The sequence below is a fragment of the Thermobia domestica genome, chromosome 1, assembly GCF_964235325.1.
Source record: "Thermobia domestica chromosome 1, izTheDome1.hap1.1, whole genome shotgun sequence".
Lineage (NCBI taxonomy): Eukaryota > Metazoa > Arthropoda > Insecta > Zygentoma > Lepismatidae > Thermobia > Thermobia domestica.
The window spans coordinates 319,609,274-319,681,362 of NC_137454.1; the positions used below are offsets into that span (position 1 = coordinate 319,609,274).

The 72,089-nt window shown below is 34.3% G+C and overlaps 3 long non-coding RNA genes across 3 annotated transcripts; all 3 read right to left on the reverse strand.

The window, feature by feature from the left end:
- Nucleotides 1-8,478: 8,478 nt before the first annotated feature.
- Nucleotides 8,479-12,856, reverse strand: LOC145662755 (uncharacterized). Its single transcript, XR_014127096.1, has 3 exons — nucleotides 12,705-12,856; nucleotides 11,038-11,210; nucleotides 8,479-8,720 (listed from the first exon to the last, which is right to left on the reverse strand). It is a non-coding gene; the product is annotated as an uncharacterized LOC145662755 (long non-coding RNA).
- A 12,519-nt stretch (nucleotides 12,857-25,375) lies between these two features.
- LOC145662748 (uncharacterized) lies at nucleotides 25,376-30,523 on the reverse strand. The gene is made up of 3 exons (XR_014127095.1): nucleotides 30,369-30,523; nucleotides 27,319-27,491; nucleotides 25,376-25,621 (listed from the first exon to the last, which is right to left on the reverse strand). It is a non-coding gene; the product is annotated as an uncharacterized LOC145662748 (long non-coding RNA).
- A 7,668-nt stretch (nucleotides 30,524-38,191) lies between these two features.
- LOC145662760 (uncharacterized) lies at nucleotides 38,192-44,264 on the reverse strand. Its single transcript, XR_014127097.1, has 3 exons — nucleotides 44,106-44,264; nucleotides 41,169-41,345; nucleotides 38,192-38,468 (listed from the first exon to the last, which is right to left on the reverse strand). It is a non-coding gene; the product is annotated as an uncharacterized LOC145662760 (long non-coding RNA).
- Between the last annotated feature and the right edge of the window lie 27,825 nt (nucleotides 44,265-72,089).

Below are 72,089 nucleotides of genomic sequence, written 5' to 3' on the forward strand. Positions count from 1 at the left end.
ATTTTAAAAAGATACTTATATTCTCAACTTTCATCTTGCGAGAAATCTCTCGCCTCGTTAGCAATACTACTTGAAAAGTACTTTCGTGAATAAAAAGCGCTCATCAAAACTAAGAAACAGAATCACATTATTAATCACCACCAGGGCCCGGATCTTGTTGACAAGTCAACTTTTTTCTGTTACGCATAGGACAAGGCAAGTTCAAATAAAAACATTATCCATCAACTCTTGGTTCTAAAAGTATATTTTTTTAGGGTCAACTTTTAGTCACTTTTTGCCGTTTTGAAGTTTCAGATCAATTTTTAATATTTTAAGGTAACTTTTAGGTCACTTATGGTCTTTTTATTCTTTTTCTTCTACATAAGGAAATCTTAAAATGAAAACTGTTTATGGATTTAAAAACACGAAGTTAAGTGATCTTTTTTCCTGCTTCCTGATTATTGGGGTGGAAAAATTGCATTCCTAACAAGTTAATGTAGCTGGTTGACGAGGGCTGGGGGTTCGTAAGTGGCCAAAGCAGATGGTTGTAGGTTGATTGCCACAAAGGATATGACTACGTGAATAACTAAAAATAGATTAGAAGACGTTCAAAGGTTTTAAACAGGGTTTTTATGTATTATTCTTTTGTATACAATCTACACTTGCGAAATTTTAGTCTCAACTCGAGAGTGAATTGTTGCTTTCAGTATGTAGAATGCCGAGGCCTAAACCATCTACAGCTTCTCATTTAAGACAGATTGTTTCTGAATTTGGTAAGGATGTTTTTAGTACTGACGGTACAATATTGTTTTGCAAGGCATGTGAAGTAAAAGTGGCAGCAGAGAAAAGAGACACTGTACAAAAGCATATCAGAAGCGAAAAACATTTACGCATAGTTGAAAACAAACATAAAACCAAGTGTTCGCAGTTGTTACTTGTGGAGAGTGCTTCGAATAGTAAAGGCAAATCCTCAGTTTGAGTTGTGTGAAGTTTTTATTTCTTCAAATATTCCTCTTTGGACACTCAGCAATGTGAAATTGCGGGATTTCCTGGAACGTCATACCGGTTGTTCCATTCCAGACGAAACGAATCTTAGGAAAAAATACATGCCAAAGTGTAACTAGGACACAATAAGAAAAATAAGAGAGGAACTATAGACTCAGATAATTTTTGTTTCTATAGACAGACTAGTGATGTGAAAGAACGCTATATAGTCAATATTATTGTTGGGGCAGTGAAAGCCGACGAACCTAGCAAAATATTTTTGCTAACTTGTGAAGTGTTGGAATCTGTCAACCATTTTACAATATGTAGACCTTTCGATAAATCGATATCCCTACTTTGGCCTGAAGGTGTCCAACATGACCATGTTGTTTTTGTAACAGATGCTGCTCCGTATATAATTAAGGCTGCTAATTCAATAGAATCGTAACAATGTTTACAGTTATCTACTGCAATGCTGAATAAGGTATGAACTAAATTTTCTGACGACTACAAAGTTCCTAGCTTATAAAATGTTTATATGTTGCTTAACTGGATATAGACCTATATATCTGTAATTCAAATATGAAATGCTTAGCTATTTACTAAATTAATCAAAGTTTAGTTTTAATATTATTGCTTTTTTTTAAAACCAAAGACACAAATGATCAATGGACTGCAACTAACTGAAACAAAACTTTTGAAAATGAGTGAGAAATGGTAATTAAATTCCAATAGATATTCAAAAACTGCCCATGTTTTAATGAAATGAACGTTTAAAAAACTGCAAGTTTTAAGGTCAACTTTTGTGAATTTTAGAGTCATTTTAGAAGAATTTTAGTATCATTTTATAGGTTACTTTTAAGAAACTTTTAGGTCAACAAAATCCGGGCCCTGATCATCACAGAAATCAAATATCGTATTAAATTTAGTAGAATTTGTGATATAGTATGCCATGTTGCCTACCAATTGAATCAGTAGCATAGATATGTATGTAGGAGTGTTTACAGAGTGATGCCAACCTGGAACCTTCTAAAATCCCATCTTGAAAAGCAAAATTCCCATTTCACTCTTAAATTTCCCACGCACTATACTAATTACAAAATTTTTAAAATTCATAAAATTTGAAAATTGAAAGTATTATATGTTACTTTTTTTCGATATTTGAATGAATTATTCGTAACTTGTAGTTTTCTAAATTTGTAGTATGTAGCGTATTTCTTTTAATTAAATGAGGCCATTGAAATTGTTGAATTAAACAAGCTTATTTTGTATTCAGTACTTAATATTTTCATCACGCTTTTATGGCGTAATGTTCTATAGAACGTAATGAAATTAGACAAACTTCATTCTGCAGTCATTCCACGTGGGACGTTTTAGAAATTTTCAGTTTCTCATGTGATAATTTACGTACTTTTTATCGTTTAGATTTTTAAATAAAACTTTAGAACCCACTTTACGTTCCTTATTGCTTGTTTTTTATTCACAAGTTACTGTAGGTATATAAATCACTTTCATACAAACATTTACTTTCAAATAACAAAATCTGACAATTAACACTGATTTCACGTTTATTCAAGCGTCATTAGTCTATTTCCCTCTCATAGAGAATTTTGTTGTCGCTGATGAAGTAAACATATGAAAAATCACATACATGCCGCCAATTTTGGCTAAAATTCCCTTCCTGTCCGAAAAATTAATGTCAAAAATCCCACAAAATGTTATTTCCCCCACGTGTTGGCATTAGTGGTTTACACTACAGACAATTAATAGGAGCGGAAGTTCTTGTTTATAGTTTTTCTGGAAGCCCACAATTGAGCCCAATACCAAAACTTCTTACTTGATTGTTCCATTAAAAAATACAAAGTAAAAATAAAATCATCAATGTTTTAACTAAGATTATAACACAACATCTGTACATCAAAATTGTTTTACCTAGGTATTGTAACTCTCATGATAAAAGCAGAAAATCGTTATTTTTTAAAAATTATAGTTCAAATATACAAGTTTTATATCATCAACGGAATCTTACTTGACGTAGAAAAGAAGAAAAAGTTTTGATGACGTTTCACTAAGTTTGCCATACGAATTCTTCGAATTTAACATGAAACACGCAGAATGAGATATTACCCCTGGCGGCAACAACAAACACGGTATTAATTTAAAGACGCTCATAAAAGAAAGGAAATGACTCCATTCTAGATGTTAGTACTCACTAAAATACTGTGAGAAGTAATGACTTGGTAATATGCGACTTACCTGAAGTACGTAACAAATCTCGAAAATTACAACCACTAGCGAATATGAACATTTTTGTGACCCATTACAGTATCTGATAACGTACGTAATATTTTTCCTGTTTAAAAGAGTATATACCTATATCAAATAATCCCTCTCTTGCTTTATATATATGAACACGAAATTGTACCAAAAAAATTGTTTCACATTTAGAAATATATGGTATGGATATATATATATATATATATATATATATATATATAGATATATATATATATATATATATATAGATAGATAGATATAGATAGATAGATAGATAGATAGATAGATAGATAGATAGATAGATAGATAGATAGATAGATAGATAGATAGATAGATAGATAGATAGATAGATAATAACTTTTACTTTAAACATTCAAGGTGTATATATGTCGGAGTTATTTCAATTTTATAAGCTCATAATATTTTAGAGAGAAAAGCCAAAAATGTTTGCTTTAGCGTTTATGATGTAATTTCAGCTTAAAGCTTTATTGTATAAATTAAGTCAGGTCAGTCTTAATTTATAAGCTCTGACAAACTGTAGTTCGCGTCAATTCCTAAAACATATTAAGAAATAAAATCAAATATACTTATAATTATATTTGATTTTATTTCCTAATGTGTTTTAGGAATTGAGGCGGTCTATATTGTCAGAGCTTATATTTTTTATCCACATATAATACCACAATAATAACACCAAATTAAACTAGGTATTCAGTATTTTTACTTTCAGCTGTTCTCAATACGTTAATAAAAGTTACCATTTATAATGAAACATTAAAATTGGCACAACATAATATGGAATTGGATTAATGGAATTGGAACACGCTGAATATGGAATTTCTACCTACATCATTGGTCTCGCAATTTACTTTCGCCCCAGGCCCCGCAAATGAAAGAGACGGCCCTGAAGAAATGACAGTGAAGCTACAGTTGAAAGAGGGATTAGTCGTGTACAATCGACATTCAAAACAAACAGTTAAGTAGGTTGTACATAATGAAGGTGGCATTTCGCTGTAATGTGTAATTGAACCTGGTTTGTTTTGCAAATGAGAAGGCTCTCATAGCGGGATTTGAAACAAAAATTGACACATGTTAATAAATAGCAGTGCCACGTGCAGGGGCGGAGATTCGGGGGGCAAGAGGGGGCAGTTGCCCTCTTTTTTGAAGTGACCTAATTTTTGCATGTATTACTGGTTCATAGAAAAAATGGTGCCATTTAATATTTGTCGTTGCGTCAGTACGTATTGGTTATTTGTCTTCCCGTGGAGTTACGAAAGCTACAGGAATTGCGTTTTAATTATAATTAAAAGCAATTAATATCGCAATTGCGTATTTCTTTAAATGTCATAGGATATGCCTGTAGTATTTACTGTCTTTCATTATCTAAACCGTAAAAGTAATAACATACATTTAATGGCATGGAATTTAATGTGTGGAATTAAAAATGTAAGTTGTTCATTAATCCCCAATTTAATCCCCAAGCAATCAAACCTCTTCTTTCGTTATTTATGAATACCTACTTGCGTTGCTCTTGTCAATTTACTTAATAAAATATGAAATACGATATATGGCATTTTAACTAAAAAAAAATATAGAATCCTATTAGTTATACAACCTTTCGTCAAACAAAGTATTGAAAACAATCAGGAAAACTAATATTGATATACAGATATTCAGATCATGTCTTGCCACCCCACTTTTAACGTCCAATAGCCGCCACTGGCCACGTGTATACCACGCGAAAGAGTTAGGTTTTATGGAGTGATATATTATTTTTTCTATTAATATTGGATCAGGAAGTGGTAGTAGATTTCTAGCAGTTCTGGTTTTATTAGAGAGATTAGAATGTAGATGAAAAGTATTACTGAGATCCTTGATTGATAGCAGAAATGTCCTTATCGCTATCTGTTAACGTTTTTAATCTATAACAATCAACTTTAAAACCGGAAGTGTTTGATTTCTGCAACTTCTGGTTTGAATAGAGGATTAAGAGAGAAGATGATACGTGTTCTTAGAACATTAAATCGATTTTAAGAAATCTTTTCTCATTATCTCTTATCGTTTCTACTGTATGTAGATCAATATTGACATTGAAACTTGTAATGGATTTCTGTCATTTCCAAATTTAGTAGAGAGTTATGGATGAAGATGAAACGTATTTCTTGGACGCTTTGCAGGAAACTTTCACACTATATTGAGAAAAAATCATATGTGGCGTACCTAAAAACGTAGGTTACATGTGTAAATTCTGTGCATTTTGAACTTAACGTACTGCAAACGTATAACTGAAAAAGTATATTTTATATATACTTTCCCTGTAAGTGTTCCGAATAAACGGACTTTCCCTACGAAGGAAAGAATTGTATTTGTATAGCCGGTCAGGATCTCACATACAGATCGATGTATGTGATATACAAAAGGCAGTGTGTATGTAGCATGTGGATAACATATACTCCGTACTGATTTTTGTAGTAAACATAAGAATTCTGTATATTTGTATAATATACCGCTGTCCAGATAACGAACTTTTCTCAGTGTATGCATTATTGTTTCTCCCCTATAATGATCAACGTTGAAACCGGATATTTTTTTATTTAGAACCCTTCCGGTAAATAGATCACTTCCATTAATGAACGGGGGGTGCGGTGGCTCAGTAGTAGAGCGTTCACCTCTGGTGCACCGGGTCCCTGGTTCGATCCCAGCTCGCGCCAAGTGAGCTTTGTGATGAACAAACACCGTAAGCGTGGGTTTTCTCTGGGTTCTACCGTTTCCTCTCACTTCGTTCATTCCATCATTTCACTCATTTCTCATCATCACCGTCTCCTTTAGCCTATCTGGCATAACTGTGGGATGTAAAACTCAATTTTTTTTTACCCGTGTCGTAACTTTTGATTCTCTACATTCTAGCCAAAGTTTGTGTTGATCCATCCATCAAGTAGTTCTTTAGTTTTTTAGTCTCCCAGATGGACACACAGACAGACAGAAATACATAAAGGATATTTTGGTAAGCCAAACTCCTTAATAAATTAAACTTTGGGAGAAAAATTCATAAAGAAATCGATTATTAATTTAATAAATTATAACTTTTAATATCTTCTGTGAAACGCCCACAGGTACAGCATTACATTAAATTGTAGCGTCATTTTTTCCTTTTTTTCAGATTCCAGATTCTTTCTGCATACTGACCAAGGATATCATCACAAATTAAAGGAGGTAAAAAAAAAATCGAAAACTTTTATAGTTGTTAGTAGCTAATTGGTTTCATAGTGGCTGTCGGCACAGGTTATAGAGAGAACGGCTAACTTTGCCATGTCAAACTTGTTGACAGCACATCGCTCTGAGAGGGATGCCATGTATAAGTCTCTAGCGCGTGGCCCACGTAGTAAATATTTTAGGTTGTTCAACATAAAGCTATGTACTATATTTTTTCTCTTTGATATTTGCCTATTGTTTTGGTTCACAATTTATTTTATTTTTGCAAGTAGTGAATGTGTCATTGTGAAGAGTATGTATCACCATTAGAAGAAGATTAACAACACTGCTACTTAATCAGTCTAACTTCTCTGCATATACAGTGAAAAAAGTAAACAAGGTGTCCGAACAAAATAAAAACACTACAAATTATAGTCCAGAAGGTATCACGTCGTTGGCTTCCCGCGCTTGGACCTACTCGTGACTGGGGGTGTGGTAAGAGGGTAGCCAATCACCACTAACCGTCTACTGCGCTCAGCGAGCCACGAGTAACCAAGCTGGCCACTCTCCATAAACGTCACTACAACTTTTCGCGGGAAGCCAACGACGTTTTACCTTCCGTACTATAATATTGGTAACGAACAGGATGCTATTTAGCAGGGGTGCCCACAAGGGGGGCTATGACGCAAACTGCGTCATTGAAATATTTGGGGGGTTAAAAATCCATATAAATATGTTTGAGGGGGGGTAAAAATTAATCGAAAATATTTTTTTTTCATGGAAGAACACCTACAGATAGACAATTGAGGGGGGGTGCGTCATGGACATGAGGGGGGGTGGGCACCACTGTATTTAGTGTAATAAAAATTCACTTTTATTGATTTTCCTGAAAACTGAACATCAGAATTTTTTCCCTGAAGAAGTCTCTTTGTTCAGCCCGGTGGGACTATCGATTGATATATGTTTTGATCTCTTTGAATAGCGCTATAGTTTAACAAAAGTAAAAGTTCAAAAATTACTCATAATTTTGTATTAAATCTCAGTAATAATAGGCCTACTGTGAAATTTCATCTTTGTAGTTTCATAGTGAAACGTTTGATTAGGGGGTGCTTCATCAGGATCAGTTTCAGCTCACGTGAATTTCTTACAGCATTAATTTATCAATTTTTAGGTTTCCAAACATTATACATTGTAGAATTTATTTGTTATTTCTCAACACTGAGACTGTGTGAGGCATAAACTACAATTTAACCTACCAACTTTTGGGTACCAATACCATTGTAAGTTATATAAAGAATGTCTAAAGATTTTTGAACATCCAAGTAAAGGAAGGTGAGAGTCAATACTTAGCTTTTACAATCTAAGCTCTAACTATGTATAACAAAGACATATCAAGACAATGCAATACGTCTAGTTAGTTGCTACAACTCTTACAACTTTTTAGTTACCACTTTAAACTTCTGTATGGATGTCTTGATGTCTTAAAAATAAAAACTTCTAATAAGTAGCAGTGCTTGAGAGAAACCGCTTCTCTAATATGTTATTTTTTTCTTCTAAGCTAAGGGAAAAAAGCTTTATATAGCCTCAGAAAGCTGTTCATAAGAATTAATACATTAGGTAATCTTTCTTCTCTTAGTTTATAATGATAAAATTTAAACTTTTACAAACGTGATGTTCCTCAAGATCCACCACTGCTTCTAAATTTCTAGTCAGTAATAATGTTTCCAGCAATTGCTTTTTCAAAGGTTTATCTTATCAAGCAAAAATAAAGTTAAAAAATAACAAAACAAGCAAATGAAAGTTTCAAGGGAGGTGCTGAAGATGCTCGGACAGAGACTCAGCTACCTGGATAGTTACGGATCTGGTGAAAGCTAAGCATAACGAACCCCATTAAACCCAGATCCACATCTTATTTAGATTTTAGTTATTGTTTACATGTGAAACGATAATACAAATATTTCAATAATTTTCTACAGAAATAGTTTCATAATTCCTAAGGCTTAAGAAAATTCTGTGTTGGGGTTTAGGGAAGAAAAATCACTAAAATTCTGTTTTTACAAAATTTTAAATAAGGTATAGTTTATTTACGATAAGGAGTTTGTACAGCGAAAATGAAAGATGAGATTGTAACCATTTTATAGAATAATAGAGTACATGCCCATCATTCATTTACATATATGTGATGATTGATGTTTCAATGGTAATAATTACACTGTACAGTTCCGATGAACAACGTCGTCCAAATTCTGTCGCCGAGTCGTTATAAAGGGTGATCAATCTTGATTAAACTGTAAATTAGAAGAAATGAATAGACATATTACAAAAATATTTTTTTATCTAATATACTTAAACATTATCTTTGATATACATTTTGTAACATTTATGCTTTTCAATATAAAGACGTTTTCGACATCGTAATTTCTATTATTCACTATTTAAGACTTTTTTTTTTTTTTTTTTTTTTTTTAGAAATCTAAGTAGCTCTTAACATATTTTAATATAGATATAAGACTATCTAAGGAAGTCTGTTTACAAGCAAATAATAACTGTTACTTAACAACCTTTAAGTTCTACGTGTTTAACAAAATTTAGGAAACCGTAGTTACTAGTCAATGATGACGATAACATCCTCGAAGACCACGCGATGCAGGTGAGGAGGAGAGGCGAGGCACAAGTAATTGGTTTTGTGCTATGCTCATTAAGGAACCTTTGTCCACACATAATTGTTTGAAAGAAGGCGCGGTGGCTCAATGGTGCCCTCCCCGCGGGTCTAGTGGCTAGCATGTGCGCCTTTGGTGTACAGGGTCCCGGGTTCGATTCCCGGTGAGAGAGCCTTTGTGATTTTAACTGTCCTCGATGTTTCTGTGTTCGTGTCCCTGTCGTTCTAGATCATTGGAAAAGCAAGTTAAAATGAGTAAAGCAAGTAAAATTAGTAATAAGTAGTTCAAGTTTCTGAGGCACGTTAAAAAAAAAGTGGTAGAGAGTTCACCTCCGGTGCTTAGGGTTCCTGGTTCAATCCCAGCTCGCGCCATGTGGACTTTGTGATAGATAAACACCGTGATTATGGGTTTTCTCGGGGTTCTCCCACTTTTTTCATTCCACCATTTCACTCATCTCTCATCATCACCGTCTCCTTTGGCCTGTTAAACCGTGGAACGTAAACCTTAAAGATTTCATTTCATTTCATAATTGTTTAAAGACTTTCAACGAAAAGATTTTTCAAAATGATATGCACAGTAGATAGTAGTTCAAACGTATGACAAAATTTTTAACACTTCCATATTCAATGCAAAAAATAATGTACCCGATAGTTTTCTAGAGGCAAATGAAAAAGAAAAAAAAAGCGAAACTTAATCGCCAATGCAACAAGTTATAGAATTATACATAACCCCTCCAACACTTAGCCATCAGCATGTCAAGTGACCAATCGGGACGTTTTATTTCAAGATTTCGTTTCCTAGTTTTGTTAAACTAAACTATTAACACAATTAACAAAATATTACTTCAAGGCATTGCTTATGAATTTATTGCCTATGTCATAACTTGCAAACTTTTTTTAAAAAAAGGAAAAGGAAAATATTTTACAATTAGTGTAATTTTAAAAATGAATATTTGCTATGTACTATTCAAGAAAGAAAGTAATAAAGGAATTTGAATCATCTTAAATCTTGCAATATGCAATATTTCTATCTCAAAGCACAATTAGAAGAATGCTTTTAAAGTTAAAAAAAAAAAAAAAAAATCATTGGAGGTCCTGAACCAAGATGAAGGACGGGAGATAATTCTATAGAGGGGTCTGAAGGTCGGTTTTGCATACTAACACTGGTATTAATGTACAGTCTTGTCAAGAAAAACTGTCGTTCTCACCTCTCTTCGTAAAGCCCTATACTACTACTTACGGTTGGAATGAAATACAACAAATAATCTGTTTCTTTGACCAATTGAGAGTTTTTATTTTAAGCAAAAGTATTACAATTGCCTACGTATGAATAAGGCCTTCTAAAGTGAGATAGATAGCCCAGATGTTTTTGAACAAGACTGTACATACCATCCTGGGAAAGATTATGCAAGAAAATATAATTTTGGATTGGTTATTTTCTGTAAAACTAATGTATTTTTCGTGCTAACTGCAACAGTCGTCATCCTAAACGATTAAAAAGTTAGCTTTTAAGCAGAAGTGAGATAATATTTAGGGTAAAGAAGTAATATAATTTGACTCATTTTACAAATAAGAACTTAACAACACACTTAAGTATTCAGTTTTTCCTTTATGTTGATTTCGATAGTTTAATATTTCATTGATTTCGGCAGATGTTTGGTTTTATTATTTACATTAATATATGGATTCAATCTTCGTTAAAAAAAAATAAGAAAGTAAAAAATAAAAACTTCTGTTTAATTATTATAAAATGAATATTTCGTACACTTCACTTCACTTCTATTTCTCACTTAAATTCACTAGAATTTACCTATTAAACACTAGGAATCTTGTTCTAATATCTGATATAGATCAACTAAAAACTGCAGTGCTTAAAATAACCCTGTTGAATATGGGAGTCTGACTTCGACTTACACAAAATCAGTGCAGTAATGAAAGTGTCTCACCTGCTTTACTTTCCATAGGCGTAGTATCCTGGGGCATAGGAGCTGTAGGCATAGGGGCTAGCATAAGAAGAAACTCCGTAGTAGGGGGAGCCGTAGTAGCCAGCGCTGTAGCCGTAAGATGGGTAATAGTATTGGGCAGCAGCAACAGCCAAGATGGCGAAAACGGCAAGGAGCTGAAAATATACAGACATAAAGATAACTTTTGTAATTCTGATGACAATTCTTAGTAGTATGAACTTTAAATTTAACGTAATTAAGTATGAAAGTGTTCTTTTTATACGAAAGTCAGTTGTAAGAAAAACGACAATCCTAGTGACGACAATTCGATGGATTTCTGGCTCGACGATTCCAAGCCATGTGTGTTGTGCTGCAAAATGTCATGTCAGTGGGTTTCTTGGGGAGCTTCCCTTTTCACCCACACTCTCGTTCCACCAAATCTTTATTAATCATTCATCCTCATTAATCACCCGACTACCTTAAGCCTAAAAAGCTTATTTGTGGAATATCAAACTAGAAATGTCATTTGATTTTATTTTTAACTAATCAAACGTTAAATCTTTACTAACATAAGTACACTTAATATTTGGAACATTAAAAAGTTTCAGAGATATCTATCTGATGTTAAATGCATATACTCACAAAATTGCTAGGGGTCCCGGGTTCGATTCCTGGTGGAGGCACTCGGTCGAAAAAGTGTAGAAAGCTTTTTCAGATCAGCCATTCTGAATGAGGTTTTCCTCGCTCACACCAGGCAAATGCCGGGGTCGTACCTAACATATAGGCCTCACATCGCTTCCTTCCTGCCCTTTTCCCCGTTAGTGTGCTCGCCGACGGCAATCATTCCTTAAAACGTGACGGGCTAAATGGCCATAGATGCCGAAAGTACAGAAATCTAAATCCTAAATCCTATATACACAATTTTGCTTTGTCCTTTATGTTACAGGAATATTTGTGTTTCACAGAAAATTTAATTAAATATCTGATTGTAAGTTCAATCCTGGAACAGTTTTGCTTAAAGCACCGAATTCTATCTTCAAATAAATAAATAAATAAAAACAGAAACTTATTCGACTCTGCCAATTTGAAATGGATTACGTACTTAGAAACTACATGTTTGAATTTTGTTCAAGTATGTTTTAATTTTTTTTTTTTTTTTTTTACGTCTGAGCTTTACTACTTAATTTTATTTTTGTTTCATGATCTTTGGTAAGTTGCTTTGTTAATGCTGTGAACTTGATTCTATTTCTTTGTGTGCAAGGACTAACACGATCACTTGAATCTTGTTGTCTTAAAAATGTTTTTATTAGCTTCCTCCGTAATCTAGATAAGCTATCCACGCTAGAAATAGTTCAACCTATGTATGCTGTATGTTAGAGGGCAAAACTTTTTTTCTAACTCAGAAAGCCAAAGAGAATTACAAAGGTGCTGTTATATACCAATCGGCATTAACAATAGTGGATATGTTTTGTAAAGGAGTCTGACTATTTGTGTCCCGCAATTGCCTTCCAAAATAGAATTAAGTTTTTTTCAGGCAACAAATTAGCCTACTGAAGCAACTGATGAGAACAAAATTGTAACATTGCACTGCAAGGAAATGGCTAAACATTATTTTTTCCTACAAGGAAATTGCAAAGATGTTCTCAGTAGAAATAATACATATAACTTACCACTTTGAACATGGTGAATGGTTTGGTGTGTCAAGAATGTCCGTCAGCAGCAGACTGATAACTGAACCTAAAATCTATGCTTCTTTTATACTTAAAACTCCGTAATTTTTCCCACAATATGATGTTACCTATATGACCTTCATGAAGCTTCTATGGGTGTGTCAAACAATGAAAAACAAGAAGCTATTGTCGTATTTAGACTTCGTTTCGCTTCTGTTGTTCCCTGTTGCCCTCCACGTGATCTACATTTGTGCGTCGTCAAGAAACTTGCGTGTCATTAAAATGTATGAGGACCAGTTTGAAAATTATTTGGCAGTAAGCCTTATTCGGACATCAAGAATACATTATCTATTAAATAAGACGGTTTTGTCACGTGCCAAATACGCAACATATTTAGCTTTGCTTGTTTGTTTTGTCTTCTTTTCTCAATTGATATCGAAACTAGTTACTAAGCAATGTTGTCTATAACAGTATTGTTGACTTTCAATTATTGAATTCACTTTTCTTCAATAACTAAAATCATCCTGCATAGCACATGTCCACGGAACATGAACTCCATAACTGTCTCCGGATACTCAGGCTCGCAATAGTAGGGATGGACGGTTCCTGAAAACGTAAACCGCGGTTTCGGTTTGCCACTTAAACCGGTTTAAAACGGTTAACCGAAACCGAACCGAACCGTTTCCAAATCGAACTGAACCGATCCCAAACCATATCGAACCGAACCGAGCCGTTCCCAAACCGGACCGGACCGGTTTGAAGTCCAAACCGATTGATTCGGTTTAAACTACAAACCGAACCGAAACCGGTTAACCGGTTCTTGGAACACACCTACGCAGTAGCATAATGGAAAACTTTCCGAAAGGATTTCTATTGAATTTCAATGAGATGTGCTTGTCACTTGACATTTTGATGCCCAGAAATCGTTATGTGATTATTCCGCAAAGAGCTCACAACTATCCCAAAGGAAGTCCCATTTTCGGGACATAAGCAATGTCTAGATTTCCACAAAGTGTCCATAGGATGCACAGTCAGAAACAATATTTAGTATAGATTGGAGCCAGTGGTCGAAGTGAGATGGTATGCGGTGGTATGCCATACCGCCTCTGGTTTTACAGTAATGAAGCCATACCACCTCTGGTTTCTCAGTGATCAAGACATGCCATCACGGGAGAGTATACACTAATAAGTCCATTTTTATACACAGTAATTAACGAATAGCTTTGCACGTAAAAAGAGTTTATTTCTTATCTAGAAATAATTTCTAAGTTGACAACACCGACATCTTTTTCCCACTTTAGTTTCTAAACGGAGGTGTCTTCAAAGAAGTTCATCTAGTTTATATTTTGATGTGCCATATAAAATTGTTTCTTTAGCATGCATATATATATATGTGTGTCTTCTTGTCTTAATTCATACAAATGTCGTGTTTTGAGCATAAGCGGATTTAGGGATTGCCTACTTTGGGAGCGATTCTCCTGGGGTTTGAAATACCCCTCAGTCGAGTGGAGGATCCGGGAACTTTCCCGCAAGAAATTGTTAATATAAAAACTCGTTTTTTTGAGCATTCTCGTATATAATTCTCTATAATACTGTACATCATAAGGGAATATTTTTAAATTTGTTTCTAGAAAGTTGGCGAAGGATCAAAGTCTCTCCATGCCTCGCCCCTTCCGTAACTAAACAGAAACTTTCGTAATAAACTGCCTCTGCCCTTTTTCCACTTCGAATACTGGTGGAGCTATAATTTTTTATACCTCCCAACCTATACTTAATATTGTTTCTGCCTGTACGTACCATAGACATTTCGATACCTCAGGAGTGTCGTCCAGTAGACGTTTCTCTGCTATGTGGGACTTACTAAAAACTTTAAAATTCTGGCATGAAATGAAAGAATAACAGTGAAGAACAGTGGGAAAAAATTATATTTATGAAGCCGATTCATTATATTTTATTGAGATTTCATCTACTTTGGAATGGAAGACAAATGTGAATAGAACGCTTAGCAGTACTTTTTCATCGCATACTCTTGAGACAACTAACTACTTTCTTTCTAATTCTAATTACGTATAATGTAAGTAATGAAGAAAAACGTGTAATGGATGGACCAAGTGATTTCTTCACTATCAATGACAACGAAAGTGTACGGTTTCTAAAGCTCTATTTATGCTTCTGAAACAACATTGCTCTTAGGGAAGTAAACCACATGCCTACACACAATTCACATTTATTTTCGTACAAACACCTAATTATTTTTTGGTCGATTCAATTGTTTAAAAATTTCTTGGTTTGGAAATTTAAACGAAAATTATAATTACCTTTTTCACTATAGTGTTTTGTAAGTCAACACAAAATATGACCATTATAGATTACGGAACTACGTCATAATTGACCCGTCCCATTAGACTTGTACCCATTAAATGAAAATGATGCCGGGAGTAAGTCATGATCGACTCATCCAATTAGACTTGGCGTTTAAGGATACAATCAATTAGCGGCGATAGAATATGTTTTCAGTTAGTATTTTGTTTCTAGTTTCATATAGCGTAAAAGAGCCGGTCGTCCCTTTTTATTATTTTCTTTTCTTTTTTCTTTTTCTTTTTTTGTATTTGGAAAATGTATGAGCAGTGGCGTATTTAGGGGGATGGCTTCCGGGCTTAAACCCCCCCCGAAATCTTACTTAGTATAGTAAAGTAAATGAAATATCTTGCACAATTTTCACATTTCCAGGCAAAGCCCCCCCCCCGAAAATTAGCAAAGCCCCTCCCGAAACAAAATCGTAAATACGCCACTGTGTATGAGATTTACAACTACTATGAAAATTGGGTTTTAATAAAAAGAATAATTATTAGAGACTGTTAATATTTTATGGTTTACTTGTAAGTTTATTTACAAATGATTTGTTAATTAATTCTCCTAATTATCCTTTCGCTTAAGACTTTTATGAGCTGTCATTCATAGATAAAACACATCCACCATTTTCAGCGAAATGCGATTTTACATTCGACCTAATTTTCGTACAGTCTAAGGATCTTGTTAAGGAGGAAATATCCCTTATATATATAAAATCTGATAGTATTTCTATAGCTATATTTATACATAAATAAATTATGTACATAATGAAAGGCTTTTGATAAGAAGAAACCTATCAATTCGAACGATTAAAGGTTTCATATCATACACACACGATTATTTCAAGTAACTATAACAAGTTAATTCAAATACAAAAGAAATACATACATTATAGCCAGAATGAACAATTAAGCTATGCTTCAAACTAAATAAGTCTGAGTTAACAGTATAAATCCTGATTATAAAAGGAAAGGGGAACTTCTCAGTTTGTGCGTCATGCTAATTTTTATTAGTAAATAGTCACGCTAATACGTATCTCTAGCGTGCAGGAAGTTTGGTGATTTAAATTATGCCACGATATAACTAGTCACGCTAATAGGTGTATCTAGCGTGCAGGCAGCTTGGCGATTTAAAACTACCTAGGTATTGTGGCGATGTTACTTCAACTTAAAAATTGTATTGTTTCAATTTAGTTATTTTAAAAGAGAACAAGGGCAGTGATCATATTCAGATTTGAGTATTCACGTATGTATACTTCTACAGTAATATGTTATGACGATTTAATTGCAACTCAATGTAGATTGTTTCAATTTAAAATAGACTGTGGTTGCATTGAACGTGAAAGTCCTTTTGTTGTTTCGTATTAGGACAATGACCCTAATCATCAAGGGCTCCGATTTTTCTGTAAATTTGGTGGCCCATTCAGATGCAGAAGGCATAAATATGAGGATTTTAAGCAAATTGCATTGAAATTATGCCAAATATTATATATTCAGAAATACAGTGGGGGCCCACATGAGCTTTGGGGAGCCCGGGCCCCCTCGGCTTTCCCCAAGATCGGTGCCCTTGCTAATCATATTTAGATTTCAGCATTAATGTTTGAGTAACCGCGTGTTCGTTGGTGGGCAAAAAAAGAAAAGAAGAAATAAAATAAATCTAAGCACCTGACCCTTTTAATTAAGCATCATTTTTTATACAACAGCAAGCTTTCTGTAATAAACACACAATCCTTCACGAAAAGACATAGCCTTTGTCAAGAACACATTGCGACACCGCAAACTTATAAAAGAACAAACAATTTTGTTTTTCATATAAAATAAATAAATAAATAGCTCTTTATCGGACATGTGCATATGGTATGATATACATATACTTATCAATCTAATGGAAACACGTCAGATGTCTGGGGTGGCAACGGTCAGTTAGGGACCGCAGGGCCAGGCTTTTGGAGGTGTGAGTTACGACAAATTCCTTACTATGTGTAAAGCAGGAAAAATGACAATGTATAGTGAACTGAGCAGACTGCGATAATATAAAATCCTAATCTCTCTGATTTCTAAAGAGGGCAAATTATTGGCACTTGGTTATGTGGTGCGAGCGTGACGAAATTGTCAAGTGTGTTGACAGTGTCCAAGGTGATAACGGCCTACAAAACTCGCGACCAAACTGCATAGGCGAAGAGGATCAGTGGTCAGAAGAAAACCTTCATGACAGGTTCCGCCAAACTTCAGCACGAACGGCTCAGGGCTGAGCCAGCAGTTTAAGCCTCCATGGCTCCACTACTAATTAATCTAGGGAGATGATTTAGGTGTCTATCTCTTCAGGAAGGATGAAACTTTCCAACGGTGTGTATTTCGTCCACATCGGAGTCCAGCAGCGGGATGATAAGGAGAAAAGTTGAATGTTTTTAGTTCTCCCTCAGAATTTGGTCCGTGAAACTCTCCCCCAAAGGAGCTAGAAACATAAAAACTGGTATCAATAAAGATAAATAAACATCCTACCTAGTGATACCCTATGTATGGGCATTCTTCTACACAACAAATAACAATGTTGCCAACTTCGAGAATTTTTTAAAAATATTTTTTCTTCAGTTACCGTTTGGGTACAGATGGCACAAAAGTTACCTCGTTGGAATCTGTGTCCCATCAGCTTTGAAACGAGGTATTGCGTATATATATCTGTGATGATTAGGGGCGTCAGAGTGGACCAAAATATTACGAAAAATATGTACAGTGTGATTCTCGTAGGAAATACGTTTGGAATTTTTCCTTACTTAGTATTGAACTTTCGTCCTTCACTTTTTTTACATGATTGTACCCAATGTCTGGAGTACAGGTGAAAGTTTTTCCTCCGTACGACAAGTAACAGTGTTGCCAGCCTCTCACAAATTTCCAAAAACAAATACATCTCACTTTTAAAATAAAACTTCTTTTTCTACGAGTTTGGCACGGGAGCACAAAAGTAAGCTCGCTGGAATCTATGTTCCATAACGTTTACAACGAGGTATGGTGCATGTCCCTGTAACAATTAGAAGGGGTACTAGGGGCGGAAACGTAAAGGTCTACAATCTTCTTGAAATCCCTATTCGTCCTGTAAAGGTAAGCAAGTTGCCAGACAGAACCGTTATGCCTTTGCAATGTAAGCGACGGAGGAACTCAAGCAGTACAAGCAACCTATGAAGACAATCAGAGTCCGCCACGAGTTACCTGACACGAACATCGGAAATCGGGTTATAGCGCGAAACAGCTGACAAGGAACCATAGCTCTCCAGCACGATGCCAAATGTGCCGCGAACATCCAACATGGGACTGCTGATGACTGGAAACTTGGTGCACGTATTCATTAAACCTTAAAAACATATTGTGCGTAGGTTTAGGGCATTTATTTCAATAATAAAAGTGAAAAGTAATTTCGAGAGGCCAAAGAAATGAAAGCTACAATACTTCGTCAATCAAAAACTACAATGGTGAAAGTGTGTGATTTTCGCCTGCAACCACATATTTTTGCCATCAGTTGGCCAACGATTAAGTTCCGTAGCAAAAGAAGTATAGAGTCTATGATGTGAAGAATGGACGTTGCACCGTTCATTTATCACGAAAGTTCATTCTTGCCGAGAAGTGCTCAAAATGCCGGAAGAGATATAAGTCAGTGGGAGAGACGCCAGGAAAATACAGAGAATGAGGAAGGATTTTATATTGCAATTCACGGAGAGTCTGCAATGTCATTTGAGGGACATTTGCACGTGCATTGTTATGTAACATAACACCATATCGTTTAACAATTTCTGGATGCTTTCTGGTACTGTTGCTGTGCATTTCATGGTGTTCAGCACTGTAGCGATCCGCAATTATGTTTTCGCTCTGAAAGACATGATGAATCAATCTGAATATAAAGCACTCTATGATTAACATCATTTGGAGGTTTTAGAAACTGTTCTGACCGTTTACGATAGTCGTATTAGATCCATTTCCACCAAAAATGACAATCCAATGTAGGAAACTTTCCCGGTTATTCTTTACGTTTAGAGAACTGCACACCTCCACATGGTAATTCTTGTTGAACGGTGTCAACTAATGTAGCACCCACAAGTCCAATTCCTTCAACTTACCGATTGCACGGAGCTGCCAAACAACAGTGGCATGACGTAGCTCAACTCACTTGCAACGGCAAGAACAATTTTCTGAGGCTCTGCTTCCTCGATGTTCCTGAAAAGCTCATTCAAGCATGGTATTTGTCGGTGCCTACGGTCCTCATTTTGCAGCGCTATGTCATCGGAAGGCATTTTGCAATGATGCGTGAAAAACGGCAAATGATAAATTAGTTCGCAATTCTTGGTCTAAGTGCACTATTAATGCTTTGCTATGCAGAATGTTCATCTCCGCCAAGGATCATCCAATCACCTCAGGAAAAATCAGTGGGCTGCGGTGGCTCAGTGGCAGAGCGTTCTCTGGAATTTTGTGGTGGACAAACTCCGTGTGCGTGGGTTTCCTTGGAGTTCTCCCTTGCTTCATTCCACCAATTCATTCATTTTTCTCATTATCCCCGTCTCCTTTAGACTAACCGGCATAATCGTGGGACGTAAAACTTAAAGATTTCAGGAAGAAATCACTGGTAATTTTGTGTTCTCAGTAGCACTTTCACATGGCGCTGTTCAGTAACTCACTGTTTTCTGATTGTCTTGCTATCTCAGCCTGTTTGCTGGACGTGTATAGAGTTTTTGGTTTTAGAAGTGTGACTTCATCCATGTTTGGGTTGTATTATTGAGGCTAAGTTTTCCACTATACGTCAAAGCAAACATTTCATTCATACCAAACAAACAGAAGAAAATGTTTGTCGTGCTACCCTCTGGTACAGCGTTTCTCAACCGTTGTGTAGCGACACATTGGTGTGTCGCGAGATTTTCATGTCTTCTCAGGTCTTCTGCAAAGAAATTATCTTAAGAAGAAAATAAAAATGTATCGTCAATCGACTTGATTTCACACTTGTCTCTCACACTTTGTATCTCATTTTCGTTCCATAATAAAAAAAAAAAGGGGTATGCATTTTTATGTATTTGCTGTTTTGCATCTAGGAAAAAATCACATGCATGGGTGTCGCGAAAGTTTGAAATGTACTTTGGTGTGCCGTTCAACAATGATGCAGGCAGTTTTGTTCATATTTTACAAACAAATATTTCATTACTTACCTAACGATGTGAAATAAATAATTTGTCCTGAAAATATACTCAAGAGGTAGTTTACTCTTAGAGGTGAGTTTTTTCGGACAATTTTCTCGAAAGCAACTCAGACAATGTTATTCATATTTCGTAAATAACTTGATAAATAACTTTCATATTTCATTAAAAACTTAATAATGCACAATTATCGTTTCTCCTGAAAAAAAAAATCCACAAAGGATAGTCTACTCTTGAAGATGAGCATTTTCTTGAAAGTTTTTCTCAAAAGCAACTCAAACGATTTTCTTCGAATTTCCTAAGTAAATATTTCATTAATAACCTTTAATTGTTGCCTAAACTATTTTTATGAAAATATCCACAATGAGTAGTTTACTTTGAGGGATTAGTTTTGTTGGGCCGTTATTTTCTTCCAAACCGCCTATACTTTTGTTCGTAATTCAATAATAAATATTTCAGTTTTAACTCCACAATAACTTGATTTAGTGTAGAAAAAAAAAAGTTTAAGCGAGAAAGTTTAGTTCGGTGGCCCGTACCTTTTATTTAAATTGTAACAAATTATGAATTCTGGCTTCGCTAAGGACTAAAGGTGCTACGAATGAATGCACATTATAATTTGTTACAAGTAATACATATGTATTATTATACACGACACTGTAATATTAAATTCAAATATATTGCACTTGTCAACACTCTACACATTCGATTACCCAGACTTGTAGAAGACTACCTTCTTTGAAATTTGAAACAAACGAAGAACCTTGACATGATTATTTTGTCTCACTACCTTGCCGACTCTGAGATGACATAATCACAGAAATTAACTTCATGACAATTGAATTTTTATTTCTCGTAATTCCATTCAATTATTTTTTAATTTCTCGTAATTCCATACAACTAAAACCAAACCTTTAGTATGAAGATGCTATTAATACTTCTAAAATTAAAAGTATAATACCAGCTAATATAGTTATTGCTGCTAGCAGTTGTTGATAGTGGCTGAGAAATGCAATGACAGAAAGGAAATTAAATTGACTCGATTTTTTATATTAAAAAGAATCCATCCCTGACACGAAGGGCTCCGATTTCTCTGTAACTTTGAGTGGGGGATTCAGATGTGTCTTTGGTTGAAAACAAGGATCTAAGAAGCCATATATGAGGATTTTAAGACAAATTGATTTCAAATTATGCCAAATATTATATATTTATAAAAAATACATGTAGAAATAAAAAAAACATATAAAAATACATATTCATAAAAGTACGTAGGGGCTCACATGAGTATTGGGAGGGCAGGTTCCTCAGGATCGGCGTCCTTGGACATGATCGGCAAGTTATTTTCCTCTTTTGCACTGATAAAGAGAGGGAGTGGGAATAGAGGAGTTTGTTCGACTGTCTATTGACTTAAGTGGAATAAATACTACACTCTTTAAGCCTAATATAAGTAAAAATAGTACATTTTAGTTGGGGTTTTTATTGTAATCTATATTATAAAATTGAAAGTGACTATATTCGTGACTCTTAATCTCTTGAACCACTCAACCCATCTCGATCAAATTTTCACACAGATAAGGCTCGGGTCTAGGAATGTTTTTATCTATTCACTTTGACGGTAAAGCTTAGGGGAGGGGGAGGGGAAGATATAAAAAAATTAATAAAGCTTAATTGTTATTAAACCACAAGACCGATTTCGATCAAATTTTCAATATAGATGACGTTCGGACCTGGGATGCATTTTATCATTTCACTTTGATGGAATAACGTACGGGATGGGGAGAAGAGGGACATATACAAATATATATATATATATATATATATATATATAAATAAATATGACTATGTTCGTGTGTTAATAACTCTTCAACCACCCTACCGATCTCAATCAACTTTTCAACATAGACGAGATTCAACCTGGGAAGTCTTGTCATTTCACTTTTACTGTAGAACTTAGGGGAGGGGGAGGGGAAGGGAAACTTTATAAACATGAATAAAATTTAGTAACTCTTGAACCACCCGACCGATCTCGATCAAACTTTCAACATAGATAAGGTTCGGACCTGGCATGGTTTATATCATACCATTTTGACAGTGCAACTAAGGAGAGGGAGATATATATTTAAAATGGTCGAAAATGACCATATTAGTGCCGAATCTATAGTTTTTGAGGTCGCTGAGTTAAACAGTAACACTCCCGATCCCGTTTACATCCAAATTCAGCTCTGCAACTTACGGGAGGGAGGGGAAGATATATAAAAATGATCGAAAATGACCAATTAGTGTCGAATCCATAGTTTCCGGGGTCGTTGAGATGAACAGTGACACGTCCGATCCCCTTTAAATACAAATTCAGCCTCGCAACTTGTGGGAGGGTGAAGGAGGAGATACATAAAAATGATTGAAAATGACAAATAACAGTGTCGAATATATAGTTTTCGTGGTCGCAGAGTTAAACACTAACACTTCCTATTCCATTTACATCCAAATTCAGCCCTGCTACTTGGGGGTGAGGAGATATATAAATATGATAAAAAATGACCAATGTTAGTGTTTAATCTATAGTTTTCGGGATCCCTGAGTTGAACAGTGACACTTCGACCGCACGCACGGATGGCTGCCATATTGGATAGAGACACGCTAGCGACATGTAGTTTCCAAAACCGGTCTTTACACGTGATTACTTTTCAAACGAGGTACCACACGGTGGGGGTTGCTATTTAAAATTTTGTAGTAACTCCCTTAGGCCCCCCTTTTGGGAGATTCTCCTTATCAGCATGATGTTGTCTTTTAAGTTAGCAGAAACAAATACAAAACAGTATTTTTACTATACTAGTATTAATAAGATATTTTATAGAGTAGGGTTAACTTGCAAGTAACGATTTTAATGGCTGAGTTTGGAGTTAACTTTTAAACACACTCAATATGAATTATAAATAACTAACTTAAAAGGAGGATGCGGTGGCTCAGTGGTAGAGCGCTTACCTCTGATACATGAGGTTCCTGGTTCGATCCCCGGGGAAGTAAGTTTGCGGTGGGCAACATCGTGTCCGTGGGTCTTCTCGGAGTTTTCTCGTTTCCTCTTATAATTTCATTGCACCAAATCTTCCAGCACCGTTGACTTACTTTAATCAGCGTCTCCCTTAGCCCAGAGGGCATAATCGCGGGACGTTAAACTGAAATATGTCATTTTATAACTAACTTCAAACCGACTGTATGTATGATGAATTTATGTCACAGTTAAAAGCAAAAATAAGAATGGTGTATCTCAACACTTATTGGAAGAGATCTTTTGGATTTATTTCTATTTTTTTTTCTAATCTAGAGTCCACATTAGCTTTTTTATTTTTTTTAAAAAATAATTTTTATTGTGTGTGTTAATCATTCTTATTGTTTACCTCCTCACATAGTAGGCAAAGTCTAAATTAGAATGTAACAGACATTGAATTTTAGCCTCTTTTACTAAAGAATTTTGTTGTTTGTTCTATTCTTTTAGGTACAAGTGTCAAGTTGTAGATCCTATAGATAACTGAATATAACTATAAACAAAATTAAAACGAAATGAGGCGCCTAGTATCAATATCCGCCACATCAATTTCGCTTAGTTTCGAGTAATCTCGCAAAACATGCAGCGAAGCTCCAAATACAAGCGTACAAAGTCCCATATTTGAACTAGTTTTTTAGTATGAAATATTAAGCTTTTAAACAAAATTCTGTTTCCATGGAATTCGTTTAGATCAAACATATAACAAGCGATATATAACTCAATTTCGGTTTTAAAAAAATGGATAGCGCGACATTTGATACTAGGCGCCTCAAATGTGCGTTTTCATAGCGCATCTGTCTTCACAGAAATTCTGTCCTGTTTAAAAGTAATTTATCATCGAGCTTTCAATGATTTCTTCAGTCTCCATTTATAAAGGTTCATCTGTGACATGAACATGACATAAGTCTTGAGAAGGCAGCGGGGGCCACCACTAGAAGCTCATTTAGAAGCACAAATTATTTTCAAACGCAACTGAATTCTAAGGAAGGTTTCTATAATAAACAGTTTTTTATACATACAGTATGAGTAAAAATATTTTAATATGAATCAAACTTGCGTGTAGGATATGAAGCTTTTGCTTAATGAAGTTTATTTTATTTGACGTTATTATTATGATGAAAAAATGATATTGCGAAGATAAAGGTGAAATTGTGGTTCTAATTTGGGCATATCTCGTACAAGATGATAAACAATCACAAACATAAAGGTTTTTAACATTCATGTAGATATTTCTATCTTGTCAGTAGAGAGACAGTATAATTTCTGAAAACAACTAGAAATATTGCAAGAATTATTATGTCATCTTGGATTTGTTTATTCCTTAAAGTTTAGCATTTCTTTCTGAACACCCAGGCTATGTGACATGTAAACCTACTGTTTTTAGCGGTAAAAGCTAAACCATCCTAATGAAATCTGATTTTTAATGCTTTTTCATCGGGAATCGAACTCAGGATTACGTCACGAAAGGCGCATGCATTAGTCTAGACCAATGGAAAAGGCTATGCCACTTTCGAGTTCAGAATTTTGAAATTAATAGGAAAATTAAAATAAATGTTAAGTTGCGCATTTGTAGTAAGACAGTGTTGTCACTGACGCAAGGTAATGTATTAGCTTTTCCCTTTCTCAAAGGTATATAGCTTTGTTGACGTAAAATATTATTCTGACGTAGAGTCCAGATTTGGAGTATTGCCAAATCACGTATGCATCTTTTTTTTTTTTTAATGGAAATTCTATGAAACTTTATATCATTCCACACTTTTCCACAGGTATCTTATGCCATAACAAAAAGAAAGTTTACTGCATTAAACGCCGTGCAGTTACTTACAAAATTGCAGCAGATCAAATAGTTTGAAGCATTCTTAAGTGAATTATTTGATATACATACATCTAAATCAAATTGTATTATTGCAGTTACAAACATTTCATTAAACTTAACAGCGAAAACAGTTAAACTTGTTTATTTTTGTACTGTGCGATGTAAGAAAATCATAAGTAGATAAATAACAATTTCAGCAATGCTTCCATAATTTCACAGAGATTAACTTATATTTCCACAATAGTAAAAACATATTGGGTGTGTAGGTTCAAGGGGAAAAATAATAAAACTTTTATTTTTTACAAAACTTTAAATAGTTTATTGATGAGAAGAATGAACAGAGAGTTTGTACAGTGAGAAATGAAAGATGAGGTTGTAACCATTGTATGGAACATATAGTACATGCCCATCATTCATTTATATACACAATGATGGTTCAACGGTAATTACACTGTACAATCAATAGTTCCGATGAAAAGACGTTCTCCAAATTCAGTTGCCAAGTCGTTATAAAGGTGTGATCAATCTTGGTTAAGCTGTCAATGACAAGAAATGAATACAAATTAGAAAATGTTAATATTTCTTAAACTCATAAACAAGTATTTAAATAAGTGTATGTCGAATATATTTTTTACAATTTATTCTTATACTTATCCAGGAACTTTTTTCTTCCAGAGTTTAGATATTTTTCATTCGAGAGGAAATATCAACCCTTTCAGAGGAAGACCTTTTCCCTGTAAGTATTCTTTTAGATATATATCGAGTGTTCTAAAAATGGCACCCACGGACCACAGAGCACTATTCAACAAGTCAAAATAAACCAAAAAATGTATATATTTGTATACTTTTCGGGTCATTCTCTGGAGACGCGACTTGCACTATGTGGCAACGTTGCAGATGAAGAACCATAGATTAGATTACCAATCCATCAACTAATTACATCAATTCTTGCCAGATGGCAGTTAAAGTCAATAGACGTTAATACTAGCACCACTTATTGCCTTAACAACCGATGCAACTGTTTGATGGATTTGTAGAGCAACACAAATGGTTCCAAGTTAATATGCGATGTTGCCACATAGTAAAGTTTGATATTCCATAGCGGCTGAAGGAGGCCCCGGAAGGCATTCCATCATACTTTTCGCTTTATTTTGACCTGCAGAATAGTGCTCTGTGGTCCGTGGGCGCCATTTTTAGAACACCCGATATAATGTTTGTATATTCAAAATTTTCCACGGGGAGAGAGATTTCCTTCTCTTCGATTTCCCTGAAGTTATAGCTGATATCAGTTATGCATTTCAAGATCACTGTTTCATATAAAAGGAGATGGAATTTATTTTAAGTTCTGAGATACAACAGAATAGGGGTAATACTGTAATTTGCAGTAGAGAATTACACTCCTAATTTTTGTACACATACTTAACCAAAATTTTAGATTTAAGTTGCTAGGGATAAGTTAGATACCACTCTGAATGGAGAAAATCTATTTTGAATTTCGCATTTTGGATTGCATGGGTGGATGGATTTATTTTCCGTACATAACAAATTACTGTGAAAAAAAATTCTCAACTTTCTTCGATTGAGTTAAATCTAAAACGGATGTAAACCAATTTGTCTCTTCGTTAAGATTTAAGGATGTTCAATACCCGCGCCATCTTTAATTTTAGCCCATTGCATCATATAGGGGATTATTTCCTTGTTTTCATTGCAATTAACTGGAACTTTAATGATGTGATTTTATCAGTTTCTTCTTCAAGTCTAGTAAAATAACCCTCACATTAAAAAAATTGCATTGTTTACAAATTTAACATTATTTATATTAAATTTTATTATTAAATATTTAAATTATACATAACAAATTTTAATTTTCACAAAGTAAACGAGATCTCATAAGAAGAAACCAGTAAAATTAAAAGTATTACAATTTTAGTTTATTTTAAAGGAAACAGTTTTATTTCCCATGTAAATCAATAGGCTTAAAAACATAGATAGATCAGGTATTCAACACCGATAACGTAGGCAGAAAAATCATAAATATAGATGAATATCTTGGGATGAAAGTATCGAATTATAATAAGAAATGTGGAGGTGACCAAAAGAAAGTTACTTTCGATCATACATCCATTAATATAGACGAGCTAAAACTTGAACGCTTCAAATATTTCTGTTTTAAATAATAAAAGTCTGACTTCGACTTACACAAGATCAAAAAGCAGTAATGAAAGTGTCTCACCTGCTTTACTTTCCATAGGCGTAGTATCCTGGGGCATAGGAGCTGTAGGCATAGGGGCTAGCATAAGAAGAAACTCCGTAGTAGGGGGAGCCGTAGTAGCCAGCGCTGTAGCCGTAAGATGGGTAGTAGTATTGGGCAGCAGCAACAGCCAAGATGGCGAAAACGGCAAGGAGCTGAAAACACACAGACATGAGAAGAACAATTTCTATACATAGAATAGAACACATAACTACAAAAGGGAAATAACTCCTCAACTCGATTTTGGCTACGAAAATATAAATTTGTAGTAGTTGTCTTAGTATGAAGAAGTTGCATTCTCGACTGCTGGAGAATAAGTAACTTTTTTTCTTTAAATATCCTTTGATTTTTTTTTAATTGTTTGCCAGGCATACTTATATCAAGTTATATATTGTACGTTCAGTCCACGAGGAAATCAAGTCCATTTTTTCGTCATTTTTGGCATATTTGATCTTTACGGTCTCTATCTGAAACTCTTTTGAAAGCTTAAAAAATATTGATGTAAATGATTCATAATGTAAATAATTCTCATAATAAAATTCTATGTACTTAAGTATACCATAAGTACAGTATATTATTTTTTCTCACAACTTGGTAATTGGACTTGCTTGCTTTGTGCATTGAACGTTCTACATGTGGGGAATATCTTAATAAAAATTTGCTTTAATTAGGCCTACTACTAAATATCTAACCCCGGATGAAATTCTTCATGCCCTTTTCAGGTTTTGTATCACTTTTTGGATAAGTAATTTTTATTACTCCAATTCTTAAAGTATTCCTCTACTTTCCTTCCTTTGGTATCAGTTCCTTTGGTTTAGCACTAGGTTATGTTAGGTAAATGGACAAAAAAAACTGTCATTGGACAGAATAACCAGACAAAGAAAAACAAATGATAGCATCAAAAATATTGAGTTCGAAATGTAATTTACATATTAGTGAAAAATCTTCTTTTACAAATTTATGATTTGCTATTGAAGTGTGTAAAATCGGATTTGACCGCTTCACTATCGATGGGAAGTGCGATGATACCGTCCTGCACCAGGTTTAGAAATCTCATATCATTTAGATATATAAAAAGTTTAATATTAGTTTAAGCGCATGCATTTGCTACTATACAGTAAAAGCAACAAGTGATCTCTGGCTAGTTTCCCCGTGAAGACAATTGCCTCGAGTGCAAATTCACGGATTTGTTCGGACCTACTTGGAAAAATAGATTCCGTCCCATCTAGCCACGGTGGGACATTAAATTTCTCTTAACCAACAAACTTATCTGTTTAAATAAAAATGGAGATGGTATAGTCTGGCTTACAATCCTTCAGCGGGGTACCAAATATAATTTCATCTAAGTTATTGAGATATTAGTAGAGACCGAATGTTAACCAAAATCAGTAGTTAGGAGACCCGGGATCGGTTCCCGGCGAGAGCTCAAGTGGTTCGGATTCCACGTTAATCAGTAGGTCCACGTCTCATATAGCCTCGCTGCTGAACGGGACGTTAAACCCAAAATCAACTCAACTCAAATCAGTAGTTTCTAATCTTAAAGATACAATAAAAGTAAACTACTGAAGTTCATTTGAGAAATGTTTGCTTTAATTTCAACAAAATCTATTTGGTCTATTTTGCCTATTTCACTCTATATTGCTTAAATGTCTAATACCGCTTTCTGTTTGCAAAATCTTGAAAAATCAGCAATTCATTAGCATTACTACATATTTCTTCTTCGGAGTAAAGTTTGTCAATCCTAATAAATTTTAAAATAACAAAAAGTAATTTAAATAAATCTTGCTACTTGATAAAAGCAAGTTAATCTTTTTGGGATAGTAACAGTTATGTTGCTTTCGTTTTGTCTTCAGTAACAACTTAAATGTACTTGTGTACGTGTAATATTTCTTACTTATTTCTGTAGTTACTGTATTTACTTTCTTTGCTTTACTACTGTTACTTTCTTCACTTTTTTACATGCTTTACTTTAACTGGTTCAACCGTCATGCTTTACTGGTTCAACGATCTCCTTAAATCTTGCAACGGTAATTTAACACATTTCCCGACGTCATAGAATGATGAAATATTTGCACAGTAACCTAGGTCGGGTGAAAATAAAATATTCCATTGCTACTTTTATATATTTCTACACATTAATATATTTTAAAGTTTGATCTCTTGTTTTATTATAAAGATCAATTTCAGCCTTTTCCGTATGTGACCAGTTTTACTCTTAAGTAAAACGGGATTGTGTAAGACACAGGAGTTAACATTCACAAATTCGAGCAAACTTGCAGATTTATACTATTTTTTCATAACACATTTGAAAAATATCTTTTTAAAAATGGAATCATGCTTTCTTTAAAAACGTTTCAACATTAAAATGAAAGAAATTGTGCTAAAAGCTAAAACAAAAAATGACATTATTAAAAAAAAACGTTTTCTTTTAAAATATTAACAAACAAAATAAATCGTACTAAAAAATAAAAAGTAATTCTGTTCTCAAGAAAATTACTTTTAAAAAAATATATTTGTATATGACTAAAAAGAAAAGCACTAGGAGCGCTCTCAAATATATTCATTTTTAAAGTATTCAATTCTCATGTAAATCAAGTAATTGAGCATCAGAGCGTTCCCCATGCTTTTCTTTTTAGTCATATATAAATGGAATATATTTTGAAAAAGTAATTTTCTTGAAAACTATTTCTTTTTTACTTTTTTAGCACCATTTATTTTATTTTGTTTTTAATTTGTTTTGAAGAAAGCATGTTTTTTTTAATTTTTAAAAATGCTTATTTTAATTTATTTTCTTTCAACTTAGTTTTAAAAAGCTGTTTTAAAACATTGATATAATGATCGATTGCGTTCGGATCTGGGATGTCTTACATGATAGGTAATAAAAGAGGCTCACTGTAGTTTGCAGTTAAAAGACAAATCACGAATTAAGAACAAAGTCACAAACCTACACGACACAGAAATCTATTAAACAACATTTACAATAAAATGTTATACAGAAGTAGAAGTAATAGTAAAGGTTTTTTTTTTCTTACCACTTTGAACATGGTGGATGGTTTGATGTATCAGCAAGGTCCGTCAGCAGCAGACTGATAATAAAACCCAAAATCGAGGCTCCTTTTATATTCAAAATTCAACTATTTTTCCTCCAACCATATGATGGTAACTACGTGACCTTCATGAAGATTCCATGGGCGTGTCAAAAAATTGCTAGCGTCCATCCAGTTTTGTTTCTGTTACGCTTGGTGCACTTCATTTGCCCTCCACGTGATCTTCACTCTTGTGACGTCAACGAAAAAAAATATATGGGATCTAGTTTTTAAACTATTTTGGCAACAAATGCCATTCGGGTAACAACAGTACATATACGTAACATCATATGTTAAAAGACAGAAATAGATTCTGTTGAGGTGCTGAATATACTGTATACTTGCAGCTAATCTTTCAATGTTGACACTTCTTAGAATTAAAATTGGCGATTGTTACTAAGCAATACAACATACTACATAACAATACAATACTGTTGATAATAATAATATAAAAAAATATTGTTTCGATGTTTCGTGGGACTATATTGATACAGCATTATAATAATTAATGGGTCTTTTGAATTATTACACAGTAAAATTAGCAGTTACATGTATACGTATGGTAGGTCTTATAGAACGGAAATATACGTCAGTAACGGATATATCCGTCCGTCCATCCGCCCATCTGTCAACAGATGTCAAAGCAAAACCGGTGAAAGGTAACGAGAAATATTTTTATACGAATTTAGTGTTCAAGGAATAGATTCCATCTCTTCTTCTAACCCTCTATTTCTATCAGGGGTAGAATGCAACCACTTCCCGGTTCCGCAGTGTCACCATAGAACGAAAACAGTAATAGATAGCGAGAAATAATTCTTTTAAAATCAATTTACCTCCACTCTCATCTTTCTACCAAAATAGGAAATGCAAGAAATCTTGTATCATTTTTGGTTTCAATATTGATTTTTATAGAACAAATTTTGCAGTTTAACGTCCCACGATTATGTCCGTTAGGTTAAAGGAGACGGATGATCAAGACAAGTGAATGATGATCTAAGAATTGGTGGAATGAAAATGTGGGAGAAACGGGAATATCTGGAGAAAACCCATAGGCACAATGTAATCCACTATAAAGTTATTTGGCCGGAAATCGAACTAAGGACCTCATGAACCAGAGGTAAGCACTCTACCACTGAATCACGGTGGCCCCTTTATAAAACAAATAAATTACGAGACAGCCAGAAATGGCTCTTTGATGTGGATTTCGAGTTCCAAGAATAGGTTTCATCTACACTCCTATCTCTGTATTTAAACCGGAAGTAGTAGAAATTTACGATTCCGGTGCCAACACTGATCGCCAAAAAGAAAAAGAAGTAACAGTGCCACGTGCATACCACGTGAAGAAGTTTGGTTCATGTAGCGTAATATATTGAAACCAGAACTTCTACCACTTCCGGGTTTAGTAGAAAGATTAGAATACAGATAGTATACATTCTAAGGACACTTAACTGACACTTAACTATCTATTACTATTTTTATTCAATAACAATTAAATTTAAAACCATAAGAAATGATTTATTTATGTCATTTCCGGTTCGAATAAAGGATATCTATTCTTTGAATACTAAATCGATTCCAGAAAACCGTTTCTTGTTATCTCTTATCGTTTTTGCTTTATGTATGTAGATCAATATTGATACCGTAAATTGTAGTGTATTTCTCTTACTACATCCTGATTCTGGGCAAAATCGATAGTGATTCATCATGTAGTCATTGAGATTTGTTGTCTCTAATGAATGAATGGACGAACGGACAAACAGGGAGTTTTGGTCAACCAAACTCCTTAAAAATGGTTTCAAAAAACGAGAAGCTCTTTGTGTTATATGGGTTAACTGCTGTAACTAGAAAAACGGGAAGCTTTACAAGTGTGTACATCTTCTGGTTCCAATCCTGAACCCCATAGCTCAAGAAACTTAATAAATAGCAAAAAGTTGTTTTTATACGGATTCAACGTCTCAAGAACAGGTTCCATCTCAAATCTTGTTCTATAATAACCAGAAGTTATACAGCTACAATTTCCTGTTTCAATATTAAATTTTCATTCTATGGAAGTCTAACATAGCCCGTTTCAATATTAAATTTTCATTGTATGGAAGTCTATTGTATCCGATTTCAATATTAAATTTTCATTGTATGGAAGTCTATAGTAGCCGATTTCAATACTGAATTTCATTATATAGAAGACTATAATAGCCGGTTTCAATATCAAATTTTCATTGTATGGAAATCTGTCGTAGAAAATTTTAATATTAAATTTTCATTGTATGAAAGTTTATCGTAGCCGGTTTTAGGCCTAATATTTAATTTTCATTGCATGGAAGTCTATTGTAGCCGATTTCAATATTAAATGTTTATTGTATGGAATATTATAGTAACCGTTTTCAATATTAAATTTTCATTGTATGCAAGTCTATTGTAGCCGATTTCAATAATAAATGTTTATTGTATGGAATATTACAGTAACCGGTTTCAATATTAAATTTTCATTGTATGGAAGTCTATCGTAGCTAGTTTCAATATTAAATTTTCACTGTAGGAAAGTCTATCGTAGTTTCACTTGCTGAACACAACTCATTTGTTTTCTGTTTTTTTTTAAAATTATATACGTAGTGTCTCATAAAAGCATTCAATAATTGATTGTGGAAGACTTAACACCAAGACTATTTTCTCCTGCCCTAACAAAGAAAATGAAATACGTTTTACTTCCAGCTTCTGTGCTCTGTAGACCAGAAAGAATGGATAATAAACATAATGAATTTATTATGGAAGGACTGGTACAATGAAGAGAGTGGGAAGAAACTAGGAAACCTCGAGGAATCTACGAATTTGACTTTACTACCACAACTGACGTGTTTCAAATCAGTGACTGTTTGTATTGATGGCGAGCACGCTACCACCGATCCTTCTCGTGTTCCGTCAAGACTAAGGAAGACTTAGAAAGACTCAATATTAAATGGAAGCATCGATTGAGGCCTTACATTCATGTTAGCCAATTTCTCAATATATTTAAGAGTCTTCATCCCGGCGAAATTAAAATACCGCTAATTTTACAGTAATTATGTGATATCTTCAAATAAATAAAAGATAATTGAAATATGGAACAAGAGCGCCCTAGACAATATTATTTTGCATGAGGTACCGTTACCACAAGTCACCTAGTAGCTTTCCGTTTTCAGCCGTTTAGAAACGCGAAAATAAATGCCGATTTTCAAAATGTCTCGAAATCGAAAGCAGATAAGCGAGTCGTGACAATGGTTTCTCATGTAAAATAATATTGCCTAGGGCGCTCTTGTTCCACATTTCGATTTTCTTTTATCTATTTGAAGATATCACATAATTACTGTAAAATTAGTGGTATTTTAATTTCGCCGGGATGAAGACTCTTAACAACTTTAATATGTACTCTACAGTTATGATCAGTCATAATAAAAATGTCAACAAAAATATATGATTTGTTTTTCTTTCATTTAACTCTTTTAACTCCATGCGTAACATGAAGAGCATAGCTCACAGTAACAATATGTTTGAATATATACTACTTTAAATTATGAAAATACTTCGTTCCAGAACCACCATCCGCTTCTCTTCGACACTATGCACTTCGACGCCACCTTCCGTAAAACGACATTACTTCGCCATACTCCCTTATCTTTACTCTTTACTCTCTACTACTACTCCCTACCGCCAGATAGTTTTCACCTTCATCTCGTAGCCGATTTCATCACGCGTCTTGATTCATCTTTCATTTTTCCATCTACTGCACAGTAGTCCTACTGTTTCACTAGGCCTCCCACTGTCTACATCACGATCCAGAGTAGCCCTGGATCAGAAGATAACATGCATGTGTCTACTCTAACCATCTCCCTGTTGTTGTGATGTCTACTGCACCTCATTCTCATCTCATCCCATCCTAATTGAATGATTATGGTCAAAGGCCATAATGTCCTTGCAGCTCAAAGACAGTCCCGCTGCTGCGAATTGATGCTTCCCTCCACATTGTTTTTTTGATTTTATATAGAAATAAAGAAATAAAAACTGGTTTCTAACCATCCACCATTTACCTACCTCCGTTCAGTTTTCCTTTCCTCCCTCATCCCTCAATAAAGGGCGTGACCCTTTGGGTGGGTGCTAGTCGTAAGCGGCTAGCAAATATATATATATATATATATATATATATATATATATATATATATATATACTTCGTTTAACCTTGAGATTATGAAACCTTTTCTGCAAGTAAGACTCGAGATACAGGGACCATTTTATTTTTTTAAAATAGAAAAATGCAAATTTCATAGAGTTACTTACGTAACTCCCGCCACAATCGGCCTAGACACATGCAACAAAAAGCAGAATACTCGAAATAGAAAATGGATTCAGGTAATGTATGACTTACGCACATTTAGTGATCCCTCGTCTCAGAACGGAAGGAAAATAGAAAATGTTTCTCGAGTGTGATTTTTATTTTGCCTTGTTCTGCAGTGCACTATAGACTGGTCATCACGGACCAATTTTTGGCGATCGTGTTCTGTGATTCCCAATCGGTATGACACTAGGGCTCAGATGTCCGTAGATTTTAGTATTGCATTAGGGATTTTAGTATTGCATTTAATAAAGAGTGGCATACAGGAAGAAATTAAATTAAAAGACAGACGATCTTTATACCTTCAAACCATCAGTCCTATCGGTACATAACCCTCATTAGTACTCGACAGGACTTCTACATTTACGGGGCGGATATTTCAGAACACTACACTCACAACTTTTATCTACGATTTTCATGTTCTGCGTCCCCAAATCAAATTGAATCTTTTAGATTATGTTGCAACTTAGTAAAAATTAGAATACCCTGCTTTTTTTGTTTTATTACGTTAGGTTGATTGATTAGTTGGAGTTTTAGCATTCGTTTTGAGCACTCTTGTACAGTAAGGCTATATGATACATAGACCTACAGTTTAAGGTGGAATCTGTATTATCGTTATGCGTTAAAATTTCAGGGCTTGGCCGTAGAGAATCGAACCCGGGAGACCGTCCACTAAAGGTGCCCGAGGAAGCAAGAGAAGCTCTAGTTTAACCTCCATGTTTTCTGAATATCTTTCTCTAAACTAAAACAAAACATTAAAACCAAAGATTTCGTTTCATTTATTCAAAGTATACCTTCCAAGACCACATATTAAAAGTAAACATACAAATCATTTGGATAACAGAGAGACTTTGTAACACATTCTTGGGAATAAATGTAGAAACGCAAATGGTTCAGTAAATATGATTTCGACTATACGCAGGAATTTACACTAAGAGGGATACACACTTTTTTTTTGGGGGGGTCCTAATTCAATATGATGATAGACTATATTAAAATTTGTAAAATCACCCCTAAAATTAGACTGAATTTACAGAATAGTGGGATTTCGAGGATATCCAGATTTCCAGGACCCACTTATACGTACGTCCCTGATATCGACAATGAAACAAAAAAAAGTTATTTTAAAAACATCATAAGTAAACACTTTTTCATTCGCTTTTATCATATACTAGCAGAAGTGTCCGATTTTCGTATGGGCTACATGTTATGTAACCTGGAACACAGTAAAGCAAAGTGGGTTGTCTATTGAGGAACTTCTGAGACTGTAAGTTTTGAACTCCCCTCCCCCATAGGATACACATTTTGAAAATTCTAAGTAGCCTACGGTCTCTTTCCTATAGTTCCTTAAAAGTATGTCAAGTCAACGGGTGGATTTCTATAATGGACAAACCCACCAACCATTGAGTTAAGAAATTTATGTAGTCGTTTATTATTATTGTTATTATTACTATTTGTTTTAATAAAAGCAATCTAATATTTGTCCAGCAAGAATAATAGGAAAGTAATAAATAACATATATGGATATTCTCGCTGATCTACTGCATAGCGAGAACGCCTTTGTCTGCAGTGTCCCAGGTTCGCTTCCCAGTGGGAGGACATGGAAAGCATTACGATAACTCGGATTCCGCCTTAAACTGTAGGTTTACGTCTCACATAGCGACGACACTAAACCTCAATAAACAAACTAAATCCAATATAATGTTATTGTTGGACACATGTCTAAATCAATTATAAAGTCAATACCTACAATAATGACATTAGAAGCTGCAGAGAAATACTTATTTCCCTGATGTAATTTTCTATTGCATAAACAATGTTAAATTATTTTTGCGTACGCTATAGAGTAAATAATGTAATCATTTGGATGATATGGAAAAAATCATTCAATTTTGTTTAGGAAATAAAAAGTTAAATCGAAAAATATTTTTGTGTAATGGACAACTTGTTGTAGTGTTATTTCACAATAGGTTGCTATAAAGGCAGATTGATTGTTTGGACAAATGTACTATGCTTTTAATTTCTCCACATTACAAACTATAGTCAAAACGATTTGGAGGTAAAAGCAAGGATGAGCATTCATCATCGTCATCATCATCATCGTATTCTGCCATCGTAGGCAGGTTACTTGCCCGAACTGAGAAACATTCATGCACTACAATCTTCAGCTAACCTCCTCGTCTTCACAGAGGAATTTTCTACTTTAGTACCGTCCATCAATGCAGCTTGTTTCGTCCCTTCCTACTTTTCTCCTTCCGCCGTACCTTCATGATATACAGTAGGTCTTTCTCAGCCAGTGCCCCAACCAATATCTCTTCTTCTTTCTAACTGCATGCAAAATTGTTCTTTTACTCTCATGCTATCCCTAACACATTCATTCATTCTACACTCTACCTGTTATGTTTCAAATCTTCTCTACACACACATTCAAAGACTCGTCTTCTTTCACTGCTTTTTTTTTTTAAATGGATAAACTTACTGAGTAGCTTTGAAAGCTCTGAAAAACAGTCCAGAAAGAGTAATAGTTTATTAAGTAATATGTAATCCATCTTGTGTAGTTGTTCCGTGATGGTTATTGATTTTATACCAAGAACAAGAAGAAGAAATAATAAAATGCAGTAAAAAGTAGAAAATATTTCTTTCGGTGGTGTAAAATAAAGTTAAACAAAAATTAAAAAGATTACTCACAAACACCTTTAGAAAGAGCGATGGTTTCAGTCTTAATTTATTCATTTTACACCACCAAAAGAAATACTTTCTACTTTTTAAAGTATTCTATTATTTCTTCCCTTTAAGTTCATTTTGTAAAAGCTTTGTTTTGAAAGCTTTTTTACAGTTATTATTTACTTTTCAGTTATTTATTTAAATCACTTGAATCAATGATTTTCTCGTACTTGTCCGCAACCATCCAAACTGTTTTGATTACTTGGGTTGCATAAGCAGTAGGCGCTCCATATTTATTTCCAAATTATTAATTTTTAATATAATAATTTCACAGTAAAAACTATAAAATGCAGCAAAAAGATGTGAAAATATTGTACCATCGTCTGGTTTAGTTATCTGAACAGAATTTCAGTGTTCTAATTAGTGTATAATTGCGTGGAATTTAAGTTGCAAGATTTGACTGTAACAAACAATAAAGCAACTGAATAAAATCATTGTAAAAAAAAAAGAACACCATAATTATTTCTTTTCTTATGTTATAGTATTTCAAATCTTACAGGTTAAAAGAAACATCCCTCATTATCTCTAGTAACGACAAAGGGATTGTTTTTTTTTTTTTTTCATTCTCTACAATTTCAAAAAAAGTGGACTAAGATTGTGCTTGTTTCTAAACGTTCTTCAATTATGTGCGACAACTATAATAATATTGGATTTATAAAACAATAAATAAAACAAAACTATATTAGGGGATTTTAAATAAGATATGTTTATTGAGAAAGTGATTAGAGAGAAATTATCTGTACAGCGACAAGTGAAGAATTACATCGTACTAAATCCATTTTGGTGGACCATTTCTAGATTTAGATGTTCATCTTTTATGTGTGTGTCTGTGTGTGTATATATATACACAGAAAAGAGGTTTTATCTGTCCTTAAATACACTGTAGAGGATCTTTTCTTTTGTGTGTGAAGATTATCGACGAATCCACTTGCCAAGTCAGACAATTCTTCTTAGTCAATCTGAAAATGGAAAAGAAATACGAAAATGTAAGTTATAGCATCTATATAAGTATGAGAATTAACTTTTTTGTTTTCTTTGAAATAAACTGGTATTTTAATTATTTCGTTTCCCTGACGTTTTCTTCAAATCTATTAATTTGCCGTTTTCTTTGTGAAAATTTAAATTTTGTTACATATAATTTAAAAATTTAATGTAAATAATGTTCAATTTATACACAAACCAAATTTGTTTTTTTTTAAACGGAACATTTAACCATATTTGAAGAAGAAATCATTTAAATCACATTATTGAAATTCTAATTCATTTAAAAAAAACAAAATAAAAATAGTAACCCATATAAATTAATGGACTAAAAAAATAAAGATGGTGCATATTGAACATCGTTAATATTGTAGTAAAATTATAATTATCATTAATTAACATATTGGCAACCCTGTTCTGATAAATGGGAAGTTGGGAATACAAAGGTATTAGGTTCAATTATCAAAGTTGTTAAAAAAAGACAAAGTTTATGCGGTGCGCTTAACTACAAGGAAAAGTTAACACTGTTTTCTGTATAAGAGATATAATATCTGGAAATGCATCTTTTAAGTTCTGAAAGGAATTTCAGATAAAGATGTTACCGATTTAATATGCCCAGAATGACCAAAAAATTGGACTTGGTTTCCTTGAAAGCATCAAATGATTCTAGTATATCTTAAAGCCCAATGACTACAAATACTCTATAATTCAAGAGATAGAGCAAGTCGAATATTGGAAACCTCTCGTTCTATGTTTAAAAGAAGTCTGTTGTATTACGCTTATGAGACGTCTATTTTAATTCACGAAGAAATAGAAACCTCTTTCTTGCACAAAATTGTTGATATTTTATCGATTGATTTTTCGGAATTTGAGATCGTTTTTCGAAACCAATTTATATGATTTGTGTTTTTCTAAGTAGCATCCGAACCACTAGTATGATTTTTATCCGAGGAAATACCCTACCGAGACTAAATTGGGAACCATGTACACAGAAAACATACGCGTTAGTAACTTTGACACCAAAGGGTATATATATGAATATCTTATTTAAAAATAATGAAGGAAAGGCGTATCTTCTTGGTTTTATTATTTGGCGTATTCATTGGAAGCAAATTGTCATTGTTGTTTCTTTTTCCCTTTTATCAATTTGTTAAAATAGATATATAGAATCGTATATGATACTCTAAATTTAAAAAAGAAAACTAGCCATCTGGCTTTTCGCAAAATAAATAAATAAATAAATAAATAAAATAAAAAAAATAAAAAAGGAAACATTTCTCTCAAAGGAAGGAAGTTTAAAGAAGATGCATTCATTTCTGAGCATGTACAGTATATCTTCTCTTATTTAAGTTAAATTTGGTCTAAACCTTCTTTTTATAATTGTGTCTTGAGAGCTGACTGTTTTCAGTAAACAATTGCAGGATTCTATTCGTCACTTTGAATTTATCTACGTTCTCTAAGTATTCTTTCTTTCAGTATTTATAATATTTTTAAAACTGTAATTATTATTCTTATTACTTTATTATCTTTATCTAATGTTACTTTTCTTTTATTTATTTTTTATTTATGATTTTCTAATTCTGGTTATCTTTCCCTAAATATTTATTCCCTCCTATTTTTGAACATTTGCTTATAGAGCGTTTATTTTATTTGTTCATTTTTAACTTGAAAGTCCATGTTTGAGACTGAAACTGAGGCGATGCTGACATTCCTCCTCCCCTCCCCCATGTACACACCAAATCAATCGAAAACTATATTTTTTTCTTTTCTTTCTTTACTTTTACGGTGTACTGTACGTTAATGATATGATTTTTATTGTTTACTTCTGCAACTGTATTTTAATGTTTCTAGTTTTTTTTTTTTTTCAAAACGAGTGTGTATCATACATAAATATGTTATTACTTAATCCATTAATCAATATTGTTGTTTCTTACAAGCAATATCGCTCTCTATTGTGTGAGCGGTAACTTCAGTAATCCTCTGATTATCTGATTGGCATTATTGCTGTTATGCTCGTACAATATTCATACGTGATCTCGGGTTCTTTTTTTCTCTTTTTTTAGATAGTTATAATCTTCAACAGGGCATAGTCAAATTCAGTGCTTAGAAGATTAATTTCCTAAGTTCTGCGAAAGTTTTTTTCTCTATTTATCGTTTCTCGTTTTGTAGAAATATATTCTTACGAATCTGCTGCTAATTATACCTTCTGTGAAATACTGTATTCCTAATTTCAATTGACCGTTTTACTCACTAGAAAACATATGATTAGCTATTTTACTAGGTTGATCCTGTATTTTGTATCCATATACAAAGATATTTTAAGAAATACGAAATCGTGGTCAGCAAGATGTGTTTCAACCATAAGAAAAACTAATCAAAACATTTTCCTGGGAATTTCTGAATGATTTCCAATTAAAGGATTAAGTTAAATATGTGAATCAAATGTTAAAATTATATACAAAACTCAGTTTTCATGAAGTAAGGAACATTTTAAATAAATCTGAAGAAAAAAACAGTAAATTCTGACGGTTAGAATTCCCAATGATTTCATACAAAACAGAAAAAAATAGCTTCCCATATAATTCGATGGGCTAAAATATAGAGATATAGATATCCAATACCATTAACTTTGCAATTGCCAGTATAATCACATTTACTGTCAGTAAAAGAATACTTACCATACTTTAGCGACCATAGGCGTAGTAGGCTGGGGCATAGCCAGCAACACCAAGTACACGACTAGCATGAGAGGAGACACCAGCTGGGCTGTAGACATCAGTGTTCACATGAGATGGAGGAGAATAGTACAAGAGTTGGGCAGAAGCAACAGCCAAGATGGCGCAAACGGCAAGGAACTGAAATTAAGAAAATGCAGATCAATAAATACTATCACAATATATTCTAATTACAAAAATCTTTTAGTTTCACGGCCTACGATGATGCCCGTTAGGCTAACGGAAACGGATGATCAAGGCGAGTGAACGATAGTGGAAGAATTGGTGGAATGAGGATGTGAAAAGAAACGGGAGCATCCCGAGAAAAACCCACAAACACGGTGTTGTCCACCACAAACTTACTTGGACGGGGATTGACTCAGGGACCTCAGACGTAAGAGCTCTACTACTGATCCAACGTGCCCCTATATTGTCATTACAAACACGGTGTTCAATAATCAGAAAACTTGTGAATATATCCCCATGCTGTTACAGGTCAATGTGTAAAATGCTTCACCTTCAGAATGGCTTGAATGTAGGATGTCTTCCCACCCATTCATTTTCATATAACTAATTTCGTTTCGCATTCGTTTCGTTTTCAGCTAAGAAATAAGTATGTAATTTAAGAAAGTGATATTTTATGTTGACAAATATAGCAACTAGCTTCAAATTGTGAATGATTAATGCACAACCCTGAAAGCTCATATCCTGATTAGTTTGTTTGGATAATTTAAGGTCTTGCGTTCTGAATTATGGTTATAACTTGTTATGGAAGTAAAAACGTACATAACACCAGTTTTCGGTGGAAGAGCACAAAAAATTTAATTTCACAAGCATTCATTTCCATTAATCATCAGTCTCCTTTAGCCTAAGGAATATAATCATGGGAAGTTGAACTAAAAAAAAAAGTAATTTACAACTTCACCAGTAACAGCCAATACTTTATCAATTGTCGATTTATAGAAGTGCTTGGAACATTATAAACAATAGACTATCATAAACCACTAATAGTTCAGAGTGAAATATTTACATGTAATTTTATATTGATTCAGTTTTCTCTAGATAACAAGCATACCGAATCTCAAGTTTTTATTCCAATTCCAAGTACCTAAAACATAAGATTATAGATCCAAGAAAAGGTCCATTTAAATAACATGGGGGATTTCTTCATCCCTCTTTAGACTTCCTAAAAATTAAGAATATTCACTTCAAGTTTCAAGTGGAGGTTTCTTTTCGTATTCAACTATTAAAGAGATAAAATTTTGTATCCCAAGAAGACGCCCATTTAGGAACATCTACATACCAAAATATTTAGGCACTTTCGGCAGGGTTAGAATGATGAAATTTCTCATGATTATAGCCTTTTAGGACTAACCTACATTAAAATTACCAAAGGTAAATATTTTTAGTTTTTAAGAGGTCTAAAGGGGGGATAAAAATTCTCATGTCATTTAATATGGGAAAGATTTTTCAGTTCCCCGTAAAACCACTCTACATTTGCAAATTTTTATTTTTGGTGATTTACTTAGGTAACGCTAACGAAAACCTACAAGTACCGAATTTCAAGTTTTTATTCCAAGTACCTGAAACATGAAATTATAGGTCCAAACAAAGGCCCATTTAAATAACATGGGAGATGTCTTCATCCCCCTATAGACCCCCTAAAAATTCAATTCACTTTTGCCAATTTTCCTGTGGAAAGCTAAAATCATGCCAAATTTCGTCTTTCAACGCCAACCGGAAGTACTCATTATTTCCTGTGAGTTCATGTATTTTTTATATATGTATATTTAGGATTCGTATGCAGTATATTCAGTATTTAAAGGTGTTGCCTAAGAATAACATTAAAAAGAATTTTTTTCCATCAGTCGACTGTATGCATTAAATCATATCTATGCATGTTACATTGCATAATTTCGATTCTTTTCTTCAAATGAAATAAAACTTCTGGGTTTACATTCAATAATTATGTCCTGTATACTAAAGGGGACAAATAATAATTAATGAAATTAAATTATTATTAAAGCATTTCTAGAATTAGAATGCGGGAAGAAAACGGGAGAACCTAGAGAAAGCCCACAGACACGACGATTGTCCACCACAAACTGAAATCGATCCGGGGACCAATCACACCGGAGGAGAGAGCTCTAAAACCGAGCTCCCCTTAACCATTTCCTTGTAGCTAATACAGAAAAAAAAAGTACAAATTCAGTGTAATGCATTTATTACACAATGATAATGCAAGAAATTAGAATATCTACGACGTGTTAATGGTATTGTTTAGTTTGAATTCCAGTGCAGAAACAAATATGTAATTGCAACAAGATTTTTAGGAATTATCCAAAAAATGTATCAAAAGATCGCGATCTTGGCCAATAATTAGTTTTTGGGTCAGGGGCCACAAAATTTTTGAACGGCCTCTAAATCGAGTTTTCGTATTTCCTACGGATAAAGCACATCATTCTGAGTTAAGCGATAGTTTGGGTTTGGCCACACTATATGCAGTTCTCGAGATATAAAGTCTACAATAAATTTTTTGATTGAAATACGAGTATATTGGATCTATTGATCCAAAAATTGATATTTTAAAATCATAAAAACCGAGCTAAAAATAGCTTCCAGTTGTCAAGTATAAACGCATAAATTCAATAACGTATTGTTTGACTTTTTTTTTATTTGGTTAAGGTTTTCCTTATCCTAGAGGCGAATGGAGATTAACATCTGGGAACGAACACAAAGCCATGAGTATCAGAGGATAGGGTATTACAATGACTTCACTTGTTGAAAGAGCAACTGCTTCTAATTAATGAAACAGGCACAATTATCATTATGACATGAATTGAAAAAAAACTAAAAATTGACATAATAAGCATAAATCGATGACCGAGGCACAAAACTTACCAGCTTGAACATGATGATTGTCTTTAGGTCGTCGTAACTACAACAGACTATAACAGAAGTTCGAAATTAACAGCCTTTATATACTAACTAAAATTCCTGCAATTTTCTTTCACAAGGAAATAGCGTGACCTTCATGAAATGCCATGGGTGTGTCAAAGAAAGGAACACATGCACTGTATCTAGTTTGGTTTCATTTTGTTTTGCGCACTGAATTCTCCCACAGGCCAGTGGTTGTTACTATGTGACCTTCCGGCAATAGAAATAGCACAGGACGTTGCTAAGCAATTTTCAAGCACTATAATATCCAACAATGGTGTATTTCAGATTATTTTTTTAAAATATAAATACAAGCATTTAGGACTTGTATTTAGCATTTCCGAATTGAGGAAATTGGCATTGCCTGCGGTAAAGAATGGAAAGGCAAGACAGAGAAATGTTCACTATTAGAAAAAATAGTATTACTCTGCAACACTTTGTAATATTGTTTCATGTTTTGAATTTATAGAAACTAGTATGGTTCTTCATGACATTTCCAAATTTTTATCATCTTAGCTTATTGCTTAAAACATTTAGCATTATGAAAACTTTTCGATTTTTATGGCATTTTCATTTCTTACTACCAATGGTCTCCAATTATAAGTAGCAAATATTGCTTCAACTTGTAAATTTTATTATTATTATTATTATTATTATTATTATTATTATTATTATTATTATTATTATTATTATTATTATTATTATTATTATTATTATTATTATTATTATTATACTTTCAAACTATGCTATGCATAAGTGTCGGAAGTTTTATAGAACGGCTTTGCAGCTCAGTCGTTCCATCCCTCTGCCTGTCGCCAGGTATCGGAGCAAAAACGGTTAGTTATATCGAAATGTGGTTTCTAAGCAATCGATTCAGCATGCCAAGAATAGGTTCCATCCCCTCCGTTAACCCTACAAATTAAACCGGAAGTGGTTCAAATTATTCATTTCCGGTTTTAACATTTATCGCCATCAAACAAACATGGTAATAAAAAGGTTTTCTACAATCGATTTACGATCTCAGGGAACGTATCATTACATCCTGTAACACCCTATCAAAACCGGAATTGGTTAAAAATTTACTATTACTTCCGGTTTAAATACTGATTTTTATAGAGCAGAAACGGCAAGTGAAATCGAGATGCATTTTTCAATCGATTCAGCATCCCAAAGAGAGGTGACACCTTAACCTATTCGAACCGGAAGTTGTTCAGATTTACCATTTCCGATTTCAAAATTTATCACAATAGAACAAAAGTGATAATAGATAGCGACAAGTAATTTTTAGCAATTAATTCAGAGTCTCAAGAGAACATTTCGTCAGAACCAGCAACACTCCGCCAATACAGATAGTGGTTGAAATTTACTACTATTTCCGGTTTCAACATTCAATTTCGTAGAGCGAAAACAGAAAAAATGTATTGAGATCGTTTTTTCAATCGATTCAAGGGTCCAAGAATAGTTTTCATCTATTCTGTTACCCTTCTTTTTAAACCGGAAGTGGTTCAAATTGACGACCACGGTTTCAATGTTTTGCACCATAGAATAAAAACGTAACAGATAGCGAAATCTTTTTTTTTTTATTTTGCGAACGATTCAACATTTCAAAGCAAAATACCATAAATATTCGCAATACTCTACCAAAATCAGAAGTGGTTCAAATTTAGTACTACATTCGGTTTCAGTACTGATTTTCATTGAGCAGAAACTGTAAGAAACACCGAAATAAGGGTTTTTGCAATCGATTCAACTTCCAGAGAATAGGTTCCATCTACTACATCAACCCTCTATTTAAACCGGAAATGGTTCAAATTATCCATTTCGGTTTCAATTCTTATCGCTCTAGAGCAACAGTGATATTAGATAGCGACAAACGGATCGAAATGGATAATTTCTGTAATCAATTCAGATAGTCAAGAAAACATACCATTACAAATTGGATCAAGTTCACTATCACTTCCGGTTTCAATATTGATTTCAATAGAGCAAAAGTGATAAGAGATATCAAGATAAGTTTCTTTTGCAGTCTATCCAGGGTTCGAAAATTTTTTCCATCCCCTTTGTAAACCATCTATTCGAACCGGAAGTGTTTGAAATTAACCATTCCTGGTTTCAACATTTATGCCATATGACAGAAACTGTAACTGTTTTCTGCAACTAATACGGTGTCCCTAAAATATATATGTTACCGCAGCCCTCAACAATCTATCGAAAGCAGAAATTGTGAAATTTACTAGTACTTCCGGTTTGAAATTTGATTTTCATGGAGCAAAAAACAGTAAGAGTTATCGAGAAGCGGTCTTTTACAATCGATTAAGTATCTTAGAGTAGATTCTAGATCTCCTTTCTTAACTCTACTCAAAGCAGAAGGGGTTCAAGTTAATGATTGCAGTTCAACATTTATCGCCATAAAAAAGAAAGATATAGCAAGTAGGTCTAATGTTTATATACCGCTTCTCGATAACTCTTACTGTGTTTGCTCCATGAAAATCAGATTTCAAACCGGAAGTACTAGTAAATTTCACAATTTCTGCTTTCGATAGATTGTTGAGGGTTGCGGCAACATATATATTTTAGGGACACTGTATTAGTTGCAGAAAACAGATATATATATAGGGTGTAACATTAATGCATGTCCAAAAGTGACGAGGTAATTGTGGACATCCAAATAAGTAAAAATGTTCCTATAAACATGGGTCCGATGCCACTTCGTTTCCGAGATACAGGGTGTTCAAATGTCGAGTCCCTCAATAGCTTACTATGGGAAAGTGAATGAAAATGTTCAATATTACAGACAATGTAGTGGAATTATATCTGTGCAAATACATTTACACTAACATGGAGAATGAAAGTAATCAACATTTGAGGTTATTGTGTTGCCAGCGTTGCCAATCTGGTACAAAGTGCTATGTTTTCAAATAGCACTAGGCGTCCGCACGAAGTGGACAACATTGTTACTCAATAACATTACTTCGTAGCTTTTAACATATAATTACTTTGTTCATACGTAAGTTATTCTCATGTGCATTCATTTGTAACGACACAATAATACTTTCATGCAAGAGTTTTGATCTGTGAACTGTTGTTTCCTATTGCGGCCCGTTAATTGACTTCACACTTGGAAGCCTTGTCTTTCGAAAACGAAGCGGGATCTGCCCCATGTTTAGGAACGTTTTGATGCCAGCAACCATATGCTAACGTGTGGACGACTAGTAGTATTTGAAAACGTAACACTTTGTACCAGGTTAGCAACACCGACAACCCAATAACCTTAAATGTTGATCAGTTTCATTCTCTATATTAGTGTAAATGGATTTGCACTAGCATAATTCCACTTGATTGTATCATTCCTGCAATATTGAACATTTCCATTCACTTCCCCACTTTACGAAATTCTCGAACACTGACGCCACTATCACCTCCAAATTTCAATATATTTATTTTATTTTTACATATTTTACATAACTGTTCACATTTATTAGAACTTTCTTTTTTCATTTGATATTAATAATCACCTACCGGAGTTTAGTCACCGAATTCCTAAAAACACTATAATAAAGAGTTTATGGCTCATTGTTGTATCGAAATTTTTAATCCATGCAAGCTATATCCTCTTCTGCTCCTGAAGTTTAAAATTTGTAAGACACTTAAAGAAGAACTTTTATCGATGAACAAGCTGTTCGGAATGTCTGAAAGGACAAAATCGTCATCTTCACAAATTAAAATTAAAGTTTCTTTTATGTGTGTGATAGAGATAATACACACAAGAAAATAGAGATAATACACACAACTCTAAGTGTTTTATTTACCTCTTTTATACAGATTAAATATCTCTGAAGAGCGTCAAGCAATTAAATTTATTTAGTACTCATTTGCCGTACCATCAACATTATTATTAGTACCTAGTGAACTGTATACTTTGCTTTTCGCAAGTCCATAAATTCTTAATAAAAAGCAAGTGAATTCAACGTTGAAGGTCTTACGTGACACCGAGTCTTGATGGGTAAGAAATACAACGTGCGATTGTTGAAGGAAGCGCCTTGAAAACGACACAGATTACATGACCAAAGCATCCGTCTTTTCCAGCTGAGACCATTAATCTGAAAGTCTTCCTACAGATGCGTATAAACCTCCAGCTGTTAATTCCTTACTCAGATTATACTGTATAGGTACATCATCTTAATGGGTTTTAAAATAACAATAAAGTAAGGCCTATACTTTTCGTAAAGAACGTGGAAGTTCGCTTGCTTTAAAATAAATAGATGCAGTATTGCAAGTGAGAGGTAAGTTATCACTACCCTGTTTATAATAATAATAATAATAATAATAATAATAATAATAATAATAATAATAATAATAATAATAATAATAATAATAAATGTCAGCATTGCTGCCAACAAGTAGCTTGAAAAACCATTTAAAAAAAGCTAAATGCTTTTAAAATTATAGCTAACAGAATTTAACAATAGAATAAGCATAATTTCCATAGTTTTACTGTACAGCTACAACATACTGCAATATTCTTCACTGATATTTTCAATTCAAATACTTCCATCCATATGATATACCTAACATATTTACAGTACGCTTCTGCTGAGATGCTACACATCCCTTGAATTCTTTTCTTCGTCCCCAGTCTTTGTAGTTATTGGTCGGCTACATGTCATCTAGCACAAGACTAAAAGAGTACCATCCATGCTGAACATACCTCGAAAATTCTCATTCGCAAATTGGATAGATCAGTGATAGAGTTTACTTCTGATGCGTTGGGATTTTTGTTTGATCCCAGCTCGCGCTAAGTGGGATTTGTGGTGAACAAATACCATGTGTGTGGGTTTCTCGAGATTCTGTTTCCTCCCAATTCTCTGGATTCAAACTCTGGGCCCATCAACATCTCTTGGGACCCGCCACGCACTGCTGACGATAGAGGCTGGATATCAAAGTTGTAATTCCTTCTTGGGTTACGGCGTTCTCTCTATTAGTTTTTCCATTGCTTCGAAAATATTATTACTACACTATTCCCTCTTGGTGCCAAAGCTCTAGTTGACTAAAGCTTTGTGCAGGGTTGACCCAAGTTGAGCTGACTAACTCGGAATAGAATAATTAATTTAAAGCAGACATGAAAGTTAGAATGATGCAACGGGAAAGAGAGACGCTAAAGTAGCAAGATTGCTCAATCGATTTATTTCTGAAATTTACAAATTATATACTTGTTAAATGCATTGGTAAGCATTGCCTATTGAACAAAACACCATAAAGACGCAGTAAAGTTAATGCTTGAAGAATGAATAGTTACCTCTGAAGCGCCAATGTTCTTAACGAGGCGAGACACCAACGGACATCTGGATCGAAGCCGGTGAAGTATAAAACCAAAATCCTGGGGAACTGAGCATCTGGTTCCTCAACACTGCAGAATTTTATAATAAGTCATTGATGTTCACTAAAAGAGAACTAATATTTACATGTTCAATTCTAGGTGTGATATTTCTCGAATAAGATACCATATCTCGAATACATCAAATAGAATTTTATGTTTATTTATCCTTCCATGCCAAAAAGTAATACAGTTTTTTCTAAGCACAGATTATAAAATAGACTTGAGGAAATTCTATTTTGGTTTCAGCGGTATCTCCCATATTCCACACTATATGTCTTACAGGCTCGTAGGACATTCCTCATAAGAAAAACATGTAAATTTCCTTTTCTGCGGTTTACTAGCACTTATATTTTGATACGCTTGCAGTTATCTTTTAGTGTAGTGCTTTGGAACACAAACACAGGTATACAAAAGATGGAAAGTTACCTATTTCGTGAGAAGAAATAGAGAGAAAAGACAGAAATGGTACATTTCAAGTAATGTACAGGACAAAAATAAAGAACCAAAATCGCCATTAACACTAATGAAATAATCGTTTTTTGTCCTATGTATTTAAATTACGTGTCACACACTACGTGTTCAAACAGGTATAGAATAAATAAATAAATAAATAATAAATTATACAATTTAACAAATGAGTTTCACTTCACATTTTGAAACTACAGTGACTACTTGTTCAAAGAATAAATAAATAATAAATTATACAATTTAACAAATGAGTTTCATTTCACATTGTGAAACTACAGTGACTACTTGTTCAAAGAATAAATAAATAATAAATTATACAATTTAACAAATGAGTTTCATTTCACATTGTGAAACTACATTGAATACGTGCTCAAGCACGTATAGAATAAATAAATAATAAATTGTATAATTTAACACATGAATTTCGTTTCACATTGTGAAACTAGAGCAGACTTCCGAACTATGCGCACTAAATAATGTAACTAGGCGTAGTAGATTTGTAACTTCTTCAAGTTGTGACAAGGTCAGAGATAGGAGGTTCTTGGAACATTGAAGCCATTTCTTGCTATCCATTACCGTTTTTGCTGTATGAAATTTAATATTCAGGCCGGAAGTGGTAATAGATTCTCACTACTTCCGGTTATGCTTGAGGAATAACATCAGGGATTGAACATATTCTTCATACGCTTAATCGATTTCACAAAGTTACTTATCGTTATCTGTTATAGTTTTTGCTTTATGGAGATCAATATTGAAAACGGAAGTAATAGTGTGCAGTATGGTCTGGTCAGTTCTTGCAGCTTGAACTAACAAAAATAAAATTGAGAGTTTGGGGATTAGAACTGAGAAGCCCATCCCAGGATTTTGTAAACTAAAATTGACTTGAATTGAATTTTTCTTTATTTCAGAGGGCAAGGTTCAGCCGGAGGCTGCTCTGCCACCCAACCCTTGTCATCATTGTAAAGAAAAGAAAAGGAAAAAAGAAAGATGCAAATAAGATACAAGATACAAATATCAACATAACATGATATATTCAAATACTAAGGATAAACAAAACACTCAATAAATGTAAATGTAAGAAAAAAAAACTATACTCTTACTGGTAGTTCAATTTCAGTCCAATTTCATACTGTAGTAAACCTTTCATGTGTGCCAATGCTTTGTCTTTGATCTCTAAATAATAATGTTTGGAGTGATGATTTAAATTAATTGTACGGTTTGTCAGTGGTTGACTTTGGTAGGGAGTTCCAGATTCTTACTGCCGAAATTGAAAATGCCTTCTCTATTATTTTTAAAGAATGCCGAGGCATATTCAGTTTATCGCTTACTCGGGTATTGTAACAGTGAATCTCTGACGTACATGTTAATTTATGATGCAAGTAAGGAGCTGTTTTATGTGAATTTATTTTGTATAGTAAACAACAGTACCGGCAATATCGTCTTCGGAACATGATTAGGATATTATTTTCATTAAGTACCGGCAGAATGTGCTGAGACTTTCTGTAATTGAAAGAAAAGCGTATAGAGTAGTACCGTATTTTCTGTATTGCCCTAGTATTTTGAGTGGAGAGAGAGCTACCATATATTGAATCGCATGCAAAATGAGAGCGTTAACAAGATGTAGTCTTGTTTCTTGCTACAAATAGCCTTTTAATTTATAAAGCTGTTTTTAATTTATAAAGATGCGCTTAGCTTTAATACACTGTTCAGAAATGTGTTTATTCCAGCTAAGCCCTTAATCTATTATTAAGCCTAGATCTTTTACAAAGGGAGAAAATGGAATATTGGAATCTATTACAGTTACTTTTATGTCATCAGGGTTGACTTTGCTCAACTGATGTGATGTTCCCAATACAGTGAAAACACATTTTAATGAATTAAGGCACGAGTTGCTAACAACTGAAAAATCCGTATTAAGTAACTCTATGGTCTTCATAATATTTTCAGGTGTACTACTGATGAAGATCTGTGTATCATCTGCATAGAAGTGAACTGATGAATGTTTTATGACTGCAGAAATATCTGCAGAAAAGAGTGAAAATAATAGGGAGCCTAATATTGAACCTTGCGGAATTCCTGCTTTTATCAGGGATGGAATAGATACCTGAGTCTTTTCTCCACTTAGTATTACTAGTTGCTGTCTACAAGAGAGATAGCTGTAGAACTATTTAATAACTGATTCCGAGAAGTTGTAATATTTCATTTTGGCCAGTAGGAGTTCATGATTTATTAGATCGAAAGCCTTTGAAAGATCCAACAAGACCAAAACTGTTACCATTGAATTTTCTATTGAATTCAAAATCGAATCTGTAATTTCTAAAAGGGCTATGGTTGTGCTATGTTCTTTAAGGAAGCCGGATTGAGTGACTGGCAATATTTCATTTTTGTTGATATAAGTTGTTAATTGCTGAAAATCTATACAGCAAAGGTAATGGACTCAGAATTTGGGTAGCTTAACAAATGAAATCGAATACTTTTCAATTAGAAACAGTTTGTGATGCAAGAGGTCGAAAAGAGGATGAGAAAGGATGAAGTCAGGTAAAAGTCTACCCAACACTTGCCTGGAACATTCGGCGATCTTTTATCGATGATTCACTCAGTATATTGTCTTCTTCCTTCAGGTATATGCAGTCTTGGCTATGGACGACCAGACAGCTCGAACAAAAACAACAAAATTGAGATAAACTTACAGCGTGGAATAATTTGAAATACGGAGGCTTCCTAATAACGAAATCATTCTTGCCGTTAATAAAAGAATACGCAACTATATGCATTACCCTCAAAAACATATTAAAGACTAGGTATCAAAATCAAATGTCGTGGAGAATTGTTCTCTACATCGTCGCTGTTGGTCGACTCTGTCTTACTCTGTCTTCCTCTGTAGTTTTATTCCAAGGCATCGGTCATTGAATTCCTAGTTCAGTGAATCGAAGACAGGTTGATGAAATGAAAAACGTGTAGGTTGACGTCAGATAAGGTGATCTTTAGAAATGCAGACAAAGAAACAATTTGTATGTTTATTCATTAAGAAATACATAAAAGGAAAGAGTCAACACAAAATAGAAGTTCTTTTATGTCTGAACATATAAGTGAACTGTAAGTTGTGCTGAAACAAATATGAATTAAAATATAATTGTAACATCGATCTGATAATGAAAATTGACTGCCCATGATTTCAAAAAATGTTTGTCGTTTTTACAGAATTTCAGTTCAATATATCACATGTCCAAAACTTATTATTATTATTATTATTATTATTATTATTATTATTATTATTATTATTATTATTATTATTATTATTATTATTATTATTATTATTATTATTATTATTATTTAAATTATATCATTCATAGTGATGGACACAATGTCTTCACAATAGTGTATTTCTACTAGTTCCGGTTTAATGGAAGGATGCGCGTGAATATATTATCTTTTCTTCAGGCGCCTGATGGATTCGCCTAATCCCATCTAGCCTAACAACTTATTAGCCACTGACTTCTCTAAAATAACAATTTCCGCCATTTTGTTCGGGATGGCAATTTCCATCTTGCCTAATCTCTTCTCGTTAAAAATGTTGACAAAGGAATTTCTGTACTAAAGAAAGAATTTCTGTATAAGATTACTAACCATCAGCACTACTAAATTATAAAATCATAATCAATTATTTATTGTCCTTTCGTTGCCAGTGTTAAAATATTGGATACAGACCATAAGTAAATATCCAAAGAAAAGACATAACCTTTTAGGGAGATCAAATATTTCTTTTTTTGCTCTTTTTCTCAAAAGAAGCAAAATATAGATACTTCTTTTTACCTTTGGGCGGTCGACTTATCTCCGTGTTAGCACTATTTGAAAACAATTTAATATATCATATTTACAAACAACATAATGCAACATTTTGATATAGTCAAAATAATTTATTTCAAAGCATTGTTTAAGATTAATTACATTTGGACATATCTATATACAGGGTGTTAAGTAACTATACCGACAAACTTTAAGAGGTGATTCCTCCCTTCAAAATAAGTGAAAAAGTTCATATTTACATATGGCGAAAGATGCATAGTTTCAGAGCTAGGGCTGTAAAAAATCGCGAGAAAGTCAAATTTCAAGAGGCCCTATTCCGAATTCGAGAGACTGTGGATGGTGGTCCTTATCAGTGTAAAGGAAGTCACGTATACGCAATCCAAAAATGCATATTTCATTAATGTTCAATGGGTGTATAGAGTATTCCCTGCAGGGTGAAATTCGCAGACATGCCATCAATCGAATTTTGAGATACACTCTGACTTTATGATTGGTCCAAAGTAGGAAAACGATGAGCCTTGATAGCAGTGAACACGGAATCCTTTTGCGCGATGTCGGAAGTGTTAAGTATTGTCAACAGCACGATCTCTCGTACTCGGGAAAACGCATGGTGCGATTTTTTTTGACGCTTATAAGTGAAGAAAACGTGAAATATATCATGACGAAATACATATCATCACGCGTTATTCCGAACTTAAAGAAACATGGAGCTGCCGGTTTCTAAAACTCCTGCCTTCCCTCCGTAGCATTGGATGTCCATTGTTGTCAAGGTTTACCTCCTGTCTACTTTGAACCCTTCTTGAAATCAGGGTACATCTGAAAACTCTATTGAAAACATATCTGAGAATTACATCCTGTAGGGAATACCCTCTATACCTATTGACAATTGATGAAATATGCACTTTTGGCTTGTGTATGCATGGCTTCCTTTACACTGATAAGAACCACCATCCACAGTTTCTGGAATTCGAAATAGGGCCTATTGAAAATTAGCTTTTTCGCGATTTCGGACAGCCCTATCTCTGAAACTATGCACTTTTCGCCATAGGTCCATAGAAACTTTTTCTCTTATTTTGATGTGAAGAATCGTCTCTTAAAGTTTGTCGGTATAGTTCATTAACACCCTGTATATTTTAGCTTTATAATATCAACTTATTACCAATACTATTAGGAATTTCTTGGCTGCGATTGAAATTGGTCAAAGATAAGCTGGTACAAAGGGTACCTCAAATTTCTAACTTTCCTTATTTAAAGAATATGATAAGAAAATAATTTTACTCTATTACTTTCAGCAAAATTATTTTATTTTGGTGCAATAGGCGTATATTTTCTGTCTTACCTACTAATAATACCTACTGCTTCGTTAAAAAATATATTTATTTGACTTTGAAGCGATATGACAATGAGGCTTCTCAATATCTTTACTGCATTTAGTTAAAATTAGTGGAGAATAATGAGCGAATTTACCCTGTTTTCAAATAAAAAGAAGTACGTTAACCAATAAATTTTAAAATAAAACATTCGATTTCTTAAACATGGCATATATCTCTCGACGCTTCCCAATTATACCTATTGCCATGGGCGTCTTTGCTGAAGGAGGGGGACAGAGAGACGCGTTTCCCCAAAATATATTATGTGGAAGATTTGGTTTCGGTCTAGTCTCGGTTAAGTCTTGATATGTTGAGTCTCGTTGTCGATCTCGGTGTCGTCTCGAAATTATTAGTAAAGTTTTTTACTATTATTTCATATACCTTCACACTGCCGAAGACAAAGTATGTTCTCTCAGAAGAGCTAAGGACTAAATACTCCTTCTTTATATCATACGTGATTTTGATAATCAAACAGAAAGTGTCCCGTATTTTTTGTTTCAAAATATATAGACTCTAATCACACACTAAGCTAAGTTACTGTATTATTCCCCATTACAACAGTCAGGTATTAATAATATATCATGTAATTTATTTTTATTTATGTATATCCATGTCTGAAATGAAAAGGAAGTGAAATATTTCAGTCTAACATCCCACGTTTATGCCCTTTTAGGTTAAGGGAGACTATGATGAAGGCAAGTGAGTGGTAATGTAAGAATTGTTTGAATGAGAAAGTGGGAGGAAACGGGAGTACCCGAGAAAACACACGGACACGATGTTGTTCACCACAAACTTACTTGACCGGGGATAGAACCAGAGGCCTCACTCACCAGAGTTAAGCGCTCTACCGCTGAACCACTGTGCCCGCTATATAAGTGTTTGCATTTCGAATAGTTGTAGATGGTACTAATGCAGGTTACATGAAGAATTAGACCTTCATATCTTCATATTTGGATGGTACAGAAATATTTGAAGAAATTGGACCGAAAAGTAATTTGAATTCCCCCAATAAACAGCAGGTCCCGTGTCGTATAGCCCCATTGCCGGAAATTGTGTTTGAACTCAAATGAGTTCCAACACAATCGTTATTATAACAAGACGCCTCGCTGTGTTACACTCGCTAATTTCTAGATTGTTATACAAATTTCGGAACATGCAAGAGTTGATGGTTGCATAAACTTCTAGGGGTCATACAATCTTCATTATAAAAGCAAGACACCAGTCTGTCAGTAACCCTCCAATACTTCAGTCAAGCTAATAGTTGTCACTATTTGCGTTGCCTCCTATCTGATACCAAGGGATGTCGCTAGCGTGTTAAATCAATTGATTTCTAAAGAATAGAAATGAAAAACCACCTCAGCATAGGCAGACAATAATAAACAATGAAGAAAAATATTATTGGTTAGTTTCTGTCTTCTGTTCATTATGAAATGAAGAATGAAATAAATTTGAACTAATGTTGGTCAAAATACGTAACAATACACTTGGAAAGATTCGAAGCTTTGTCCTTTTATCCAATTAATGATTGACCCGTTTTTCTCTTCTTACATGGACTCGTTTCTCGAAACATCCCAATACCCTTTCGGCCGACTTTCTTGGTAACAGGACAGCAAGCAACTTTATACTTACTTCAGGTATTATTATGTGTTAGTAAACATACGTGGGAAAAAAGACGCATCACTAATCTGCATTATTCGCATGCACGAGTAAAGTTGCTCTGAGAATAAGGAAGGAGGGAATATGAGGACCGGAAATAAATGCTTGGGGCAATGGAAATTTCGGGCGTGGTCCCCACATCGCATGCCCTCACATATGCACCGGGGGAGAAAGTTCTAGTAATATGTATCGGCCCATCAGAAAAAAAAAAAGTTGGCACAGTTCACGGTTGACCTTGGACAATAGAAAAAAGTGAATTCAAGGACAGAGGAGAGAAGATCTGAAAGAAAACAAAAACCAGATAAAGAGCTTTACGTGGTCTGCAAGAAATACCAAAACCACTTTTTAAGTGCACCACAGCGAATGAGAATCCTCTCTTTGAATCTTAAAGATTATTCTTTTCTGAAGGAAGAATGAAGAAAATTATCAGTGTTAAAAGAAAAAAGAAAAAAAGCGGGGAATCATTAACATTCAAAATTTTCCATTATAATTATTGTTAAAGAAAATCAGGTAATAATAACAAGTTTCAAAACAATGAAAGAGAATCTTTGGGGGTGGGAAGAGATAATAAGACAGAATAAGAATTGTTATGTTCACCTTGAAATGAAGAATTGCAGGACCAATTTGTTTCAAACTAATGTATATTATTTACTTTAAAGAAAATAAATAGAAATCAGAAGGAAATATATTTATGTTTAAACGCATCTAAAGTTAAAATCGCTTATATTTTCTTTTTTTTTTTTTTTCGGCATCATGAGATGCAGTCTTGGTTAGAAGCATGTTATAGGACATGTTAAAACATGTTATAGGAGCTTAGCACTTGTCTAATCTCCATATTGTTGTGCGTTGTAGAATAGACCTTAGTTTTCTTTTTTCAATTGGAAAACTTAAACGTCTTACCCGTTACTAACTTCATTATGTATCAAAAATAGGATAATTTTCTACAAAATTTCTGTCGAAATATATATATTTTTAAATCGCTGTAGTATATATTTTAAAAATGTTTACCATACACCTGATCTTCGGGTCCGAAGAAAGGGGCTTAGTGCTAGTACTTAAAAAACAATATTTCAAAATTTGCAGTGTGTTTTATTATGATACTCAAGCAAATTGATTAAATCTTCACGTTTATATTACCCTTGGAGGAGTGGGTAACTTCACCAAGTTAGCGAACAACGTAGTATACATTACTACGTACGTTATCAATTCAAATTGCATTATTAATTATATTCATTATGTTTGTTTCATTAACTATTTACAGTAATGCGTAGGCTTATAGAATTAATTTTTCATTACATTTCACAGTCCAATTCCTACTATGCGATATAGTCAGAGAAACTGTCGGCACATTAGAAACATTCTGAAAACTATGTAACAGTGCAAGATTATAAACTATAGCCATATTTAGTAGGAACATTGCCTATCGTGACCTCCCTGAGGCGATATTATTTTAATCCTTAGGATAGGTATACAGGTATATACGGGCTTACGATAGTTTTTTATATGGCTAGAGGGACTTTTTACCTGTTTGTGGACCGATAATGACGTAATTTTACCCATAATTCACCTGATTTTCCATTAAGCAAACACAATTCATTTTTTATTACTTTATAAAAACCCCTATTCATTTTTTATTAGTTCTCAGAAAGCCCTATTCATTTTTTAGCAACCCTTAGAAGGCCATGTTCATTTTTTATTAGTCCGCAGAAGGCTTTGTTCATTTTTTATTAGTCCTCAGAAAGCCCTATTCATTTTTAGCAACCCTTAGAAGGCCATGTTCATTTTTTATTAGTCCGCAGAAGGCTTTGTTCATTTTTTATTAGTCCTCAGAAAGCCCTGTTCATTTTTTAGCAACCCTTAGAAGGCTCTGTTTATTTTTTATTAGTCCACAGAAAGCCCTGTTATTTTTATCCGCGACCAATGTTTATTTTTATTGCGCATTAGAAAGCTTTGTTTATTTTAACAGTGCTCAGAAAGCACTGTTTGTTTTTTATTTACCTTATGACGCGTGTAAGATGTTTCCGCTGGCGCCATTACTGCGTGGTTTTGTTATAGATTTTTTTTTATACATTAGTAATTGTTTTGTATGATTACGTGATTACTTATAGCCATACCCGTTTTGGATGGCTTTATGGACTTGGAATTACACGACGTGGCGCATATATATGTGGGAATTACGTATTGCTTTACATGATATATTTATATAATTGCAAACGCGCATTATTGTTATTGAATTTTAAAACTAATTAACTTATAGAATTAATTAACCTATAATACTTACCATATATATATACTTACGTATGAAGAATTGAGCTTTGCCACTTGTGGTTTATGATGGATGGAATTGTTTTTCCAATATGGCGCCGTCGCGTGATTGTTGAACAGAGGTTCTTCCATAGTAGGACTTTGAAATACAAATACGCGCATTTTGCTTGCATTACCGTGTAGATTGATGCTAACTAAACTTGTGAAGAATTTGGTTGCGCGAAGTTGCATAGTTTATTACATTATTACACTATATGTTTAATTTATATTAAATTTTGTTTTACCGTGTGTTTAATTATTATAAAATTGAAATAATAATAATAGATAACGATACATTTTAATAAAGAAAGCGGAACCCCACAGTACTATGATATGTACAACTGTGCTGCCATCTATTGACAATAATTACAACTCCATTTAACAGACACGTTATATGGGAGACTGATACAGAATGAATGGGAGACTTAAGATGAATTACATGAGATTTAGATGTACAAGAAAGAGAAGAGAATAAAATAAATAGAGAAAAATATTATTGTTTATTGAATTGAAGCAACATTTAAGCGTAATATATTAGTTTGTAATGAGGTTATTAAATTAGGTTTAACTGGATACGTATGCACTTTGTAGGATAGTTTATTATTTATTTAGGATTTTTATTTAATAATATGGTTTGTAGAAGTACAGTGAGTTATTATACAATAGAACAAACTTATATTTTATTTGTATAGATGTATTTAAGATTATATCCGGGTGCAGTTTTAGTAGTGGTTTGCGTTAGCATATTTGAATGTGCGGAACGGCACATGACGGATTTGGAACGGGCGTAGTATTACAATTTTATACGTTGCTTGGGAATTGTTTAGTATCGGTTTGCATTGATGAATATGTTGCACGGATTGAGGAAATGGTAAAGAATGTTTTATGCTAATTGGCACTACGATTTCCATTTGAAAGAATTAGATAAATAATAGCTTGAAAATATTTTAAATTGGATTACGGTATGGAGCATAATATTTAAGTATATTGTATTTACTGCGAAATAGAGAATATATATATATATGTAGCTGCAATTATTGAATTAACAAGTACCAGAGATAATTATAATGTTTTTATTTACAATGTATTGAATTATAAGAATATATATCCCTTATAATATTTGATAGCAGTTGGGAAGCTTTATATAATGATTGATTTTTTACGTGCGGAACTGATTTAATTTGAAGCAACAGCAAATACATTTGACAGATAATTGCCGTATTTGCAACCATTGAAATGGGTATAAAATGTTTTATATATGTAAAGATATTTAATATTTTTGTTTGTAAAGGACGAGATAATTTTATCAGCTAATGTATAACATTACAGATATGGTTTTAAGTTATTTTAGAAGGAGCTTAGGAGATAACGAAAATTATTATGGAACGAGATCACCATGATGTATAGGGAAGATGACATATGGAATATTTGGTAAAGTTTTATTATTTTAGGAAATAATATTATATTAATTAATACGAAGGCCAATATTTTTTAAGAGAAACCCATATTTTTAGTATTGGTGTACTATTGAAAGCATGAATTATCAATTTTGAAGGCATAAGATATACACAAAGACTTGTATTTACTGGTGTTATTGTTTTACATTTACCGGAGAGGATGTTGGTGCACTTTGAATAGATTTGAATTATTGGAATATAGTATTTTTATACTTAGGGACTTATTTATAAATACAACTTACGAAATTAGAATATTAACGAATGAATTATTTTACATTGTACCTAATTATATATATTTTAATGTTATTGACTAGTTATTTAAAATTTAGACGAATTGTACTTTTAGTGCTGGAATGCTATATTTATATTTGTATAGATTAGGTACTAATACGGAACACATTGATTAGCATACAACTTTGCAGACTATATATTTGCGTAGATGAAATTATGAAAACTTTTGATTTTCATTATTTAACACGCTTACACGAAAATAATTGTACAATTAGAAATTGTTGAAAGTTTTGAATAGGCAATTTATGTATATGTGTGATGTAGTACAAGTATTTGGAATATATGTATTGTATTGTGTTATCAATTATTGATACAAATAGGGCTGAAGGATCTACGTAGTATTTGCGTTTGCGACAATATAAAATGTTATGAGAATGACATGATACCACACGAATGTCAGACTTGCATTATATAGTAATTAGATTTATGTTTTATTAAGATATAGATGTACATACTACGCATTAATACAGACACAGATTGATTTATTTTATTTTAGGCATGAAAGAGAAAACCCATATATTGGCGTTGGCTGTGGAAAAACACAGACATGCGTACATTACATTTTTTTTTATACTAGTATTTGAAAAGTTACACACAATATAAAGCTTAATTTAGCTTATGTTATACGATTATGAGGTGCGTATTGCTTGACTTGGCCATGGAGGCGATGCAATTTATGTTTTTTTTTTTTTTTTTTTTTTTTTTTTTTTTTTTTTTGTACAGGCTAGCCTGACGGGCTAGCTGCCTTTCAGAGGGTTACGCCCTCTTTTAGGAACGAGACATGATAGTTAACTACGGAATGAGTATGTTAGATGGGCTAAGTGATTTTATACGTTATTAGCAACAACATTTACATAAATAAGTAATTTTGGAGATGGAGACTTAAGGAACATTAATCCTTAACATTTGGTGCAGGTATATACACAAGGAAAATAAACATACAGTATATTTTAAACAAATAAACGATAACAAAAGAGAATGATGATTAGGTATAGAATTCATGATATGTACAAGTATAGCAATGGGAGTGAAAGATGTGGTGAGGTGCATACACAGGACAACACGTGGATGATGTTAATTAGACAGATGAGGTTATCTTCAGCCTAGGGGCTACTCTAGGCAATGAGGTAGACGAATGAGGCCCTTGTTAGTAAATAATGGTAATCACTGTGCTGGAAATGATGGGTGAATGAGAGGAAGATGTTCATGAATGACGTAATCTGTGATTATAAGTAAAGCAGGGTCTAACGGTGGGAGAGTATAATGATATAATGTGAAGAGAAGCGAAAGTGGAGGATGATAATAACGGTGAGGTGTTGGGTGAAGTGCTAAATAACGCATTGTGTCCTGTAATAAAGGATGTCGTGTTTCGAAGCGTTTGGTGATAAATGTTAGCCGCAGCTTTTCTAGGTAATATTGTAAAGTCGGAAAAGTGATTTTGCGGTATAGATCCTGTGTAGGACTAGGCAGCTTAATGCGGAACGCTGTACGGAAAGCATGGCGTTCGAGAATTAAAAGTTTACTGTAGAACTTAGTGGGTGCAGCTATCCATGCAGTAAATCCATAAGTAAGGACAGGTCGTAAGAATACCTTGTAGGTATTTAGGATGGTGTGTGCTTTAAGGCCCCAGGTGGTACCAGTCAATCGTTTCAATAGATTGAGTCTATTATAGGCTTTTGTAGTAATGACTTTCAGGTGTTGGGACCAAGTAAGGTGGTGATCATAGGTAATTCCCAGATATGTGACAGTATTACTGATTTGAATAGGCACCCCATCAACGTACAGAGAGAGATTGCGTGGATTTCGGCGGACTTTGGAAGTTCTTCTGGGTGATAGGAATATGATGGCTTGGGTTTTAGCTGCGTTGATAGTAAGCCGCCAAAGAGTGCACCAAGTGTGAAAGCGATTAATAGCAGTCTGTAACTTAATGTTGATCTGCTGGATAGTTGCTCCAAGGGCGAGAAGGGCCGTGTCATCCGCATATTGGAAGAGATGGACCTGATCTGGCAGGCGGGGCATATCTGCTACATACAGAAGGTATAGTAAAGGAGACAAGGCTGACCCTTGTGGTACTCCAGAGAACAGAAAGATCGGATGTGACAAACTGCCTCGTATTGAGATATAGGTGATACGATTTGTAATGAAATGGTAAATGAGGCGAATGTAGGAAATAGGGAGCTGAAATTGCAGAAGTTTGTATATGAGCCCATGGTGCCAGACTTTATCGAATGCTTTCTCTAAGTCAAATAAAACTAAACAGGAAGGATTAGCTGAATTATAGTGTTGAGTAATGAGCGTTGTGAGTCGAAGTAGTTGATCATTTATAGAGAAAGCTGGACGAAAACCTGCTTGTGTGACTGGAAGTAGGCCGTGATCTGAGATGAAAATATGTAATCGTTTAACTAGGATACGTTCCAAGATCTTACTGAATGTGGATGTAAGTTGTATAGGCCTATAAGACGCAACATCCTGAGGAGGTTTATGTGGTTTGGGAAACATTAGTGTCTTAGATGTTTTCCAAGCTAAAGGAAAGAAGCCAGTTCGCAATATGAAGGTATAGATATTCGCAAGAAGTAGTAATAATGAAATAGGGCATTCCTTGATATGGCGATACGTCACATTATCTAAGCCAGGTGCAGTATTTCGTTTATTTTTGAGAACTTGAGAGATTTCGTGAGTGGTGATTGGGGCGGAAACAGCAGTATTAGGAGGTAAAACATGAGTAGGATTGGGTTGTAATTCCGGTGATGAAGTATTGAGTCTGTCTGCAGGGTGAGGTGTTTTCTCAAATGGCGGTGTGAAGATACTTTGTAGGTGATCTGCAAAGGCATTCGCTTTATCGCTATCGGTACTAACAGGCGTATCACCCAATAAAATGGGGTAGGGTGTATTAGAGAATTTTCCACAAAGCGCATTGAAGCGGGACCAGAATTTAGTAGGATGTGATGTTTCAGACAGGGTGTTGCATGTCTTTACCCAGCACCGAAGTTTATATGCTTTGATGTAATTGTGCACTGTACGTTGAAGTTGTTTGTGATGTCGGAGTGCTTCTGGGTTGCGAGTGTGGAGATATTCTCGATAGAGCTGACGTGAACGTTTGATCATGGAGAGATAGTGTGGCGGAAGTTTAGGCTGATATGGAACAGATTTCGTTGTTGGAATATACAAGTTGCTGGCTTCCTGGATTGCGGATGTAATGCGATCTACAGTCTGGTATAAATCGTCGCATGTAGCCGGTTCTGTTATATCACTGGTGAGGTCTGAAATATGTGAACGATATTGATCCCAATTAGCTTTATCGTAGCGCAAGCTCACTCGTACTGGTAAAGAGGAATGGGTTGTAGCTGAGTATGGTTTGTAAACAAGCTTGATTGGTGCATGATCACTACCAAGAAGATCAAGGATTTCTACAGTGCAATGTGAGATAAGATTTGTGGAGACAATGACTATGTCAGGCTTGGTGTTTGAGATTGGGCGTGTAGCTTGTGGAAGATCAACAATAACCCCAGTAGTGTGGGTTGTTATGAAGTTAATGAAATTTGTCCGGTCACCATCGCTGCGGCTATGCATATTGAAATCGGCCATAATGATGTATCTATTGAAAGTATTGGAGATATATTGTACGAACTGCTCAGGTAATGGATGATTTGGTCTGATGTATATAGTTGCTAGGGTGATGATGACATTTTTGAAATAAACTGTGGCAAGGAGATATTCAGGAAGAGCTGTTGCAGTATACTGATGCTGGCGATAAGGGATGTGAGGGGAAATCCCTATGGCTACTCCCCCATTTGCCCGAAGTGCAGGTACGGGATTTGCAGAATGTAACATGGTATAGCGTGGTAAACGGCAAGTACGAGAGTTTGTTAGAAAAGTTTCATTGAGTAAGAATACAGTAACATGTTCCTCAAGAAGAAGCTGTTCAAATAAAACTTTGTGTTTTGGTAGTGATCGGATGTTCAGAAAGAGAAAGGTTAAAGCCATGATGTTAAACGAGTGAACTAGCATGTGATTTATGGAAATGAACAGTATTTCCGGAATAAGTAGCAGTAAAATGAACATGAAAAGTGGTTTTTGCTGCCAGAATGATTTGCTGTAGAATATGCGGCCGAATAAAAGGGTGGATGTTTTGCAAAGTTAGCGTTAGAAACGTCAATAGCTGGTCTAATGAGACAGGAGCGTCAATTGGATGTGGATGGGTTTGAACTGGTGCCGGTGGTCGCAAGGGAACAACGAGTTCAGGACGATCCTGAATAGGGTCTGGCTTTGCCTTACACTTGTAACTGTAGGTCGGATGCTGCTCATTACAAGTGGCGCATTTTGGTGGCAATTCCAAGTTAGCACAGGTCCGGGTGTTATGAGGACCAGCACAATAGCCACATTTACTGGAACTTTTACAATCGGATGTGTGATGGGAATTGTAAGCCTGGCAACGTTCACAGCGGACCGGCATTGGAACTGGTGTTCGGGATGGTTCGACTCTGTGCTTGTGATTATAAATGTATGCACCTGACGCTAGTAACTCATCAATGGTGTCTTGATGGTTTGTAAGCACACGAACCATATAAGTAGGACCTTTATCGTTTCGGATGCGTATTACTTTCGTAATAGTGTGGCCCTCTAGCTTCAGCTCCTCTTGGACCTCTTCATCTGTATAGGAGGGGTCAACCCCCCGAATAACGACAGATAACAATGGTGGTCGCTTTGGTGGTGGAGGCTGCTTACGTGTGGAGGAGTTCAGAGATTGAATCTTCGCATTTGGACCAAAAGTGTCAATAGGCACTTTGTTTTTTATCGTGCTAAGGAGAGTTGGGTCCGGTGTTTTTAAAATGATACCATTTCTCGTATGAACAATTTCTGAAATCGCTGCTCGAGGGAGGTATTTGCGCAGTTGTATGGCAACAAACTTCGCATTGCTGTACTTGACATCAAAATTAGTGAGCAACATGGAATGAACTGAAGGTAGAGTAGATCCATCAGAATGATTTGAAGTTGTAGTTATGTCCATGGGAACTTGGTTTAGATCTGAGTTAGAAGAGAGATGTTGCTTTTTCGGAGGTGGAGACTGTTGTAGACGTTCGGCATAACTGTCTGTATGGTCTGATGGATGTGGCGATCTGCTGCGGACAGAACCAGAAGAGAGGACTGAAGTTGCAGAGGCAACTGAGGCTTGAGAACCTCGCCGCTGCTGAGATTTGCTAATAGTAGAAGTGTGGCTCGGATCCTTGCGGGTCCTGCCCTTCGGCGTGCTCTCGGAGGGTCCGGGTAGAACTTGAGGTAGCCCTGTATGTTTGCCTTTCATCGTTTTGCCTGATCCTAGCCGTGGGTCCGCCATCGATAATCCGCCCTTGGGCTGATGCCCAAATGTAAATACGAAGATGTGTCTATAAATGGGAGATGAACGATTTGATGATAAAAGATAGAATGATGATGATAGCGTCACCCTCCAGCACTGAAAAGCGCTGTCAATCCCAATGAGAGCGTATGCGTGCTCAAGTAAATCGAAAACCAAAGAAATAGCAAGGTCGTCAACTTAGAATCAAGTACGTCTGTTTACCTCCGTGGAGGATTATAATCAATTCGACGGTTGTTTTCTCAACCTCAAAGAGGCAAGTAATCCAACCGTATATGAGAAGATCGCGCTCGCTTATAAGGCAGTGTTGACAATACATATCTGCTGTGATATCAGAGCATTCTGTACTCTTGCGTTGAGAAATCGGATCACAGACTTCGCCTATCATTTGAAACGGGATTTTCTATGACGACAATCATTCCAACTTACTGCTACTCGCAAATACGCGATTCCACACTGATAATTATACATCTGTTGCAGGCACAAAAGACTAGACCATACTTCCTCGCACGTACAGTTTCTCAAACAGCCCTTTTCTGACATGCTTCAGACTTTAGTAGGTGTTGCCTACTCCTCGTAACTTCGTCCATCATTATAGATAATAATCATTTCATTTTCAGGAATTTGCTTCTTTATTATCTTATATTAATTTACTTAACATTAATTTATATTTCTTTTATTGTAACTTTATTTCTCGTCTTCTTTTGCTTTCTTAATACATAGTTTCATTGATTATTACCTTTGATTTAATAATTACTATATTGTAAAGTTTTCCCTGTATAGCGGTAGGTAGAGCTTTGGTAGAGTAAATTATAGTTTGGAATTGATTCCCACTACCTGTTTTTATTATTTAAAAAATTATAAACAGTATTTTACAAGAATAGTATAATAATGTAATTTCTCTAATACAAGGTAGAGAAGGAGGACCCAAGGTCCGAGCATTTTAGGATAGGATTTCCACACAGCTCCACAGTAAGCAAGGTGGAGTGGATTAGGAAACCAGAGATGGAGTTAAAAAGCCACAGAATTCTGAAGTAAGTTAAGTGATTGAGGTTAGGAATTCTCAGGCCTCCGAAACAAGCTAAGCGGTAGGAAGGAAAGCCTAGAGTTTCCAACCAAATTAGAGGCTTGGGTTGAGTATTTTCTAGAGCTCTAAGCAAGCTAAAGGAGGGATTGACCTGTAGAGACTGATAGCTGTCCCAGGGGCCTCATTTAGGGGGGCGGGGAGGGACATTTCCCCCCTGAGTTTGAGATTTGTATAGATTTTATCAATAGAATAGTAGTAAGTCAGTGAAAAATGTGAAATTTTACTTATATCAAGGGGTCTTGCCCCCCCCCCCCTCAGCAAAATCTAAAATGACGCTACTGAGCTGTCCATGGAATTCTCTTAGTTATATAGGCGTTCCATGTAACACGGTTGTGCTGCTGTACTCTGGTCGTCATGTGACTGGTGGTATCGCAGTTGTATCCGTCGTCTGCAATCGTAGTACTTTATAATAATGTGTACGTAGTTGTTGTTCATTATGTTTGTAAATACAAGCACATGTTGGGTGTTTTAAACACAAGCATGTACAATACAATACATTTAATATAGTCTATAATAGGGTAGTAGGAATTATGATGATTGTGAATAAAAATTATCCATTAGTACTTCTCGCAACTCGAATACCTTAATATGCCTAACTGCCTAACACTACTATTAGCTTTGTAGTAGTAATAACCAACGCGTGTATATAGTTTGTGTATGTCCAATTGTGCAGTTGAAAAATAAAATTCAAGAAGCGAGATAGGAATGCTTATAGGTATATTATGTTTACCATATGGAAGTTGACTAGAACTTAGCTTATTGGCAACTAAATTATGTTGCATGCATACTGGAAAATTGGTGGCTGTCGGAAAAACCTTTGGGTTTTTCATTTAAAACTTCATCTTGCTGCTCACTATTTTGACAATCAAAACTAATTTAAACTGGCCTTGTTTCGTTTACATCCCTATCTTCCAATCGAACACTATCCCCCGTGAATAGTTGCAATCACGCCCAGTAGAGAAAATACGAGGTAGTTCCAATACATTCTTCAGATGAAATTGTAAAATAATTATAGATAGAAAATAAAATCATTTAACATTTTTCTGTCCGCCATCCAAAATTACTCATTGTACCGTGCGCGTCATGGTGTTTCCTCTGGGCACCCTGTAATAATACCTATCATAACAATTCTAAATTTGTAATGTGGCATAATACTGTGCATTACACGAATCTATCCACGTTTACAAATCAGTAGCTAAAAATCTAATTGTATGTCCACCAGTTTTGAGATGTTCACTGTTGAGCTACTCGCTGCTGAGTTCAAGTTTTCACTGAATTAGTATAACTTTCGTCTTATTCTTATTTTATCAGTTTTTATTATTTTGGAGCGACGGTAGAACTGAAGATCCACAGACAGTGAAAAACATTGAAAAATCTAATACGAGACTTCAATTAATTCACACATTTACGACTTGTCCTAAATGCGAAAAATATTTTTTTAAGTCAATAATCTTTTCGTTGGTTCACCCGTTCGCACATGGATATTACAAATTTTTTCTCAATCAGAATCTAAACAGCTCTTTTGCCTGAATATAGGAAATTCTTCCAAAAGAATTGGGAGAAAGGAGAACTTTATTACTACCACATACAAAGGGCACCCATGTTGTGGTTTCCAAGGGGGGGGAAGTACAAGCGACGTTTCAAATGTAGTTTCAAATTTTGCTGTAATTAATGTAAAAATTCTATTGGGTTTTCGATATTCCCAAGTACAATTTCCTCTTAGGGGCCGCAAGCGCCCCACCTTATTCCCCCTGATAGGCGCCCTTGCCACATACTGTATGTAATTACTATGGTTGCACATGAAGACACAAAAACTGTATTTTTATTTTCATAAACAAAATATTCATATTGCTCCCACTGGCATAAAATTTGTAAATTTCATCCCGTAAAAGTGGGAACATGATTTTGAATTCAATATGTCGGTTGCAAAAGGAAGAGAGAAACAATTAGTAAACTGCTTGATTGTGAGACTACTTCGGAATGCGGTAATAGCGGATTTAGGCATCTTCTGGCCCTAAACAATTTATGGTCGGAGGCTCCTCACCTACCACTACACTCACTAAATGATACGTTGCTCACTATTGAAATCCTCCAAGTTTATCATTGACAGTTTTGCTTTGGCCGGAGAATGTAAAACAGTGCATTTACTTTTTAGTATATAAAGATATCTTTTATGGGTTTAAATAGATCGTTAAGCCTTCCAAATTTTGCTGATTGTTTTCTTTTGTTCCTCCTGTGAGTTCTGCTGCCTTAGTCAACTTGCTTTGTTTGCCTAGTTGGAAATCCGATGCTGAAATGAGGAACTTCCAGAATTCCAATAAATTTAATGTATTTCCCGAACCTGAAGACGAGGACTTGTACGTTCCAAATGCTGTAAATTAATATTATATGTTTTTGTCATACATTATTATTACTGTCATCTTTGGTGCTAGCTCTCTCGCATTCGATTTCCGGTGGGGACACTCGGTTGAAAAGGTATAACAGATTTTTCAGGCCAGCCATCTTGAGCGAGATGTTTATTGGATTTTCCTCATTCACACCAAGCAAATGTTGGGATGGCACCTAACACACAGGTCCCCTTCTTCGGACAGTGTGTTCGCCGAGGGACGTCATCCCTCACATGTGACGTGCTTAAGGCCATAGATTCCGGTAATTCTTAGAAATATGTATAAATAAATAAATAAGTAAATAAAAATATATTATTATTATTATTATTATTATTATTATTATTATTATTATTATTATTATTATTATTATTATTATTATTATTATTTTCAGTGATTGACTCCGTATAGAGTTGACATTAGTCTATTTGAAGACAAGCACAAGCAAGTTTGCAACGGATGTTTCCAGTAAATCTTCAAACAGTGATAATGGACGAAGAAGAGGCACAGGTATTGTTTTCATATGTAATTTTAATATAATTTTTGTTACTTTCATAATAAATTAAATTTTATGAAACAATATTTAATATCAATATTTCATTTTCAAATTTAAGTAAAATTACATTTATACATAACGTAATTTCATTCTACAAAAGCAAGGCACATTTAATTGAGCTATAAGAAGAAATCAGTAAAATTTCAGTTCCTTTCAAATAAAACAGAAATAATTTCAGATAGAAGAGAATGGAGTTCAGGCACGTAGCCAAGGGGGGGTTCGGACCCCCCTTCGAGACCAGAAATGAAAAAAATTAGGGAAGGAAGAAACAAAATGAAATGAGAAAACGTCATCAGCTTTAAAAATAAACTACAGGAAGCTTTTGGTTACTCTTTCTTATGAGGAACTGTATTACTTGCAATGCATGGTTGCGAGGTGACCGATATATCCTGAAAGAGTCAGGGAATTTGAAATTTCTAGAAAAGTTGCGGAATTCTCAGAATTTCTGCTACTAGTTAGGGAGATTTCAAGCTTCTGAAAGCATAGTACCGTTGTGTAACAGCGTGGACATTTTTTATCACAATTTTTCGTCATCGCATCCTTGCAATATCAAACATGTTATTTCAAAAACAATTTTCTACTGCTCCTTTAACCTGTCATTTGAAACAGACAATAGTTGGCGGAATAATATAAACAAAAATATATGTGAGAAAAAAGTTCTGTTAACATTTGATTCAACAGAAAAAGGAACGCAGATATTGCAGAATATTTTACAAGACATTCTTGAGTATGTACTTTTTATAATAGTTGAGGTCATAATGAAAGGAAAATTGTTATATTTGAATAAACAGAGGAAGGATGTAAATATTGTGTAATCTTTATCAATACGTTTTTTTTTTTATTTTACTCGAGATTTCTTCATAGTTTATTAAAATATTTACCAACATATCCTCACAAACCAATATAAGTTGATAGTAAAGTAGTTTAGATTGATCGAGCTCCTGGGTCTTCAGAATTTCATGTTACTCCCCCCCCCCCCCCCCGTTACGAACTCCTGGCTAAACGAACCAATATATGTTCCAGTAAAATTGTTTAAAATGATCGATCCCCTGGTGTGATGACCACAGTATTTCATGTCACGGACCCCCCTTCACGAAATCCTGGCTACGTGCCTGTGGGGTCAATGGAAAATGGCGCGTGTATTCAACACGGTTAAATGAAATATGCTTAAGAGGCATAATCACTGCAAAATTAAAATACCCCTAATTTTACAGTAATTATGTGATATATTCAAATAATCGAAATGTGGGACAAGATCGCACTGGACAATATTATTTTACATGAGATACCGTTATTATGACTCACTTATTTGCTTTCAATTTCTAGCCATTTAGAAAATCGGCATTTATTTTCGCGTTTCTAAATGGCTGTAAACGAAAAACTACTAGGTGACTCGCGATAACGGTATCTCATACAAAGTTATATTATCTAGCACGCTCTTCTTCCACGTTTCGTTTATCTTTTATCTATTTGAAGATATCACTTAATTACTATAAAATTAGCGGTATTTTAATTTCACAGTGATTATTCCTCTTAAGGTCAGTGTAAAGGAACAAGTTTTGCCGATAGATGGCACTACAGTCTTCGTATCTCTCCCATGTATTTTTTACCTTTCACGAAAATTTACAATTTCTCTTACAAATTTCAACCTAGAGTCTTCAAATTTTTAGAGAAGGAACTTCATAACCTATTAAAGGGAGCAATTCGTGCCGATTTTTTATTTAGAATTTTCTTCAGTGTTGAAACAGTTCAATTGTTAAAGGTTTGGGTATCCATTTCAACAAGGAAGAAAAGTCTAAATAAAAAATCGGCACGGATTGTTCCCTTTAATAGGTTAT